Here is a 59,425-nt window from a genome sequence, read left to right as displayed (position 1 = left end):
AAACCCCATCGTTCTTGAGGATCTCAATCTACCCATAGCCTGTGTTTGTTTGTTTGTTATGATATAGTTAGACATGAAATCTCTTTATATAATCGCTTTTTTGTGTAAATTATATTATATTTCCCACTTTGGTTCGTGTCTGGCACTTTCAAACACACTTAGAAGACGTGCTAAGTTGTTTGTTTGCAAAAAATAATCGTTTGTGGGGAAACTTAAATGTAACAGATTTTTCTGCAACTTTTAATAAGTTTGATATTTTTTTAGTATCTATATACTTAGTGATTTGTTTACGTGTCGCGCTCACAGTGAGTTTCAGAGTGTTTTGTTTATATGTCAGTTCCAAAATGAGTTTCGGCTGCAAAAATACCGATTAGCTCCAATTTGTAATTAAATGTTATTTTTTATTAGTTTTTATGTGATGATATATTAAAAAAATACTTAAAACAAATCGGTCTAAATTATTATGGTTTAATGCTTAATTTCGTAGTCAATCAAACTGTTTTTAAAATTATATAAAACCAAAATTTAAAAATAATTTATCAAAAACGTTTTTAAAAAAAGAAAACAAACAAATGGAATCTATATCTCGTATGGAATGGTGTATATAGCACATCGACCATTTAAAAAAAAAATATATATATATATAGATTAGTATTCTCGATAATACCATTTCTGTTTCCAAAATTTAGAAAAAAAAAACTAACAAAAATGTTAAAAAAAACGAAAAATAGAATCTATTTAAAAGTAATGAACTTTAGTTTCTAAATTAAAGAATATCAAAATTTAAAAAAATATTTAATAAACAAGTAAAAAAAAGAATCTATATATCTAACTAACTAATGGAATATCGTTTAAAAAACAAGGAAATCATCTCTAACCAGTGGCGGATCTATATATCTAACTAACTAATGGAATATCGTTTAAAAAAAAGAAAATCATATCTAACCATTGGCGGATCTAGAAAGAAATTTAGTTGGGAACACAATATCTAATAAAAAGTAAAAGAGAAAAGAATAAAAAATCTATATATCTAACTAATGGAATGTCGTTTGAAAAAAAAAAGAAATCATATCTAACCAGTGGCGGATTTAAAAAGAAATTTAGTTGGGGCATTATTTTATAAAAGTTGGGGACACATGACCCCATTCAGCTTTTACTACGTCCGCTCCCGTCTTTAACTAATGGAATGTCTCTAATTATTATGATAGATAGGTTAGTGTTTATCATTTCTTATGTTTATAGGATTTTTTATGATTTAGTATAAACATCAGCCAGTTTTCTCTAATTCTCTCACAACTTGTTCAACATATTTCTTCTTCTTCGTTCTAACTAAAAATTTATGGAGTCATCAGGTAAACATATACTAATGTTTTTCTAAACAAGTATTAAATAAGAAATAACTTAAATCATATTGGTCCAAATTATTATGTTTTTATTTACTCTCGTTTATATTGTTTTTATAATCATGTTTTCAAACATTAAAATGTAAGAAAATCTACCAAACAAATATACTCAACAATAGAGAATAAAAAACAAATGAATTCAAACTACTATTAGATTTCCAAACAACCAAATAAAAAATAATATAGTCCGCGTCTTGTTAACTAATTTTACTTGATTAGTAATGACAAAATTAACTAAAAGAAACAAAATAAAAGTTTTAGTGATAAATATTCAAGGCACGAAAGAAATCTGTTTTATAATATTAATGTGATGAAAACTGAATTAGTTTGAGCATCACATGTACTTAATTTTAGTTTATATATATAACAAGTTCAATGATTTATAAATTATTGGATGCTCTGCATTTAATTCCTGCTAAATTATATAATGTGATATATTAAAAAAAACCTCTGCAATATTAAAGTTAATAAATTTAATTTTTGACGGTTTTTATGTACATAGTATAAGATAGTATAATAAAACATATAATACACAACTATATCTATCAAAACTTTAAAATATATTAGATTTGTAAAATGGTTTATACATATGTAGATTTCCAAAATTTTGAATATCTATGTTCACAAACCAAGTTTTTGATAGTTTTATATCATTCACTCAAAAGCCTGTGTCCAAGAAATTAATAAGCTCTGTTCGGCATTCTTCTGGTCAAGCCCAGTTTTAAATTTAAAAAAAAACTAAAAGAGCTTGGAAGGATATATGCATCCCAAAGAAGAAGGAAGTTTAGGGCTGAAGTCACTAGAAGAAGCAAACAAAGTGAGTTGTCTAAAATTGGTCTGGCGAATCCTCTCTGGAAAGGACTCACTTTGGGTGAATTGGGTGCAGCGTCAGCTTATTCGAAACGGATCATTCTGGGTGGTTAGGGACACCACAACTCTGGGTTCATGGATGTGGAAGAAAATCCTCAAGTATAAAGATTTGGCGAAGCTATTTCACAAGGTGGAGGTGAGTAATGGTAATAAAACTTCTTTTTGGTATGATCAATGGTGCGATATGGGTCGTCTGATTGACAGAGTTGGTGAGTGGGGATTCTTAGATATGGGAATTACTCAACAAGCAACCGTGGGGATGGTGATTGTAAGAGTGTAAATGTGGTAGAGTTCGATACTCTCTATATATTATTGAGGACTATATATATAGAGTTACAGAGGAAACCCTAAACATATACATGGGTATATTTGTACATATCTATATATTCTAACACGCCCCCTCAGTCGGATCGGGAGGTTTACGAACGCTCAGACTGGATTTAAAATCGAGGAAGAGTGTTGTAGGAAGTCCTTTGGTGAAGATATCCGCATATTGCAAAGCAGAGAGGACATGAAGGACACGTACTTGCCCAATAGCAACTCTTTCCCGCATGAAATGAAGATCAATCTCAACATGTTTTGTGCGTTGATGCTTCACCGGGTTTGTCGACAGGTAAACAGCACTAACGTTGTCGCAATACACTATCGTTGCACGGGTGAGTGGACATTTCATCTCAAGGAGAAGATTACGCAACCAAGTAGCTTCGGAGACTGCATTGGCAACACCTCTGTATTCAGCTTCTGCACTAGACCGTGAGACCGTGACTTGTTGTTTAGAAGACCATGACACTAAGTTATCTCCCAGAAAGACACATTAGCCGGAGGTTGATCGACGGACATCCTGCCCAATCGGCATCGGTATAGACGACAAGATTTGTTGGTTTGGAGCGATAAAGTTGCAGTCCATGAGAGATAGTACCTTTGATGTAGCGAAGAATGCGTTTCAAGGCATTGAAGTGAAGAATGCGTTGAAGTGAAGAGATAGTACCTTTGATGTAGTGAAGAATGCGTTTCAAGGCATTGAAGTGACTTTCCCGAAGATCGTGCATGAACAAACAGATTTTTTGGACGGCAAAGGATATGTCAGGCCTCGTAAATTTGAGGTATTGTAATGCACCAGCAAGGCTCCGGTACAAGGTTGGATCAGCAACGGAAAGACCATCATCGGCAGCAAGCTTAGTCTTTGTGTCCACGGGAGTCAAGCAGGGTTGCATGCAGTCATGTTGGCGCGATGAAGAATGTCTGCAGCATAGTTATGTTGGTGCAAAAGGAGACCAGAGGAGTTACGTGTAACGGCGATGCCAAGAAAATCATGCAAGAGTCCCATGTCCGTCATCTCAAAATCAGTGCTAAGAGAAGCAATAAGCGATTGAATAAGAGTTGGAGTTGATGCCGTGAGATTGATGTCGTCAACATAAAGGAGTAAGTACGCCAACTTAGAGTCTTTGTTGAAGATGAATAATGATGCATCTGATGCGCTTTGAACAAATCCAATCTTCTTTGCATACATAGCAAACCGGTTATACCAAGTGTGTGGTGCTTGTTTGAGACCGTAAAGCAAACGCTTGAGAAGACACACATGATCTGGTCGTGTTTTATCAACGAATCTGGGCGGTTGATGCATGTATACAGTTTCTTCGAAATCACCATGCAAGAATGCGTTCTTGACGTCAAGTTGATGTAGAGGCCAGTCGTATGCAAGAGCAACATCTAATACCGTGCGGATTGTTGCGGGCTTAATGACGGGCTGAACGTCTCATCACAGTCGACGCCTATCTGTTGTGACTTCCCGTTGGCTACCAGACGTGCCTTGTATCGCACAAGCTTCCCATCTGCATTAAATTTATGCCTGAAAAGCCACATAGAACGAAGCACATTAGTAGCAACAGGCCGTGGTACTATGGACCACGTTCCCCTTTTAATTTGAGAGTCATATTCCTCTTGCATGGCGGCATTCCAATAAGGATCATTTGCCGCTTGTACATGAGAGGCCGGTAATGGTGAGACAGTGGTCGTATGAAGGCACAATTAAATGCGTGGCTTGACTATACCACTCTTACTGCGAGTGATCATAGGATGTGCAACCGGTGGTGGCGGAGTAGCAGTAGGAGGTGGTGGTGGCGCTGGTGAGGCAGGTGGTGTTGGTGGTGTTGGTGGTGTTGGTGCAGACGTCTGTCGCTCTATCGGTGGAGGAAGTGCATCAATTTGAGGATCAAAAATGCGTACCTGTGCCGTTGGAGCAGACGAAGGACCGAAAAGAAACGTCATTTCGTCAAATGTGACATGGCGTGAGAAAGTAATTTTGCGTGACTTTAAGTCAAGACAACGATACCCTCTATGATCAGTGGGATAGCCTAAAAATACACAGGCTGATGATCGTGGATCTAGCTTGTGTGATGTTGTGGCGATGGAGTTGGGATAGCACAATGAGCCAAAGACGCGAAGGTGGTGATAAGTGGGCGGTCGAGCAAACAACACCGTAAAGGGAACCCGGTCATGGATTGACTTTGATGGGAGTATATTAAGAAGATGTGTGGCTGTGTAAAGCGCTTCAACCCAAAATTCCAGGCATAGACGCTTGAAAGAGCATGACCCGAATAAGATTGTTGATGGTTCGAAGCATACGTTCAGCACGCCCATTTTGTTGAGACTTATATGGGCATGAGAAGCGAATAGTGGTGCCTTCAGACGCAAGGTAATCAAGGAACACGCGACTGTTGTATTCGCCGCCGTTATCACACTGAAATGATTTGATTTTGCGCTGAAATTGAGTTCGAACGTAAGCTGCAAAGTGAAGATATTTGCTGAAAGTTTCACTCTTTTTACGAAGAGGATAAGCCTATACGAAATTAGAAAACTGATCCAAAAATATAACACAATATTTTATTCCTCCAAAACTTGAAATCGGAGAGGTCCAAATATCTGAGTGCAAAACGTCAAAAGGTGCAGCAACACACAAAGAAGATGAGTAAAACGGGAGATGCACATGTTTTCCCAATTGACATGCATGACACAAGTTTGTCAAGTCAGTCTTATTAAACTTTAAAACACCAGTTAAAGCAAGTGAATATAGAACAGATTTTACCAGGTGACCAAGACGCCGATGCCATATTGTGCCACTTGATGAGGATGAAATCAACGCAAGAGGTGAAGCTGTGTCGGTCGTTGGAGTAACCGAGTACAGTGGTCCGGTGCTGTCACATCGGAGTATTTTGTTCTTCGTTACCAGATCCTTAACACAAAAGCCATATGGGTCAAACTCAACCGAACACTGATTATCAGTAGTGAAACGACGAACAGACACAAGATTCTTCACAAAAAGATGGACAAACCAAGACATGATTAAGATGTAGTGAGCGATGTGGTGATGAAATAGTGTCGTGACCAAGTTTTGTTACACGGGCAAAGGATCCATTACCGACCATGACTAAAGGATTAACGCTCGAATTAAAAGTGGAATGTAGAATACCTGGCTGTGCCATAATGTGATTTGAAGCGCCTGTGTCCATGTACCAATTAGAGTCTCCAGAGTTTTGTAACGTCATGGACAAGAAAGCATTTGTAAGTTCGGCCGGAAGATACTGTGAGGACGGCATCGACGGAGAGATGGTGTGAATCCCGTGAGCCATATGAGCCTCATTGTGTTGGGGAGGTGACGGACGGTGGCCGAGAATCCCATTCGGTGGAGGATAAGAGTATGGTGGTGGTCCGGAGAAACGCACCGGAGGTGATGAATATGATGGGTACGATGGTCCGTAACCCCATTGCAGTGGTCCGTATCCCCACTGTGGTTGATAGTTGTATTGTTGTGGCCAAGAGTTGTTGTTACGACCTCGTCCCCAGTTGTTGCGTCCACCATGACCTTTGTTTTTGTATCCCCGACCTTGCTGACCCTGAGACTGATTGTTGTAACGTTGAGGAGACTGTTCTTGCTCAGAGTTGGTGTAAAGAACGCTTGGAGATGATGAGTGTTTGTTGTGTATGAGCTGGTTGAGGTTTGATTTGCTTTGCTAGTCGTTTTTCTTCCCCGTCAACCATGGATTGAGCTTTAGCAAATGTGGGAAAAGGAGACTGGTGCTTAATAACGTTGATGATGTTATCAAACTTTTCGGAGAGGCCATTGAGGAGATACATCACTAATGTGCGCTCAGAGACCGGAGCGTCAACTAGGCCTGGGCAAAAACCTAGATCCGAATATCCGAACCGAAATGGAAGAACCGAATCCGAACCGAAATTTTTAAAAATATCTGATGGATCTTAAACTCTTATACCCGAAGAACCGGAACCAAACTAGTACCGAACCGAGAACCGATTGGATACCCGAATTATCCAAAGTATAATTATATATCCTTTTAAATATTAGTTTTTTTTGATATTTTTGATATTTGGTATATATTTCTGGTTTTACAGATATATTTTCTTTATTTTTGGGACTTTTGGGTATATTTTTAAGTTTTGATATATATATTTTTGAATTTTTGTTATTAAAAAAGTGTGAGTCGAATTAAAAATTTGAGGCAAAAGATCCGGATCCGATTATCCGAACCGAAATAAAGGTACCGAACCCGAACCGAAATTTATAAAAATATCCGATGGATCCTAACTTCCTCTACCCGAAATATCCGGAACCGATTGGTTCCGAACCGAAACCGAACCGAATATCCGAATGCCCAGGCCTAGCGTCAACGTTGGCAAGAAGATCCGATGTTTTCTTCAACTTGCGGCAGTATTCGGCGAGATAAAGGTCGCCCATGGTAAGAGTACGGAGTTCATGATCAAGCTCCAGCGAACAAGCTTCTTTGTTGTCTCGGAATAGATTTTCGAGAGACTCCCATAGTTCCTTAGCCGTGCACTTTGTCTTCAACACTGTGTCGAGAATGGATTCGGAAATCGTTCCGTATATCCACATCTTAACGAGTCCATCTCGTTCTTTCCACTGCTTTTCGGTGTCCGGAGTGAGAGATGCAGTGCCATCGAGGTGACCCGAAACTCCAAAGGTGAGACAGTGAGTCTCAAAGAGCTCCCTCCAGGTGTCATAGTTGAGTTTGTTGAGATCAAGGATAAGGGGGATGTAGGCCCTGATTTGAGAAATCCCGAAGGGTTTGTCGTTGTTTCCCGTAGCCGCCATTGAATCAAAAGAGAACAGAGAGATTATTGAGAAGAACAATGAGGAGCAAAAGAGAAGAGAAGGAGAAGACGTGAGAGAGAAGAAGAAGAAAGGAGAAGAGGAAGAAGAGTAGCGGAAGTTGAGATTTTGCGGCTAGGGTTAGAAAGAGGCTCTGATACCATGTAAGAGTATTAATGTGGTAGAGTTCGATACTCTCCATATATTATTAAGGACTATATATATAGAATTACAGAGGAAAACCTAAACATATACATGAGTATATTTGTACATATCTATATATTCTAACAGTGATGGAGAGGACGAAAAAAACGTCACCGCCAAGCAATTCTCAATGATATTGAATTGGAGATAGAGAAGATAAGATTGGCCAAAAACCAAAATGAGGAAGATGTGGCGATGTGGAAAAGCAGAGATGGTCACTTTAAACCAACTTTCAAATCAAAATAGACATGGATCCAAATTTGAACACCTAGACCAAGAGTAAACTGGTACAGAAGAGTTTGGTTTTCTCAAGCTTCTCCGAAGTACTCTTTTATAGCTTGGTTAGCTCTCCAAATAGGCTAGCTACGGGGAAGAGTTATCTCCTGGTGCGGAAACGCAAACACAAGTTGCGTCTTCTGTAACTGCCCAATGGAGACAAGGAAACACCTTTTCTTCGCATGTCCGTTTGAAGATGCAAACAAGGCTGGAGTAGCACGTGTAGCAGTCCGATTAGCTCTAGAACTGACACGGGAAGACTTGCGAAGCAATCTACACACGTGGAGGTGAGCTGGAAGCTGAGCTGGAGCTGCAGGACGTGCTGGACACTTCAAGAGACGAGAAGCTGACGTGGATAGAAAGCTTGGAGTATCTTGGAGGATCTTTGAAGAAAATATCAAGTTTCCTCTATCTTAGGAGAAGATAAGGAAAGTGAAGATTCTCATGAAGATTTGGAGAAATCACAAAGAGGATCTAGGCGAGGAGTAGCCGCAAGTCCTATTATGTATAAATAGGCGTGTGAAAAACCTTGTAGGGTTTTTAACACAACTGAGAGAATACTTAGCAAAGGGTGAGCGAAAATCTGTGAGAGTTTTTGTGAGCTAGTGTGCTAAGGGATTTTGACGACACACCATTTAGGTAGGATGATTGATAAAAATGTAAGGAATAACCTCTGCGCAATTCGGAGCAACGGTGACAGGAGGCACGAGGAAGGCTTGCAACTTTCGTTTGTCATCAGATAGTCTTGATCGAAGGAAAATTTCTTATGCTTTTTTTTCAAAATCTGTTTTAATAAGTATAGGGAAACTCAAAATGAGTTTTTCCAAATCAAAGTTGTAAAAAAAAATCTATTTTTTCTGTAAATATAATTTAATATTAGATTCAAAAAAAAATTGAATATAGAAAAACTATATTAAATATTTTAATTAAATAAAAACATTCAACCAAAAGAACTATCGAATACAAGTAGATAGAACTTCAAGATTAACAAGAAAAATTCTCTTATTAGCTTAAGGAAACTAACTCAAAACGTTAAGTGTTTAATCTCTCAAATTCATAAGCTATGCCACAACTTAGCATTTTCTTATATAGAGAGATCTTTCCTAATCCTTTTAGGAATAGTTACATATTTAGATAACTCCTAAATATTTGATAAGTATATTAGATAACTCCTAAATATTAGATAAGTATATTAGATAACTCCTAAATATACTTTAATTTAATCTCCAAGTTATTTCAACTTTATCCAACATTGTCCCCCTTAAGCTTGAAATTAACTTCTTTCACATCTTGAACTCCAATAAGGCTTCTCATTTCTTTAAACTTGATCCTTCCAAGTGGCTTTGTCAAAATGGCTGCCTTCTGTTCATTCCCTAATACATGCTCGACCTCCACTTGGTCATTCTCAGTGCACTCACGTATAAAGTGATACCTCCGGTGGATATGTTTGCTACGACCATGAAACACTGGATTTTTGGTAAGTGCAATGGCTGACTTGTTGTCGACTCGAATTGTTACCTTTGTGCATTCCTTATCAGTTATCTCAGCAAAGAGCTCTTGAAGCCATATCGCCTGCTTAGCTGCCTCTGTTGCAGCCATAAATTCGGCTTCACATGACGATAGGGCCACAGTTTCCTGCTTTTGTGAGCACCAGGTAACAGGACAGTCGTCGAAATAGAATATGTGACCAGTGGTACTCTTTCCATCATCCTCATCAACATTATGACTGCTGTCACTGTATCCTACCAAGCCTGTGTCATTCTTGCGCTTGAACATAAGACCATAAGATAGGGTTCCTTGTAGATACCTGAGTACCTGTTTTAAAACTGCTCCATGTGACTCCTTAGGCTCTTGCATGTAACGACTTAGGACGCCAACACTGAATGCAAGATCTGGTCTTGTATGAATAAGATATCGAAGACAACCAATGCTCCTTCTATATCTTTGTTCATCAATCCGATCCTCCTTAGCATCCTTTGAAAGTTTCACACCCTGATCCATCAGCACTTGTGATGCATTGCATCCTTTCATTCCAGCTTCTTCCAGAATCTTAGATGCATATCTCTCTTGACTCAGAGTTATGCCATCTTTGTGCTGCAGTACTTCGATTCCAAGATAGCACAAAAGCTTCCCAAGGTCACTCATCTCAAATCTGATTGCCATCTCCTCTTTGAACTTGTCTATCATTCGCATACTTGATCCTGTGATCAAAAGATCATCCACATAAACTGCAACCACTAGAAGACTTCCTTTCTCTTCTTCCCGATAAAGTGATGGTTCTTTTGTGCATCTCACGAAACTTAGCTCCTTTAGAATCTTGTTTAAATTCTCATTCCAAGCTCTAGGCGCCTGTTTTAATCCATAGAATGCTTTGTTCAATTTATAAACTTTGTCTTCACTCCCTTTGATCTCAATCCTTCAGGTTGTGTGACATAGACCACCTCCTTTAATTATCCATGCAAAAATGCCGTCTTGACATCTAGATGATGCACTTCCCAATTTTCTGAGGCAGCTATAGCAATAATGAAGCGAATGGTCTCGATGCGTGCTACTGGGGTAAACACTTCCTCATAATCAACTCCATGTCTTTGAACATATCCTTTTGCAACAAGCCTTGCTTTGTGTTTGTTGATACTTCCATCAGGATTACGATTAACTTTGAAAACCCACTTTAGGCCTATTGCTTTAGCTCCCATCGGTAAGTCGCAGAGGTTCCATGTTTTATTCTTGTTTATCGATGAAATCTCATCTTCACAAGCAGATATCCAATGCTTTGAATCCTTTGTCTCATTAAAATCCCACGGCTCTTCATTCAGAACTAGTAGGAGTCGTTCTCCTTCAAGTTCAGCAAGACATACAAAGTCGGCTAAGTATTCAGGTCTTCGATGTGTTCTGCTTGATCTCCTCAATGGAACCTCAGAATTCTCTTGTTCTTCATCGCCTGAAACAGTTTCTTCAAGTTGATCTGCATTATTTTCTGTTTCGTCACCTCCTGTAATTCCTCCTCTATTCTCTTCTGTCGAATCATTGCTCGATTCTTCAGATATTTCTATGGAATCTTCATCCCTTCTGATTCCTCTGTTGCCAAACTCGCTAAACTTTAGCTTGAACATTCCCGATTCTCTATTATTTTCTTCTCCTTGACCAGCCCACGTCTAGCTCTTAGTTTCATCAAAAACTACATCTCTACTTACCACAATTCTTCGGTTTGCAGGGTCAAACAATCTATAAGCTTTTGACCCTGGTTATGTTCCAAGATGGATCAATACTCGTGATCTGTCATCCAATTTTTTTCGACCTGCAACCTCTGTTCTTGCATAACCAATACAGCCGAAGACTCGCAGGTGATCGAGATTTGGCTTTCTTCCCTTCAACGCTTCGTATGGTGTCTTGTGATCCTCAAGGGATCTTGTTGCCATTCTGTTGATCAAGTAAGTAGTGTGCCTTACAGCTTCTCCCCACATATAATTAGGCAAATACATATGTTTCAGGATGCTTCTTGTCATATCGAATAGAGTTCTGTTTCTTCTCTCTACCACTCCATTTTGCTGTGGAGAGTATGGTGCTGTTAGGTGTCGATTTATACCATGTTTCTCGCAAAAGTCTTGGAACTCATGTGACGTGAACTCTCCACCTCTATCCGTACGGAACGTCTTGATTGTGGCTTTTGTTTCTTGTTCCACTATCGTCTTGAAACTCTTAAACTTGTCAAGTGCTTCGCTCTTCTCTTGCAACAACATTGTCCACATATAACGAGTATGATCATCAATAATGACGAATACATATCGTTTAAGTGTTGATGTTGTCGGTGTAATGGGTCCACAAAGGTCCCCGTGTATAAAGCTCAAGAACTTGAGAAGCTCTGTATGATGTTGACTGTGGGAACGCTTGTCGTGTTTGTTTTCCAAGTAAACCAGAAACACAAGTTTCTTTCTCAACTGAAATCCTTGGTAAGCCACTTACGAATTCTTTGTTAATCATTAACTTCATGGTATCGAAAGACACATGCCCCAATCATGCGTGCCACTTACTTGAATCACTTATTCCTTTTAGCTGTAGACACTTTAGGTAATCAACCTCCATGATTACTTTGTACAGACGATTCTTCGACCTCGTAGTCTTCACAAGGAGCTGGCCATTTCGATCAAGAAGTTTGAGAAGATTGTTTTTCATTCGTACCTCACATCCTACTTCTGTTGCTTGGCCTAAGCTGATAATATTGCTTCTGAGATCAGGAATATAATAGACACTATCTAGTATTTTCTTTTCTCCATTGTCGAACATTAATCGTATTGATCCTTTTCCTCGGATATTTATGCGCAAGTCATCACCAAACCTCACCATTCCAGTAATGGTCTCATCAAGATCCAAGAAGAACGACCGGTTTCCACTCATATGATTACTAGCACCATTGTCTAGATACCACACATTACTCGTGTTTAGATCAGTATCAAAGACTTTGGGCTTGATTTTCTCCTCGTTGAGAAATATTACTTCTTGCATCATTAGTTTGTCGGCTTCAGTGGTATCTTCCTCATTATCTTCTTCAGTAGCTTGGAGCTTTAGCAATCTTTCGGGACAGTCGGACGCATAATGACCCTGTTTATCACAACGGTAACATGTCACACGAAATTCTCTTTCCTTGTCTCGTCCTCTTCCGCGACCTCTTCCTCTCCAGTTAAAACGACCGCCTCGTCCTCTTCCTCGGTTTCCATTATAGCTCGCTTGAGAGCTCGATGAATCAGAGTTTGCATACATGAGTTTACTCTGATCATCACTTTGTTCTTCCTCTTCGTCGTTTATTCGCTCCTCATCGGCTTTTAATCGACCAACAATGTCTTCAAATGTAGTTGTTTTTAGATCAAGAACCTGTTCAAGAGCTGCGACGATATGAATAAATCTTTTCCTTGGTCAACTTTTCAAAAATTTCTTCACAAGCTTCGATTCATCAATAGTTTCTCCGAGTGATGCTGATTTGGAAGAAATTTCTGAGAGTTTCCCAGAGAAAGTATCGATTGTGTCTTCATCTTTCATCTTGATTTTGTCAAACTCTGACATTAGTGTTTGTAAACGTGCTTCCTTAACTCGTTCAGCTCCAACATGTCTCGTCTTGATCGCATCCCACACTTTCTTCGCAGTGTTAAGTTCTCCAACTTGAAGAACTAGGGTTTCGGATATTGATTGGAAAATCAGTGTTGATGCTATATCATTCTTCTCGGCATCAGTGGATTCTGTTTCCACGATATCCCAAACCTTGTGAACTTTGAGTAAGCTCCTCATTCTGATACACCATACAGTATAGTTTGTAGTAGTAAGCATGGGGCATTGAATAGAGGAACTACTCGCCTCTTTAGGTAGCACAACAGGGACAAGATCTCCCATATTTCCTTTGATCGAATCTCTGTGCTTAGATCGTTTCCCTTGATGCTCTGATACCAAATATCGAATGCAAGTAGATAGAACTTCAAGATTAATAAGAAAACTCTCTTATTAGCTTAAGGAAACTAACTCAAAACCTTAAGTGTTTAATCTCTCAAATTCATAAGCTATGCCACAACTTAGCATCTTCTTATATAGAGATCTTTCCTAATCCTTTTAGGAATAGTTACATATTTAGATAACTCCTAAATATTAGATAAATATATTAGATAACTCCTAAATATAATTTAACTTGATCTCCAAGTTATTTCAAGCTTATCCAACAAGAACAATAAATATTAGATGGGAATGCAGAATTTCAATATGATTGCATTGTCATTCTTTACCTTGATGGATGAGATTTGCCATAAAATTTCATAGACCTCATCAAAGTTTTCAACGTCAAATTATATATGCCAAAAAAAACCTAATAATTATCATTAGATACTCATAAATAAGCATGATTTAACATATTCAACTTTTATAATGGACAGAGATAGAACAACATATGTTAGAAATCAACCAAATATATATATATATATATATATATAAACATGTTCATCCTTTACGATAACATGTTTATCCCAATGTGCTAACATGTTCAAGTCAAACTTTGGAAAAGAGATTGGGTATATTCTAGTCAAAGAGAACATATTAAGAGTGATTAGAAAAAATAAACATTTTACGTGGTACAGTTTTTCGCGTTGATGAGTGCATATTGGAAATAATAGAGATACTCCCAAATTAGTAAATAACAAGTTAAATGGTGATTTATGTAGAAATGACTTTACTTTTACTTTGATGCAACTATCCGAATTCAAGTATATAGTTATTGATATTCAGAAATCATTAATCAAAATAAATACTAAGATATTTAAGAACCAAATTAATTTGATTTTAAAGTTAAGTTAATATATTTTGTAATTGTTTTCTGATTATTGTAATATATAATTACATCAAGTACATATGAAACCACTAAAAACTATAAATATTAACTTTTTGTTTTTTTTTAAATAAAAATTTAATGAAAAAATCACCGATTTTATTCTATTTATTAGTTCAATAATAAAAATGCCTAACCCAATGATTTTGATAACTCTTTCCAGAGAACATAGACGCAATAAAATTCTCTACCTTTGTCAGTTAATACCAATGATTTTGTTTCTATTAGTAGGCTAAATGAACAAAACGAGAAAGTGAATTAAGACGAGCTGATAATAGAAAAGTAGTGCACACGTCAAAAGCTCGTGCATTCACATGCATGAGGACAACTTTGGTAACCAATAAATTGACACTCTTTTTGTTTGTCTTCTATATTTTTCTTCTAGTGGAAAAGACATTTTCCATTAAACAGTTAAATGGAAGACAATTAAGAACTCTATATTGTCACTGTTAGGCTAATAAGTTTTCTTTTTTAATTTTCGGATACCAATTTTTTTTTCTCTATTCTGTATTTTTGGGATAGGGACCGATTTTCTTTGTTTCCGTGTGCAACTTGAGCTTTCTCTTGTAGCACGGATGTGCTGCATTTGGTCTCTAATTTGTTTACTTTTCACGTTCTGCGTTTTCAACATTTGTTGACTTGATGGGTACCATATATACGGAGTATAATACTAAAATAGATCGGTTTTCAAAATAAATTAGCATTTGATTTATCATCAATTTTATCATTGTCAACAGAGGAAATTAGGATCGATTTTTGTTTGTCGACTTGAATTTCTACAGATTCGCAAAACATGAAAAAAAATTAGTCAGAAACGAATAAAAAAACATGCCTACGTCTCTCACAAGTAAACAATAGACAACAGTGAAAAGAATCTTTTGAAAAGGCAAACGTGACTAGCTTTGTAGCCAAACAATCCTTAAGAAGCCAGAATCAACGAACGTTTAGTTGGGGAGTTTCATTTTATATAAATAAATCCACGAAATAACCGAATCACAATAAACAAATAATAATAACGAAAACGAAATTAAACATTGCCTTGACGTGCCAGCTTACTCCATCCCTTCCTTTACCTTCTTCCCCTTTGCTTCCTTTTTCTTTTTTCATTTTCCCCTAAATTCTCATCACCGGAGATTTTATTTTTCGCCGACAACGACGACGACGACGATCATGGAGGTTTTAACTACTTCCTCGCCTCTAACGCTTCACTCTCGCCGACTCGCTTCTTCCTCCGCCCACCGTTTTGATTCTTCTTCTCCCGTTGCTTCCTTCGCCGCTTCTTCTCTCTCTTCCTTCGCTTCTTCGTATCTCGGAATCTCTCTCTCTAACCGGACGATCCACCGCTTCTCCACTAGTCCATCGAACTTCCGGCGGTTTCCGCCGAAGAGACGGAAGAAATTCACTCCGATTTCGGCGGTTTTCGAGCGGTTCACCGAACGAGCGATCAGAGCTATAATCTTCTCCCAGAAGGAAGCTAAATCTCTGGGGAAAGACATGGTCTACACTCAGCACCTCCTCCTCGGGCTAATCGCTGAGGATCGCGACCCTCAAGGTTTCCTTGGATCCGGAATCACCATAGACAAAGCCCGTGAAGCTGTCTGGAGTATCTGGGAGGAAGCTAATTCCGATTCAAATTCCTCGAAACAGCAGGAAGAATCGTCTACTTCGTACTCGAAGTCGACGGATATGCCGTTTTCCATCAGTACGAAACGGGTCTTCGAAGCTGCGGTTGAGTATTCTAGGACTTTGGACTGTCAGTATATAGCTCCAGAGCATATCGCCGTCGGACTATTCACCGTTGATGACGGTAGCGCCGGCAGAGTCCTGAAGAGGTAAAGCCTCTCTTTGATTGTGGTTGATAAATAATGGTGCTTGAATTGGTTCTAATTGCGTCTTGATTTTGGTGAATTGTGGTATAGATTGGGAGCAAATCTGAATTTGCTTACAGCTGCAGCACTGACCAGGATTAAAGGAGAGATGGCCAAAGATGGAAGAGAACTATCTCAATCATCTAAAGACGCTTCCACTAATGGTCGAATCGCTGGTCCTGGAAGTGCTGGAAGAACGAAAGGTAATGTTTGGATACGATATGCTCTTTATTATGAGTTTGAGAAGAGAGATACTGATAATCCTTTTGACCAAATTTGTGTTTTACCAGCCAAAAGTGTATTGGAACAGTTCTGTGTGGATCTTACAGCACGAGCTTCTGAAGGCCTTATTGATCCTGTTATTGGCCGTGAAAAAGAAGTTCAAAGAGTCATCCAGATACTTTGCCGCAGAACTAAAAACAATCCAATTCTTCTTGGTGAAGCTGGTGTTGGGAAGACCGCCATTGCTGAAGGTCTAGCAATTAGTATTGCAGAAGCAAAGGCTCCTGGATTTCTCTTGGTACGCACCCGCATCTAATTGAAGGGAAATTTTGATCTGAATCTGATCATGAATGTACATGACTGGTTTAATTTGTTGCTATATGTAGACCAAACGCATCATGTCCCTGGATATAGGACTGCTAATGGCTGGTGCAAAAGAAAGGGGAGAACTGGAGTCACGCGTCACTGCTTTGATAAGCGAAGTAAAAAAATCAGGTCAGTGATCTCAAAATATTGATACATGGAAGACTGGAAAATTCACATGGCAATTCCTAACATTGTTTTTTCCCTTTTTTGTTTTCTCATAGGTAAGGTCATTCTCTTCATAGATGAAGTGCACACACTTATTGGGTCTGGCACCGTCGGAAGAGGAAACAAGGGGTCTGGGCTTGACATTGCAAACCTCTTGAAACCATCACTTGGAAGGGGCGAACTTCAGGTACGCATTCTTATTGATTCGATTTTGTGCTGCTTTGACTTGTGAATTAGAAAGTGTACCACTTTGGGTTATGCTCGAAGATTTGAGTGAAACTGAAACAAAGTAATGTTTCCACCTCTGGCTTAATGAAGTAGTTCATATGAAAATAGAACAGAAGCAAAAGTCCTACTGAAGCATATGTCAGTTATGAAAATGAATGCGTTTTTTTCTGGTATATATGATTCTAAAGCTAGCTCTACTAATAAACAATCAACCATTTGCAGTGCATTGCATCCACAACCCTGGACGAATTCAGGAGTCAGTTTGAGAAGGACAAAGCATTAGCAAGGAGATTCCAGCCAGTGTTGATTGACGAGCCAAGCGAGGTTTCTTTTTAATCCAGTGTATTTTATCTTATTAACCAGCCAACATCTGTTTTCTTATCTAGTATATTCATCTTAATAACATTTTAGGAAGATGCGGTGAAGATTTTGTTGGGTCTTCGTGAAAAATATGAAGCCCATCACCATTGCAAATATACTATGGAAGCCATAGATGCTGCAGTGTACCTTTCATCACGATATATCGCTGATAGGTTTCTTCCAGATAAAGCTATTGATCTCATTGACGAGGCGGGAAGCAGAGCTCGTATTGAAGCTTTTAGAAAGAAAAAGGAGGATGCAACCTGTATCCTTTCGAAACCACCTAATGATTACTGGCAAGAGATTAAAACTGTTCAGGCCATGCACGAAGTGGTAAAAATTTAGACATTCGTCCTACGGGTATACACTTTGATGTTGATCATATTTACCTTATTAACAGCTTCGATAATTGTTTGGTAACTAGGTTCTATCAAGCAGGCAGAAGCAAGATGATGGTGATGCCGTTGCAGATGAGTCTGGTGAACTAGCTGAGGAGTCTTCTCTGCCACCTGTAGCAGAAGACGAAGAGTATGACTTCCTTCTATTATATATTTATGTCTTGAGGGAAACTTTCAAAAAAATAGTTTTAGAAGACAAATCACGGAACCTCTCTAACATTACTTTCATTGTGCTTTCAGGCCCATACTGGTGGGGCCTGATGATATTGCAGCCGTTGCATCTGCTTGGTCTGGAATCCCAGTTCAGCAGGTCACTGCAGATGAAAGAATGCTTCTAATGGGTCTAGAAGAGCAGCTTAGAAGCAGAGTTGTTGGTCAAGATGATGCTGTAGTTGCCATATCTAGAGCTGTGAAGAGGTCCCGTGTTGGCTTAAAAGATCCCGACCGTCCAATTGCTGCTATGCTTTTCTGTGGACCAACTGGAGTTGGAAAAACAGAACTCACAAAGGCACTGGCAGCAAATTATTTCGGATCGGTATAGCTTCCTTAACAATGCAATGCTGACACATGATCGTTGAACCGATTTCTTCATCCCTGGTTTTTTCATTGGTTCATTGCAGGAGGAATCCATGCTGAGATTGGACATGAGTGAATACATGGAGCGTCATACTGTGAGCAAGTTGATAGGCTCTCCTCCTGGATATGTTGGTTTTGAAGAAGGTGGCATGCTTACTGAAGCTATCAGGAGACGTCCCTTTACAGTGGTTTTGTTCGATGAAATAGAGAAAGCCCATCCTGATATATTCAATATTCTTCTTCAGCTGTTCGAAGATGGCCATCTAACCGATTCACAGGTTCAAGAAACTTACAGAGTTGAAACTTGTCTGTGCATATGATTGATCTGCTTCCACGTCTTTGAAGTTTATACTGGCTCTGTTTCTTGGAATCTTTGTTTTACAGGGAAGGAGAGTATCGTTTAAAAACGCACTGATCATAATGACCTCTAATGTCGGATCATCAGCCATTGCAAAGGGAAGACACGGCTCAATAGGTTTTATCCTCGATGATGACGAAGAGGCTGCATCTTACACAGGAATGAAAGCTTTGGTAGTCGAAGAACTCAAGAACTATTTCCGTCCAGAGTTGCTGAACCGGATAGACGAAATCGTCATTTTCCGACAGCTCGAGAAGGCTCAGGTTAGTCATTGTCTTCACCCGTTACCAAAATTAACTATATCGAAAATACCTTCAACAATACTGAATACATTTATCAAAACCGAAGAATCTGGTTTATATGTTGGTTTATGTGAACCTTCAAACTCCGGTTTTTGCAGATGATGGAGATCTTGAACCTGATGCTACAAGACTTGAAGTCGAGGCTCGTGGCACTCGGAGTCGGTTTAGAGGTGTCTGAACCCGTCAAGGAGCTCATATGCAGACAAGGCTATGATCCGGCCTACGGTGCACGGCCACTCCGTAGAACACTCACAGAGATTGTGGAAAATCCACTCAGCGAAGCCTTTCTTGCTGGGACCTTCAAGCCTGGTGACACTGCTTTCGTGGTTCTCGATGATACCGGAAACCCATCAGTTCGGACCAAACCAGATTCATCCACTGTACGAGTTACAGACAAGACATCGATCGCTTAGTTTTTCACCATTGGAGGATTGTATATAAGGGATTCTTTGGTTATAGTCACTCGTCTTATACTTGAATCTCAATTGCTTGTCGCAAACTTGTATATATATTATAAAGATACATAGTGATTAGTGCGGTTAGGTAATTGTATTAACGGTTTAATATGAAATATTTGTTACTCGAATTAAAAGTCAGCTTATGGGTTCGCTAGTTATCCGCTAGTTCTTACCAAATAGGAAAAAAGAAACACTCGCCTATGGCTTCACTTTTTTAAAAACAACTAGATTTTAATCCAACGCACGGAAATGTTTTATTTTTTATATCTAATATAAGTTACATTTATTTATTTGTTTAGATATAATTTGTTTTTGTTATTTATTTTTTAAATAAAAAATTGTTATTGTATTTTAATTTTAAACAGTAAAATTTGTATATTAGTAAAATAAGAGTATACGTTAATTAAGTATACATTGATCTAATGTTAATTATAAACTTTGTTATTATGTGAATTTAGATTTACACATAAACAATCTTTATATCTATGAATTTACTAATCCATCCGTTTAGTTGTCTTAAATCATTTTTAATATCTTACATGTTTTGACAAACTAACCCGTATAAGACTATAATTATAATTGTATAACCCTATAAATACTAATATGGAATATTTGGACCAATTGATTATGAAAAAAATATAATAAGATATTTATTTACTATTTGTGCTATTAAAAAAATGTATATATATATACGGGCTAACCTGTTAGTTTTCAAATCATCTTAATATCTTACATGTTTTAATAAATTAATTCATGAATCTTATATATATATATATATATAACTCTAATCAGCTCGATCATATTATTGTATAATATAAATATTTATTAATCTTAAATATTTGATATTTTAGACTGATTGTTTATGATAAAATACGATAAAATATTTATTTACTATGCATTTTTATAAAAATATTATTTAAATTTAAAATTTAAAATTAAATATTTCCTGTATTTAAGAAATTCTAAAGTATTAAAATTATTATCTAAATTTTCGTAATAAATTTTAATTATAGTTTTTTTTTATTTTTTTGAATTTAAATTAAATTGAATGCAAATTTTTGTAACTAAATTTAATTAAATTTTTAATAATTTGAAATTTAAATTAAAGATGACCTAGATTTTAGGAAATCTAAAAATATCTAAATTAATAACTAATTTTCGGAAATTAAATATAAAAATAAAATAAAATATTATAAAAAACAATTTGGGAGTGTTTGGATGCAAGCAATAAATGTGTTTCTGTTTTAATAGAATAGATTGAAATGTTCAATTAACTAATTAAAACTTAATCTAATAATACAATAAAATATTAAAATAATACACATAACAACTTAAACAATAAAAAAATATTATGTTTTTATTCTTCTTTTCTTTATTAAAGATCTTTACAACTCATTATTTTTCTTACCACAATAACCACATATTTAATTGGTATTTGTTACTAAGTATTTTTTTAATATAATTTTTTCATCTAATATCAGATTTAATTTGATTTGTGATTTAAATTTAATTACAAATGAAAACTCAAATAATTGGTTAATTAGGAAGTATAATTCAGAATTTATATTAAAATAAGTTTAAATTATATATATTTATTGTAGTTTTGTGAATTCAAAAATGATAATGGTAATTATTTATGTTCCACGTGCAAAAAATTTAAAGACAGATAACTTAGCAAGAAGTGCTCGTGTCTACCCTCAAGAAGTTATCTATGTAAACTCGGTACCACCATTTTGGTTAATCGAACCGTTCTAAATACTTAGGCTGTTGACAAAAAAATAGTAATTATTTATGTATTATTGGGTTTATATAATTTAAAACGATTATAGTTATTACTTATTTTATATGAATCATATTGGGTTTATTAAATTTGTAACAATGATAGTTAATTGGGGATTTATTTTAATATCGCTTACGGGTCCTGAAACTCTGGACACGGCTTTGACTGTAGTTAAAATATTATGATTATATTTCTGGCTTTGAATCCCCGCAACAAAATTATATTTTGATCTCTTTAGTAAAACTTCCTAGATGTATTATAAATACAAATAGTATCCATGATTTAACTAAAGTTTCGTTGTAGCACATTGTTTAAAAATATGATTTTGATAATTATAATTCAGGGTTCGAATCCTGGCAATGGAAATATTTTTTGATATCTTTATCAAAAGTTCTTAGATATATGAATAAAATACAAGTGGAATCCATTATTTAGCAGAATTTATGTTGTAACACACTGGTTAAATATCATTTTGATGATTATATTTGGAGTTTGTGTTAGAGTGCTCCAAGCTCTTAAAAATTATTCCGCCATACTCCTAAAAATTCCAAATACTTTCATTTGTTGGAATTGTCGATTATACTCTTAATGAAATCAATTTTCTATATTATTTTTTTTGTTTCTGAATATTCTAAACAAAAAAACAAATGAGAATTTAAAAAAAAAAAGAAAAATCTGAAAAAAAAAAAAAAGAAACCCGCAGCTGAGCTTCTTCTTCCCCGACAACTCCTCCAAACAAAAGAAATTTTTTTTTTTTGGGAAGAACAAATGCAGGTTTTGATTCTGGATGAAAACGAATTATGTTCATTGTTATTGAACTTGTATTCATCTCTACTATCTGGGTAGATTTGGATATAGGTTTGGTTGAATTGCATTATATCGAAACAGACTGTATTGTCTCAGAATTTTCTTTGATTGTTGCATCGGTATTGAACATCCACCCGTCTCCAGATTTGGTATTACTGTTAAAACTAGATATTACTAAAAATGATGAAATAACTGTAACAACTGGGTATTACTGATACTAATGGAATAACTGTAACAACTAGGTAATACTGAGAACACTGGAATTACTGTAACAACTGGGTATTACTGAGAATGAGAATAATGGAATAACTGGTACAACTGAGAAATATTGTGACTGAGACTAGTAGTATAACTGGTACAACTTTGTATTACTGAATACTTTTATAATTGTTTTTTGCAGGATTCAATGAACAAGGGTTCCATAATCATTAATTCTACTACTAGAGTATATACCGATGGTGACTACCGATGGAAAGCAAAAGAGCATTGCATGTACTTGATAACATTCAGAGCAACATCTGTAGAAGAGATAACATATAAATTGTTTGTAGAAAAGACATGCAAGAAGATTGAGGTAGATGAAAACACGACAAAACTTAAATTGAGTTTTCTTCCGGTGCTAGTGAATGATAGTCTTCCTGTTTATGTGGCTTGCGATGACGACGTTTATGGATATCTGTCCGTTGTGGATGATCGTGACTGTAGAAATGGTCGGCAGGTGAAAGTCATATAAGATCCGTGGGGATGTGGATATAGTTCATTTGGTGTAAATTACGGAGGTGATGGTAGTGCAATTATTCCGCACTTTGGAAATGAGGGAGATAAAACTTTACAAGAAGAGGCGACTAAGGATATCATAGCTGGAAATGATAATGCATCACGTGCTCTGATAATGCATCATGTGGATAACAATGGTGATGACGGTGGGGAGAACAATTCTGATGACGATGGGAAAAATAGTTGTGAGGACGATGGAGGGAATAGTTCTGATGACGGGATGGATAACAGTTTTGATGGAGGGGTAGATAGGGGTGCGATAGTTGAAATTGAAGAGTTCCCACGTCCTTCTCAAGGAACTCAGTCAATAGAAGCATGGGAAGATGGGACAGGTCAGGAGTTAAAGAGTTTGAATCCAAGAAAACTGTGATAGATTTAGTTTAGAGAGCTTCACTTAGTAAATATTTTGGGATCTCACTTAAGAAATTGGATAAGAGCGGTGGGTGGTGAAATGTGCTGCTGAAAAAGAAGGTTGTGCTTGGCATATTCGAGTTGTGAAAGGTGCAAAATCAGGATTTTTCAGAGTTACCAGATATAATAAAATGCATACATGCTCCTGGGTGTCACGTAGTGGCTACGCTAGCACAAGAGGCACAAAAAGGTTGGTTGCATCTTTGGTGAAGGAAAAGTGTGCAAGTCAGTTGCAGACCACAACACTAGCTGAAATTATGACTTTGCTTCAAACAGAGGTCGGTGTGTCAGTGTCTTATGCTACTGCATGGAGAGGGAGAAATATAGCTCGTAATGAAGTGATCAGGGATCCAGAGGAGAGTTTCTTGTTGCTGCCTTCTTACTTATACATGTTGGAGCAGGCTAATCCTGGAACAAAAACAAAATTGTGTTTAGACGGTGAAGAGAGGTTCAAGTACCTTTTTGTCGCCCTTGGACCTTGCGTCGAAGAGTTTGAAGGAATGAGGAAAGTTATTATTGTACATGAAACATTTCTGAAGGCTGGCTATAATGGTGTTTGAGTTATTGCAACAGCTCAAGACCCTAATTATTACCATTACCCTCTTGCATTTGGTGTTATTGATGGTGAAAAAGATGCAAGTTGGAATTGGTTTTTCGAAAGGTTGAAAACCATTTTTCCAGATACTGGTGAGTTAGTTTTTGTAACTGACCGTAATCAAAGTTTAGTTAAAGCGGTTGGCGAAGTGTACCCGAGGGCTCAACATGGCTTTTGTATATATCATATGTCGCAAAATGTGAAATCTCATGTTTATTATGTGAACAAAGAGGAGGCTGCTGAAAAATTCAGAGAGTGCGCAAGGGTGTACACAGAAGCTGAGTTTCTGCAAAAGTGTGGTGAATTTAAAAGGAGGTACCCAACCGCTGTCACTTATCTTGAAAAAAGGCAGGAAGGTGGCACAGAGACCATCAATAGTGTGAAATACTGGAGAAGATGTTATTTTCCTGGTGAAAGGTACAACATTGACACTAGTAATAGTGTAGAGTCGATAAATGGTGTTTTTAAGAAAGCTAGGAGGTTACCAATTTTGGCCATGATCGATGTGATTGTAGCAAAATTTAGTGAATGGTTTAACAGACATAGGAAGGAGGCTGCATTTGGTCAGGTGACAGAGAAATTAGTGCCTTATGTGGAGAATATATTGCACTTGAGATGTTTAGTTGCCAAGAAACTAGTTGTTGTGGAACTAAACAGTTTCGAGTTCATATACAAAGTTACTGGAAAAGATGGAAATGCTTATGTGGTATACTTGTTACAGAAAACTTGTGAGTGCAAGCATTTTGACATAGACAAGTACTCCTGTGTACATGCGTTAGCTGCAGCTATGAAATGCAACGAACAAAAAGATGGATCCAGGTATTTCTATTACCATGATCTGTGCTCTAGATATTATTGGACTGACCAGTAAAAGTTGGCATACGTGAGGACGATCTATTCAGTACCGCCTAGATATTAGTGGTTAATTCCAGCTGAAACATGTGGTTTTGTCTACAAACCACCAGATTTTCCCAAACGAAAAAAATGATGAAAGAGGGATAAGAGGTTCACATCCATGGGAGAACACCGCCGTGGTAACAAACGGGTGCCAGGACAAAATTTTGCAATGACTTGGTGACATTGTAGTCAAGGTTCGAAGACAAACGCGGAGACGGACGGGACAAACGCGGAGTCAAACTAAACTGTGTAATTTGCATTTTTGAATTTTGGTATTACTGGAACCACTTGGAACAACTACCCGGCTATTTGTAATTTGTAATTTTTTTTTTGTAATACTGTTACTACTTGAAACAACTACCCGGAGATTTATAAATTGTATGTTTACGTATTTGATATTATGGGAACTACTTGGAACAACTACCCGGCTATTGTCCTAAACATTGTATGTTCGAGTTTTTGATATTACTAGAACTACTTGGAACAACTACCCGGCTATTGTCCTAAACCCTGTATGTTCGAGTTTTTTGGTATTACTGGAACTACTTTGAACAACTACCCGGCTATTGTCCTAAACCATGTATGTTCGAATTTTTTGGTATTACTGTAACTAGTTGGAACAACTATCCGGCTATTGTCCTAAACCCTGTATGTTCGAATTTTTTGGTATTACTGGAACTACTTGGAACAACTACATGGCTATTCTCCTAAACCCTGTATGTTCGAGATTTTGGTATTACTGGAATTACTTGAAATAACTTCCTGGCTATTGTCCTAAACCCTGTATGTTCGAGTTTTTGGTATTACTGGAACTACTTAGAACAACTATTTGTAAAGTTGTCTATATATTTAATCAGGGTTTATATATGTTATTTTAAAAATAACATATAGTTCCAGAGTATATGTAATTTAATATCTATATAAATGTATAATATGTACTAAAAACAATGTGTATTCCAAAATTTTCAAATTATGAAAACCGTTTGGGCACACTTATCCCATATAATATCATAAGTTTTATGGATACTTTGAAACAAATAGCCTTGATATAAACCAATATCATCAAACTTTGACATATCTTAAATCTTATTTAATAAATGTGCTAGTAATCTCTTTAATTTAGCAGTTATGATCGGTACAACCAACACATGTTTTATTAATCATAGGTAATACCAAAAAAACTAGAATTCGACAAAAGTACAACTATTTGAGAGTGTGACAAACTGTACAACTAAGAGGTACAACTATGTATAGTTTTATGTTACAACTAAGAGGTACAACTATGGATCTTATGTTATTTTATTTTAAATGGAGCCGATTAGTACTTCCAGTTTTTCCAGTTGTGCCAACAAACAAATTTGTTCTACAAACGAATTTAGCCGATTAGTACTTCCAGTTTTATAGTTGTGCCAACAAACAAATTTGTTCTACAAACGAATTTAGCCGATTAGTACTCTCAGTTTTTCCAGTTGTGCCAACAAACAAATTTGTTCTACAAACGAATTTAGCCGATTAGTACTTTCAGTTTTTCCAGTTGTGCCAACAAACAAATTTGTTCTACAAACGAATTTAGCCGATTAGTACTTCCAGTTTTACCAGTTGTGCCAACAAACTAATTTGTTCTTCAAACGAATTTAGCCGATTAGTACTTCCAATTTTACCAGCTGTGCCACCAAATTTTTTCTGAACCCTTTTTAGTCGATTAGTACTTCTAGTTTTACCAGTTGTGCCAACAAACAAATTTGTTCTGAACCCTTTTTAGCTGATTAGTACTTCCAATTTTACCAGTTGTGCCACCAAACTTGTTATAAACCGTACAAGCAAAATAGAATAGCAAAATAGAATAGCAAAATATTACAAGCATAAGTTTTAAAACAAGGTCCAAGCAAAATAGAATAGCAAAATCGTACAAGCAAAAGTCTTAAAAAAGGTCATAAACCAGCCCCTAAACTCTAAGTCTTTTGTTTCTTTCCCTTGGGAGCTCCCTTCTTCTTCTCATCATTCGTTGACCTTTTCTTCCCTTTCTTATCTTCTGTAAAAGGGGTTTGTTTGTATTGTGATTTTTTTTTTGTTCGTACACTAGTCCTGGTTACACGGGTTGGCACTTCTCCGTCTATTTCCTCGTTCTCTTTTTTATCCTTCTCCCCATCAGCTCCTTCCTTGTTCTCTTCTTTATCCTTCTCCCCATCAGCTCCTTCCTCGTTCTCTTCTTTATTCTTCTCCACATTTTCTTCCACATTCTCTCCTTCTGTTTGCTTCTTCCCAGCACAACCAGCGCCATCATTTGCCTCCTCACCACCGCCATGGTAATCTGCATCAAAGTTAAGACGATTATCTTCGTCTTCTTGAATTCTTTTCTTCTCTTCACCCACATACAGCTTCATCTTTTTGATTCTTTTCTCATGATCATCTAACTTTTTTCTCATTTCCATAAACCCATCTTCCACTGTTTTCGTCAAGCCCTTTAAGCCTGCAATCAGTTTCTCTACCTCTATTGTAGTTGTAGGAGTCGATGCGGTTTTACGAGCTGGTGTTTTAGGACCCGATGCTTTTTTCCCTTTGTTCTTTCGGCTATTGACATCTTTTTTGAACATTTCCTCAAAGAATATCTCACTTTTCTCCTCCAGCAAAATCGATTTCCAACCATCAACAACATAATCCGCTACATCTTGGTCTATATCCTCATCGTCCATGATGAGAGCCCGCAGTTGCTTCGATGCAGCCAGCACACTATGAATATCCTTTTAAAACCACAAAAAAAACCATTCAGGTTGATCCTAGCAATGGAGAATATACTCAATTATTTGCTAAGATTTGAGTTCTAACCTTTGTTGCACCAAGTTGAGAATTTATTTCCAAAACCTTTCAAATCTCTTTTCTTGAACCTGCTCTTGCACATCCTTGGACAGCTATCCTCGGCTTCTACAACAGCTTCTCTAAAATGTCTACCAAGAAACAAACATACGAAGAATCAGACAACACATTATGACAGTTATTCTTATTTACCTCCATAGGAATAATGAAACTAGGAAACACTTTGTTCGCACCTTCAGGCACATTCCTATTTAAATTCTTCACTATATTGCGAATGTCCTTCATATTCTGACCAAATGCAAATCGTCCCCACAGAAATATTTCACATAAATCTAAATCACTAGCCGCTCTCAAAAAGAAGGCTCTACACCTGCAGCAGTATTACCTGTCTTCGTCTTCCTACCAATTCTGTTGGCTAAGAAGTACAGCAATATTCATCCTACCTCTCACTTTACTTGATTTCATTGACTCCATCTTCTCATCTACATTCTTCAGTGTTACTTTCTTCTTCCCTTCACCAAAATACTTTGCAACAAACTTACTACTGTCACCACCTAACCTTTCGTAGTTCTTAGGGTAGCTTCGACAGTTTAATCCAGAAATAAGCCCCAACTCTCTCAAAGAATACCAGATGGGCACCCCATTTACTACAAACCAGCATTCCTTCATCTTGCTTGATGGCACCATACACAGAATAAGCATCCACATCCCCTGCGATTTATGATTTTCTTCCAAGTACATGTGGAAGAAGTGTTTGAACTGAGGGTGCGTTTTGAACCATTTCAACTCTCTTTCATCTAGCACCTTTTCTAACGTTTTCACAACCTTCTCAATATAGCATCTTCCTGACAGCTTGATGTTGATATTAAACATACCGGGTTCAAAGCACAACTTCTCTGGTGGTATAGCTTGGCTTCGATAGTCTACATCTTCTTCCGCCTCCTGTTCATCATCGTCTTCTGCCTCCTGTTCATCATCATCTTCCCCCTCCTCCTTTTGTTCCTCATTTTCCTCCTCCTCAAGTTCCTCACCTTTCTCCTCCTCTTGGTCCTTTTCTATCTCCTCCTCGTGGTCTGATTTTTCCTCCTCCTCTAATACCTCATCTTCTTCGTCCTCTTGTTCCTTTTCTTCCTCCTCCTCTTGGTCTTTCGGATTCTCCTCCTCTTGGTCTTTTACTTCATCCTTCTCTTGGTCCTTTTCTTCCTCCTCCTCTTGGTATTTCGGAATCTCTTTCTTCTCTTTTTCCTCGGCGTTCACCTACATTAGTTGTACCAATTTCGTTTAGTTGCTCCAGTTTTACTTCGTTTGTCCAGTTTTACTTAATGCACACAGTAATCCATATGGACGAATCATACCTCCACATTTGTATCGTCATCATTGTTGCCGGCTTTCACTTTCTCTTGCCGACTCCTCACCATTTTGCGTAATTCGCTTAGGGTCGGTGGACCTCCTTTAGGTTTTGCGGAGGTTGGAGGTTTTGCGGAGGTTGTCTTCGTCCGAGCCATCACAACAAAAGACGATCGAGTGATGTAGGGGATGATTTGCCGCCAATCGAGTTCTGAAGGCTGACAATTGGGGTTTTTTTTTAAATGCCCGATTTCCAATTTAGTGTTCTTCCTCTTCTCGCCTCTTCTCTCGTTTTTTTTTATTTAATTTTTTTTTTATTTGAAAAAGAGAAGCAGCAAAAAAAATAATTACACAAATTACTCAGATCCGACCCAAACCCATCGGAAAACCCAGTACCCGACCCATTTACTGGTTGGATCTGTAATTACGAAAACTCTCTTTAGTTTTTTAGACATTACATTAAACTTTCGAATTAAAAAAAAAAAATTAAATTAAGATTAGTATGTGGAGTATTATAGAATAAAATTCAAGAGTGAGGAGCATTCAGGGCATTTGTTCATTATATTTTCAGGTTCAAATCCCGACAATGGATATATTTTTTTATATCTTTAGAAAAACTTCTTAAATATATGGATAAATACAAATAGAATCCATGATTTAGCAAAAGTTATGTTGTAACACACTAATTAAAATATCATTTTGATATTATATTATGGGTTCGAATCTTGCCAAGGAAAATAGTTTTTGATATCTTTAGCAAAACTTCTTAGATATATATGGATAAATACAAGTAGCAACACTTCTGATATGACCCAAGGTGATCTACTCTGAAGAATAAAGGCTACAGGTGCGATGATGGTTTGATGATGTCGTGATAGAACTATGGAGATCGGATCGATGAGGAGAGTTGGTGGCTCGGCGGATCGATGATGGTGATGGTGGAGAGATCGATTCGATGGGGTGGTGGTGGTAGTGTGATAATCGAATTGATGATGATGGAGAGATAGAAGAATCTCTTGTAAACAGATTAATTTTTACGAAGATTCGAATTTCAGAGTTTTCTTGTTCTCAGAAATCAAAAGAGAGAAGAACACAATAAGGTTTTCGATAAAAATTCTTCACTGAATAACACTTAGGCGATTTTCTCTCTTAAATAGACTTAGAGAGAAATCGCAGCCCTAAGAAACAAACTACATGAAGTTTGAAATAAAAACAACAAGAAGTTTGATTAAAAAATAAAACAGCGAGACGTCCCTTCTAAATTCTAAGTGGTGCGCCTAAAATACTAGTGCACAAGTCATTGTGACTTTGCACATTATTACCCATTAGTAACAACTTCTAAGTAACTCGACGTAGCAATGATTTCTGCCTCGTTAAAAACCTTGGAGAAGAATCTCCTTCCTTCCAAAATCCTCACCAAGGAAAAAAGTACAGAATCATCACCTAAGTTACTTAGTCATTGTTACTGGGTTCTTCATTCTTCAAGATAGAGATGTTGAAGATGTGAGCTCCAGTCTCCAGTTGATCACTGTCCTCTGCTGCAATGAGAGCGTGAGCCTCCTTAGCCATCTCTCTAGCTATGGAACGAGTGATCCTGCCAGCTACCTCTGGTTCCTCCTCCTCTGAGCTTGTCACGATCATATCAACTTCTTAGATATATGATTAAATACAAATAGAATCCATGATTTAACAAAAGTTCTGTTGTAGCACTCTGGTTAAAATATCATGTCAATGATTATATTTTCGTGTTTGAATCCCGGCAACAGAAATAGTTTTTGATATCTTTAGCAAAACTTCTTAGATATATAGATAAATATAAGTAGAATCCATAATTTAGCATCTTTATGATTTAAGATTGTAATATATTGTTTAATTTCTATATGCTAAACTGAATATATAATTTTCTTTTTTTTTTCCTTATGAACAGTGGCGTTTTTTAATATAATTGTTCTAAAATTGTAATACATATGTTGTTTATTTTTTTTATGCTACTTTTTTTTTTATAAACTGTGGTTTTATTCTTTTTTATCTATTGTTTTTTCTTCTTTTCTTCTTGATCTAAACTTTTTTTCCCTTTTACTTTTTACAATTTGGAACCAGTGATAAATTTTTTTTTCTGAATATTAATTAAATAAAATGTCAAAAATTCGATCGTTTGTCTTGACACGTTTCATGATCAAATGAATTATTAACTATGAATCATTCGAATCATTCTCCTTTATATGATAAAGAAATATATGGTGGGATGACTTTTTTTTTTGTCACAATCTTTCTTCTCATTACTTAATCAAACATAGAACAACAAGAGGGAATTAAACATCCTCCATTGAAACTCAAATACAAAGCAAAAGCGATAGAACTTAATAAAGATAGCACTTGATAATAAGACAGCGAATCCATAACGAAGTTTGAATGCGTCAATATCATTTTCACGGCCAAGCCGGATTGTTTGAGAGTAGTCACTTTGGCAAGTGACGTTGAAGCTGAAGTCTTACCTCCGGGGTTCGCAGAAGCGATCCGGTTTGCCTCTTCTGGTTCCATACAGACCGCTACGCAAGACAACAATTCGGTAAGAAACCTCATAAGATTTCCCAGCAAAGAGCTCGGGATAAATAGCACTCTCAAAGAGAGGGAAGATATTAAAACCGTTATCCCCAACTCTAACAAATTTGTGGCTATCCTGATCGAAAGACCAATGAGACCAACAACTGATTTGAACCTGAGGGATAGACCGAAAGTGGAGAAGGACCACGGGCTTAGAAGCCTCGATAATCGATTGTGCTCGGCCAATCGATTCTCTTGGAAGATTGAACAACGAGCAGTTTGGCAGGGTGGCGGAGACAGCTGCTATCCTGATGGTGGGATGACTTATCGTTGATGTTTTTATGATAATGGTCCGCTTGCGATTTGCTCTGTCAAAACGTGCAAAATATTTTAGATCACTGTAAAACAGACCAAATGAACAAATTAACCCATTATGACATTCATAAATGTGTAATTATTACATTCATATACAAAATTCTAAAGAAAACATTTAAACCTTAACACACTTCATAAATCTATGTAGGAAAACATGTTAATTTAGATACAGAATAAGGACTCATATCAAGCTTCTCTCCTCAGTTTTCTGTACAGCTGCCACGCCAGAGACCGATATCACACAACTCACGTCTGAGACTATCAGTTGATGGAAATTTTTTGCGCATTTGCAAAACACTAAAAGCCAATATTACAACTTACAAATTAAAGACTTGTTAAAAGTTAAATGTTACACACTTTTTTTCACACATTAGTAGAATACAAGCGATTTTTGAATAGTCCTAACGAACAAGATAAATATTTTTAGAATAAATAATTTTGAGAATAAATAATTTTGAGAACTTGATTATTTTAACTTTTGATTAATTAATACTATTTATGTAAATGTTTAACAGAAATTTATGTTCAAAATTTTAGTATTGATCTTGTAAATCTGCAATATTTTTTTTACAACTATTCGTTTATACGAAGGCTCATAAATGAATAAATTATAACAGTTTGAGGTCCAAGCTTTATAAATTACAATCCAATTATGACCCAAATCATAAAGATAAAGTTACAATCCAATTATGACCCAAATCATAAAGATAAAGGATCGATAAACACATATGGAAGCCTGGGTGAAAGCTGATTGACGTTGAGAAGATGATGCCAATATCGTCGACGTTCAGAGGTTTGACGAAAAACTAGAATCCAAAAAATCTAGATTATAATAAACTCCAATCGAGGCTACATCTTTCTCAAAAACCGCTGCTCCTTTACCGTTTGATTATTCCTCTTTTGAGATCCAGTGAGTAATTGTGGTCAGAAAACTAGCTTCTTTATTAAGTTTCACCGTTGATCATCTTTGACTCGAAACCCATCTCTTTTGCAGTTATGATAGGGACTATAGGGAAGTATAGAGCACTTACCACGGAATCTGAATCACAGTCTCAAACTACAAGAGAACCCAAACACAGAAGTGAAAGTGCAAAACATAATCCAATCATGTTGGAAAATTATAACTAGATTAAATCGAAGATTATTATCTGATTAACGGAAAAAAAAGTTTTGATATTAATCGGGAGAAAAAGTGCTATCTTTAAGAGAGAGGAAAAGTGCTATCTTTAAGAGAGAGGAAAAAAACTCCCGTGAACACAAATTTGTTAAATCTGCAATTTCTTTAACCAGATCAATTTAGGTGACTTTCGAATTATTAGTAAAAAAATTAAGCTATAAACGAGGACAAAAGAGAATTAGTAATTTCTTCACTAAGGAAACGAAATTAGGGCTTTTTAATATAAAAACACAGACTTTCTACAATCTTTCTTCTTCTTCTTCTTCTCCGCGATTCCCATGGCTTTCCGTAATGGTTCTATGATCCCTACCCGTGGCTACTCCCATCATTATCCATCCACGACGGAGGAGAAACCGTCGTCGCCGGCGACGATTCCGCGGCTACACCAGCGAGATCAATCTGAACGACGGGGAGACTTCCCGGCGATTAACAGAACCGAACCTACCAATAAGGAAATCACCTCCGGGGACTCTAAACATCCGCAATTCATGAAATCAATCGACGATTTAGCTAAGTTCTCAGCTGCATTTGACGCCTTTAAACGCCACTACGACGACTTGCAGAAGCACATGGATGACATCGAGAACGCCATTGAATCCAAACTCAAGAGCAACGGCGTCGACGATTCCTCCTCCCACTCGCCTGAGCACGATGCTTCTCGAGAAATCGCCACCGCGATTGTGTGCCCACCTCCTCCGGAGGAAGCTGAGACAGCACCGGAGATGATAACGTCGAATGATAAGGCGGAGGGGCAACGATTGTGCGAGTCGATGTGCAGCAAAGGCCTGCGCAAATACATATACGCGAATATCTCCGAGCGAGCTAAGTTAATGGAGGAGATTCCTGCAGGTTTGAAGCTAGCCAAGGAGCCAGCGAAGTTCGTGTTGGAATGTATTGGGAAATTTTACTTACAAGGACGCAAAGCATTTTCCCATGATTCGCATATGATCCCTGCGAGACAAGTTTCCCTTCTCATTCTTGAGTGTTTTCTTCTGATGATTGAGCCTGGTGAAGAGAAGGTCAAGTCGATGATTGAGAGCTCTGTAAAGGAAGAGGCGGAGGCTGCTGCTTTTGCTTGGAAGAGGAGAATCATGAATGAAGGAAAATTAGCTACTGCGGAGGCGATCGACGCAAGGGGTTTGCTTCTGCTCATTGCTTGTTTTGGGGTTCCTTCAAGCTTTAGGAGCATGGATTTGTTGGATTTGATAAGGCAGAGTGGTACTTCTGAGATTGCTGGTGCTCTGAAACGGTCACCTTTTCTTGTCCCAATAGTTTCCGGTACCATGTTCTCTCTTGAGTCGATGAGTTTTCATTGCAAAGGTGGTTTTTTTTTGTTATTGAATCAATCAGAATCAAGCTTGGGAGTATAATTGTATGTACCATGCAATAAACTTGTAGAGCACATGTCATTTTAGGGTTCTTTGCTATTTGCACTGAAATTACTGTTTAATGACTTTGCTGTTGCATTCTTGAGATTAAAGTTTCAAGAACTGGTCCTAACAGAATGTTCTATCGGTCATAGGTATAGTTGATTCATGTTTGAAGCGTGGAACGAATATTGAAGCTCTTGAGATTGTTTTCACCTTTGGGATGGAGGACAAAATTTCACCTTCTTCACTTCTAACTCCGTTCCTAAGGAAGAGCAAGGAGTCTTTTGAGTTGGCTAAACGGAAAGCACACTCACCTACGGCATTTGTATGATTCTTTCTTGCACATTATGTGTATACTTTCGTTAACCCTTTTTCCTCATCTGGAAATCTAACCATTGTTAGCTTTTGTTATCTAAACAGAAAGAAGCGATTGAAAAACAGTTAGCCGCGTTATTATCAGTGACGAAGTGTTTGGAGGCTCACAAGCTAGACCCTGCGAAAGAAATACCAGGGTGGCCGATCAAAGAGCAAATCGTCAAGCTAGAGAAAGACACTCTTCAGATCGACAAACAGATGGAGGAGCAAGCAAGATCCATCAGTTTAATGGAGGAAGCCGTACTCACCAAGAGATTGTACAATCAACAGATGAAACGTCCGAGGTTGTCAGAGATGGAAATGCCACCAGCAGCTTCCTCATCTTATTCTCCTATATACCGTGATCGAAACTTTCCTAGTCACATAGACGGAGATAGAGATGAAATATCAGCTCTTGTGAGTAGTTACCTCGGCCCATCATCATCTTTTCCTCATCGCTCAAGTCTCAGGAGATCCCCTGAATATATGGTTCCTCCTGGTGGGTTAGGAAGAAGTGTATCTGCATATGAACACCTGCTTCCAAGTTCATACTCTCCGGTTCATGGACAGAGACTGCCTCGAGAGTACTCTCCTCCAGTTCATGGGCAACAACAGATACCATATGGTCTACAAAGGGTTTACAGGCATTCACCATCTGTAGAAAGATTATTGACTTTGCCTCATCACAGGTCTCCTCGTAACTCATCACAAGACCACATAGGAGGAATGTAAATATGTAACACAAAGGTTTTTGTTTTTAGAGCAGTCAAAAAAATTATTTAAAGATCAAGGCTTAATAAGCAAAAAAAATTCTACTCTTTGTAATTTGACATTTCATTCAGATGCTAATGTTATTGCTTCTCAGGTTTTTAGTCAACCTCAGATACATCAATATCACTATCTAAGTAAACCTCTGGCTCTTCATCATCTGGAATCTCTTCATCTTCTGTATCTGTTCCTTCTTGTTCTCTTTGAGTAGCTCGAGCCATTGCAGATTCTAGCCTTGTGCTCACAGTTTCCCATGACACAAGCTTTTCCATATATGTATTTATGTATTCAGCTCTTCGATTCTGCACAGAATACAAGAGTCATGAGAATTGAGAACCATTGCTTCTAACTTTAGTGAAAAAATCATTCGGCATTTTGATGATACCTCAAAATCCAGATAGTAGGCGTGCTGTTTGGCACAAAGAGGAAAAAGAAAACTAAGTCAGGGATCAAGAAACCAATCTTTCTATGTGAATTCAGAGAGAGAAACGAATAGCTTATAATATACCTCCCAGGTATCAATGGTGAGAAGTGGCTGCACATAAACGATAGACAAAAAGTGAGGAAATCAAATACTATAGCCAACAACAAAGGTTCATTTCTATTTTGGACGTTTAGACACTTACAGAATAATCCCATACGAGTGGATTTACTGCGTTGGGAGTTTTAACTATTACAAGCTTCTTGTCTTCCTCCTTTGGGAGCGGATTTACGGCATTTGGAACATCAAGTCTATTAGCCTTGTCTGCATTAGTGGATCCCCAGAAGCTTAAGTAAGTTGACGTTTGCATATTTTCTAGTGGAATGGGAACAACAAAGTTAAAAATACTCACATGCAAGCCAAGTCCAACCCGAACCAAAGTTCGAGGCTGCAGCTGACTTGAACATTTTTAGAAATTCATCGAAAGACCCGAAATCTCTCTCAATCAGTCTGAGGAGTTCTCCACTTGGCTTTCCTCCACCACCAGGTTTGATAGACTCCCAGAAGAATTCATGGTTCCATGCCTGCAAAGCCCCTCAAATACCTTAAATTCACATTCAAGCCAGAGAAAGGAACCCATCGCAGATTAAGAACAAGGTCGGGGTTACCCATTTGTCCTAAACCTTATTCGTGTTCCACAGTTTACAACGAACTAAAATGCTCATGTCAATGCATTAACCAAGTGATTCTTTTTCACGTCTCAGTGTATGTAGCTATCTACGGCAATATATCGACAAAAAAATGGGAGACTACTGCCACTTATATGTATCCAATAATCTATTTTAGTAGATAGAAATTGTTTCATTTTTCCAAAAACCGGTGGAAGAAACTGTAAAGGCAAATATTTGGCATTACCTGTGCGGCGTTATTGAACGCAGGAAGCATATTGCCTTTGTTGTATGAAAGAAGCACAACCTCCTCCAGTGACATTCCATCTAGATCTGTACCTACGATTTGCTTGTTCAGGTTCTCTACGTAAGTTTTGTGATGCTTGCCCCAATGATAATCCAAGGTTTCCCGGCTCATATGCGGTTCCAGAGCATCCTGCCATAAATCAGAAGGCCCATATACAGACACAGAGTGAGCAACATCTCCCATTTGGTATTGAGAACAATGTTTTTGAGCCACGAAACTGATGCAATGTTTGAACCAAAACAACAATCAGGATCACAAAGTTACTTCACTAGTGCAGGAAAAGGTTTTAATGAGTTTTGAGTCGCCATCAAGTTTCAAGGCCCTGTATCACTACTGTATTGTTACACCACAAGATGTGCATACACTAACCCAATGATATGATTATATCAAATCAAAATCCAAACCTAAAAGTTTGGGTCTTGATAACAAAATATAAGAAAACGTACAAGAGGATATGGAGGAGGCTTCAGCTCAAATCCTGCTGTGATAACACCTGAAACAGCCATCTTTCTTGATAACCGTCTCTGCCCAATCGAAAACAACAACAAGAAATTGAGAAACCAAAGAAAGTGTTTTCTGTTATTGGATTAGAGTGATGTGCTTAAAACAAAACAAGTTCAAGTTTCACTCAAGCATTTCATCAAACACTATCTATACATATAGTTCCTTGGCCATGTTCCGAATAGAATTTATCAGTTTAGATTCGAATTTTGATGGGTAAAACGAGGATTTGCATAAAAACAACACCTTTTCGTTTGTTTTCCATTGAATTCGCCAGTTTGGCCCTGTAACTTCACCAACCAAAACACCCAATATAAAAACCAAGTGTTTTACATTAAGCGAGAGAAGGAGAGAAAGAAAGATTGGTAAAGGAGAGACCTTTTGAAGGAAGGAGAGAGCACGACGAGAGAGATGAGGAAGTGGCTGTCACTGAAACTGTCATCATCTTTCCTCAAAGCGTTACTGATTTATTGATTGATTTTGATTAAACCTCTGCAACATATACAGAGCTTCGCTTACTAGATAAGTGAGCCTTCTTATCTCAAGCAATGCCCAGACTTTTAATCATCTAACTAAAAAGTTTAGAGCTAATTTTAAATGCATCTAAATTTTGCTTAAAAGATTGCAATACATCTAATTATCTAATGTAATAAAACAAAAAAAGAATCATTAAACATCTTATATAATGGGACAGATGGAATAACAACAACAATAATAATAACAAATGAAACCAAATGTTCTCTCATATATAAATTCATAGTCAAAATATTTCTTCGAAGCATGAAACATACTCATTACGACTTAGATGTGTATGCGTAAATATCGCACACTGCGATTCGCACTAGTGGTGAAGTAACAAAAGAGTTTTGCGATGATGGTCTACAAATGTTCATGTACGAAGTGATAAACTAACCATTTGATCGCGAACACGAGAGAATCTTCTATCCACATTATAAGTATATAAACGAGAAGTATATGAATATTTGTAATGTGAAGAAGCATTTACGTACAAGTGGGTTTTAACACAAACAACTTATATGGTTTTCCCATGAAGAAAGTTGTCAAGTTAATAAAAGAAGAAAGAAATAGTCCGAGAGTAATGGTGTTGATCAACCTATGGATCAATTTGGATATGTTTACTATTCCAGAAATAGATTTCATGATATGATTACATATACATTAATTAGTGCTATATCTGGTGATGATAAAGTGAAAAATCAAACGTTTTTTTTTTGTTTAACACCTAAGTAGTTTAACATCTAAGTTTGGTTTTTCACTGTATTATCACTAGATATATCACTAATTAATGTATCTGTAGTTAGAGCTGGCGAGAAAAAAATGACCTCTTAATCTTTTATGTAAGAAAAAAACACCAGTTTTTAATTAATAAACGAGAGTAATATCAAGACTTATTTATACTACAATTTCCTCTTCTAAATTTTCTAATTTTTTCGATGTGGGATAAGTGGTAGACCAACTTTTTAAAAAATGAGAAAAATTGTCAGACTCACAAGACCAACTGAACCAATTCATTTTCAAGAAAATTGGCCCCAAATTTTTTTAAAAAAACATCAGCCCTGAAGTACATGCTTCATTAGCCTGTACTCAGATCCAGCTTTGTCTATAGTTTTATTATATACTAGACGATGCAAACCTATTCATCTATGATGGATTTCAATTTTCTCCTCATCCTCTTCAAGCCATTCCTTAGATTCTTTCTCACATAATAGATCATGTGCGTAACATATCAATCCCCGACACTTTCAGACGCATGCAGTTTGTTTTCATATCATATAAATAGGAAAATCATGATAAGTGTCATCTCTCGATAGAGAGGGGACATTTTAACAAATAGAAAACTAGAGACCTAAAGTTGGCAAAACCAATTAGTTCTCACATTGTATCTAGCGTAAAAAAATAATCCGTGGCTAAATTATAGCAAAAACAACGACAAACTCACATATTTCGATAAATAGAAATTCCATCCATTGCACAGGCCCGATTTAATAATGCACTGGCCGAGAGTCAATGTACCTCTAAGAATAAGCTGCAAGCTTGTCGAGATTCGGCAACGTCCTTTTCATGAACTTGAAAACCCTTTGGGTCTAAACCTATATACTTATGGTGTAGATTTATGTACCATATGTAAAGTGCCCGAATGGTTTAAAAGAAATTAAGTTGTGGTTTTAAAGACTTAACAAAATCCTTAACATTTTAAACCAATCAAACTTTAACAATTTGTAGTTGCCTTGGTTTTTTGTTCTAAAGCTGATAAAACATGGCTTTAACATTTGTTTAAAGTACCATAACATTACAGCTAAAATCTCTATAAATTAAATTAAAAGCCAATACTCACAATTAAGGGGTGATTACTGATTAGTACATAGGTTTTAGCTTCCTTTTAAAGCACATTTTAACAAATCAAGCTTTAGTGATTTTAAAAGTCATCAAAGATATTTTGAAAAACACTTACATGCCTTTCTTTAATTTTTGCTTTTTGTTCTATAGCCAATAAAGCGTGGCTTTAACCCCTTTTGTAAGCCACAAGCCTACAACCATTACTTTAGATCTAAAATCTCTAAGAAATAAGCTAAAAGCAAACAGCCATTACAAAAACAAAACGGTTACAATTAGTAAAGAAAAAAGAATATTATAGACCAAATGCAAAAGTGGTCAAAATGTTTTATACCATAAAATTCAATGTACCAAATATAAAAGTGCAGTATCCTACCTTTTTTACTGCTTTTATTTCCTTTTCAATTATAAAACGACAATTGATTAGATAGTAACTCAAATAGCTAATTAGTACAGTATCTCTACTCCATTTTTTTATTATAAATTCGACCACATAGCCAATTACTTGCTTTCACCAAAACAAAAATAGACTTGTCAAAACATATATTGAACTTCTTAAACTCTTTCGCTTGTTGCATAGTTCTCATTGAAATTTATTATGTCAATGAAGAGTGCGTTTTTTCTCCTAATGGCTATATGCATGGCAGGTTCCATGAATGCTCAACCACCGCAGCTTCCACCTCCAAGTCCCGGCATGCCACAAATGCCCGACGTGAACAAATGTTTCTCAACATTGATGAATATTCCAGGATGTTTTGCAGAGATTGCTCAATCCATAATGACCGGCAAAGTTGTTAGTATAGGTCCTGCTTGTTGTAAAGCTTATTTGGAAGCTGAAACCAGCTGCACACAACAATTTCCAGTCAATCCGTTTTTTCCTCCTATGCTAAAAGAACAGTGCTCCAAAATTGCTGGTCCTCCAACCATACTGTAAGATTAGAAAGTATATATGTAAAACTTTATTTTCTAAATAAGGGTTAGTCCCCTAATGTTTTATAAAAAACAAAAAGAAGAAGCAGTGATCGGATAATAATCATGTTTTCTTTGTTTTTTTTTGGGTAGAGTCATTTCGCCTTTCTTATATTTCAGTCAATTATAAGATCTTTAGTATTTCATGTAATTAATAATAATGTTTATCAGTGTCCATTATTGAAGTTTAAAATTTGACAAGTATATCGGTTTCTTTTGATTAATTAATGAATCTTATGAATATAAATGATGGATGGTTAAATTTTTTAAAGTGGGGGGGCTTTTCTCTCTCTTCTCTATCTCGGATCTTTCAGAGAGAGGAAAGCTCTCAACTTATCTTCTCTTGTAGATAATCTCCGATTATGTTCGGATCTCTTTCGGACATGTTTGGTTTTCTTTTCTTAAGTTTTCCGGCGTTGTCCGGATAATAAAATTTCTGACCGTATTCCGATTTAGTTTTTGTTTAGTTAGTTTGTTAGTTTTCCTATCCTTTTGCGGTTCTTAAATCTTCTCCGACAAAGGCCGGGTGTTGCTCAGAGGCTCTTCTTCCGTTGATGTGCTGGATTCCTGGTACAATCCTTCATATACCCCCTATTGGGGCCGTAAGAGTCGGCTATGGATGAAGGTTCTTTGTGTGCAAGAGAATCGTGATATGTGAAACTCGTTGGATTGTTTAGATCAGAACAAGTGAGCGTGTTTTGCAGTCTGCTCTGCTCTCTGGCCTTACTGCAACTTCTTGTGCTTCAATAATCAAATGGTTAGTGGGAATCTGCTCTAATTGGTGGTCTATGCAAAAAGTTGTGTGGTGGAAAGATCTGGAATCAATCGGCTGCTTTTTGCAGATTATAGTCACCGGAGGAAGAAGGATAGATCGGATCCTGTGAGATTTGCGGTGATGCAGCGGTCAAGATTTTCAACCAACATGCATGCTCCCACGTCTATTAACACGTGTTATCTTATGCCCTTTATTGTAACACGTTTCATATTTTGTATTTGGGCTTTAGTTTATTTCTGTTGGGCCTATCCACCCTTTGTACTTGCCCGTTTTGGGTTTTTATAATGCAAATGACGATAAAAAAAAAATTTAAAAGACCTAATTCTAACCGCAAGTGCAAAGTTTCAGATCGAGCTAGGATCGAATCCACAAAGAAGCTAACCGCTAAAGACACTAAGTATCCAAAACCTAAAATATCTTAAAATCTCTGTTCCAATACACCCCCTAAAGTTAAGCTAAATGAATTACTTTTAAGGTGTTGATTGGTTCACCCGCTATCATCTGCAAACGCAGCATTTACGGTTGGTAGCGGTTAGTAGCGTTTTATCACAATCATAGAAATCGCTGCAAACCGTTTTGTATCGTTTTATATTGCTGAAATTCAAAAGCTGTTTTCCGTCAACATTTGCAGTTGCGGGCGGTAGCGGTTAGGTAAAAAAAAAATTAAAATAAAATCACGCTAGAAAAAAAATAAAAAATCACGTTAAAAACAATTACAAAACCTAACCCTACTAATCTTCTCATAGATATATATATATATATATATATATAAACCCTTACCTCTCACTTTTTCTATCAAATTATAGTCTCTAATCATGGCTTTCATATCAGTTGAAGAAAATTAAGATACAAGCATAAGTGTCATAATAGTTTGGTTTAATTCATTTATATTAATTGTTCTGTTTTCACTTTTAATGTAAAAAATTATAAATATATATATCTTATTAATTACAAAATTAGTTTGTTATAATTCTTTTTTCGTTCTTCAGAAAGTTACATGCCATGTGCGTTACTTCAACGGATCATCGTGGAAAAACAAACTCAAGATAAATATCCTAGATTTTTTAGTGCACTCCAGTAAGAACGTATTTTGAAGAATACTAATGAGCAATTTGGAGTTGATTTGAGTTGGGGTTGTGCAAAAATCGATTAGATCAATTGGAGAAATTTTACATCAAGCATAAGACAAATTCAGAAGATCCACGTACTGAAACAATTTTTTTTCAGTCTATTACATTACTAGACACAATTTTGGGCGATGTTCCCAATAATTGAAATAAAATATATTATTATAAAATTAATTAGTTTTTAAAATAATTATTTAGTATTTATTTATAATTTTTATTAATTATTTTGAACTAGTGATTTTGATATTAATCATAATAATTTAGTTTTTCTTTTTTTTATAATTATATATGATATTTATTTTGATAATTTTACGTTTAACCGCTAAAACAACCGCTGGTTTGCCAGTCAAAAATGTCCTGCAAACGGATCCGCCTTAAAAAATTTAACCATTTGTGTAAACCGTTGAGTAACGCTCAAAACAGCAATCGTCCGCTTCCGCAAACTCCCGCACTCGCAACCGCAACCGCTGCGTTTAAACTAGTCAAGCCTAAGTAATGAATGATACACACAAATGAAATTGTTCAAATTTTTTGTTTACAAAAAGGGGAAAAAAACAATCAAAAACAAATTAGAGATACTTGACCAAAAAAGAAAAAAAAAATTAGAGATAATTAAGTTAATAACCAATTTTTAATGTATATGCTATAATTAAGCAAGTAACATTTTATATTCCGTTAGGACAAAAAATGCCATTATGGATAGGCCTGAGCATTCAGGTATTCGGGTCGGGTTCGGGCCGGATCCGATCGGTTCCGGGTCAATCGGGTATGGAGTTGTTCTACCCAAATCGGAACTGATTGAATTTCGGTTCGGTTTCGGGTATGAACCAAATTTTTCGGGTCGATTCGGATATTAAAATTAAGACCCGAAAAAACTGGATCCTGATTCGGTTCGGGTCTACAAGAACCAAAAATAAAAAAATGTAACCGAAATAATAAAAATAAACCCGAAAGGCAATAGCATATCCGAAACTTAAAACATTGAATCCTTGAAATGCAAAAAAAAAATATCCGAACAAGAAACATCAATTCATCAAACAACAAAGTTCTTGCAACACACAAAGCACTGAAACATGCTCACAATAGTAGTTCAAAGTTGAAACTTGAAACTTAAAGTCTTAAACGGTTAAATCTTAAAACATAAAGTAGTAGATAGAGATTAGAAACCAATTCTTTTCTTTCTGTGACAATCAAGATCCATCCATGCCTTCATGTCTTGTAGACCTAACATGTAAACAAATAAAGGGTTTAGACTTAATCAACCAATATCAGTTTCACCAATCACCACAACACTGGTTTTTACAACTATAAAATGGTTTACCTTAAAGCAGATTCAAACATGATTTCACTTTGCACATACTTCAGTTAGGTTGCGTTAAATCAGGGTCATTCTCTACATCAAAAAACCCAAAAAAAAACATGAATCAAGCATTGAAACTTATAAAGGAGAAGCTAAGAAATGAAAATACCTCTCATGAGATCATCTTGTAACTCCACATCCGCAAGCAGTTGCTCGATCGTTGAAACTCCTCTCTCATTTATGTGAATCTTGATGTCGAGTCAACTGCGTGAGGGAATACATTTTACCCTTAACAAAACAAATGAAAGCCGCAAGTGCACAGGTAATCAGTTGTAGTATTTAGGGATTGAATCCGCAGAGATTTGTGTGCCTGATATTCTTCTACGGTTTTTAACTTTATGTCTAGACTAGATTGGTTTTAAAGGTTGGTTGTTTGTCACGAATTAAACTAAAACTTAAAGTAAGCAAATAAATCTATCCTAGAAAGCAAGTAGAAAAATCAAATGGAAAGCAAGTAAGCATGTAAAATATCGAACTAAGGCAATTGAAAAGCAGATCTAAATGAGCAAGTAAAAATCGATTGGTTTGTAAATAATGGCTAAAAACGCTGAGCGTTTGGGAACTCTAAGGGATCATAATCGGTTTCGACACTAGGGTAGATAAATTGAGATTGACGGATATCGATATATAGGTGGTTCTAGAGCTAGAGTACGGCGGTATGACTATGTCACTGTCGTGATCATAATCAACTGTTTCTCGCAACCCTGACCAGTAGGTTTCCACTCTGGCCCTGGAAGGGAGAGAACGCAAGAGCTGCACAAGACTCGTCAATACTCACGATCTCGCCGCAGGTAGGTTTCCACTCCTACGGAAAAATCGCCTGTTTCATTCTAGGGCTGATACTTAATGAAAATTTTCGCAACACTAACTATCTAGATCAGATACTAGGTGATCAATCAAGCATACATGCAATAAGAACAAGAATAAATAGAGAACAGGTCGAAATCCCAGATCTATAAACCTAGATGTCTTAATCGATTATGAGAGCCCCTTTCGGGAACCCTAAGCCCAACTCGGGATCTACTCAGACATGGCTGAGGTCGACATCATCATTGGTTTTAATAAAAGTAATGAAAAACAGTAAAGAAAAGAGATGAAGAAAGCTTCTCTATTGAAGAACTCGGACTTGACTAATCTTCTACAAAAATCGCATAAAAACGGCTAAAGAAAAAGGGTTTCTGTAAAGTATGAAGGGTTCTCTCTAAAAAAGACCTAAATGACAAGTATTTATAGTCTTCAATACTCCATGGTCTCTAGGGTTCCGGAATTGAGGCTGAGAATGACTTTGGGCTTCAGAAATATGGGCTTTAGTTCGGAGCTTGATGGCCGCGGTCGGGAGTGACGTGACCGCGGGGATTTGGTGGTTGGCCGCGGTCGGAAGGCTTCTGACCGCGGGAAATAGGCTGTTGGCCGCAGTCGCGTGACTTGCTGGCCGTCTTCGAGTGGCTCCAGGGCTAATGGAATATCTTGAGATCCAACCGTTGGAATGTCTCCAAACCAAGTGCATTTGAAAGCTGGTTGATTCTTCTATAAGTTGTCCAATTTTGAGGGTGATCAGACGGTGAGAAGGTCTTCGTCTCTCCATGAGAGTTCTGACGGTCTGCATTTATCCAAAAGAGTCTTTTTGTTCCAATTTGTGCCTCTTTATCCCAAATTACCTGAAAAGTCTTTTAAAATCCGGAAACATAGAAATCCTTTGAAAACCTTTGAAAATAGAGTAAAAACACCTGTAAAAGATATTAAAGTGATCCATAAAAATGGTCAAAATCCGGTGTTATCAACTCCCCTAGACTTAGTCTTTTGTTTGTCCTCAAACAAAACAAAGGCTAAATCTCGGTGAGAGGTTTGAAAACGCAGGAACTAAACAAAATCTCAGAGACCAAACTTCTAGACCAATATCAATTAGTATGCAGCAATCGGGAATAACCTAGAAAATTCTCACTAGCAATACAGGCATAACTAGTCCGTTAATCTGTCATGCGGAAATCTATGCACTAAGATCTAACTTCCAGTCAACTAGCTCTTAAGATTCATTAAAAATCTCGGTGGTTCTCATCAAAGAAAGTCTAGGTAAGGCAATCTAGGCTAGGTGTCAAAAAGGATTATTCTAGGGGTAAGGCTTAAAGTGTTTACGGGTTACCTGAAGATCTGGAGGATGCAGGATATTATACAAAACCGCAAGAGAGAGTGAAGCTGTTGGTATCCACAGTTTTCAGTCACTTTCTTCTTGCCATTGATTCCTGATCTTCTTCCTCAGGTTCTCTCCTAACTCCTCCAGACTTAGATTTTTGTAAATCTTTCAAAACCATAGCTTCTTAAACGAATAGTGGTTGCTTATTGCTCCACAAATTTCGTCAATCTAAGACTCATTAGGCTTTTTTGTTTCCCTCTCTCTTTTTCATTAATTTTTTTTTTTTTTTGAAGAAAGGGAACACCTTTAGATATAGAGTCTTAGAGAGCTCGAGATTACCAGTTAATATTTGTCTTGTAAACCTTCATGAGGTTTCTGATACTCTTCCTTCCCAATTCCATTCAGTCTTCTTTGTGAGTGACTGAAAACTGCATCGCTCCTCTTCTCTCTGACCTTTTTGCACATATTTGCTGATATAAACTAAAGAGAGAATGCATGAGGATTGAAAACAAGGGTTTTGGGTTTAGGGTATGGTACTAGATAAAGATAAACTGGTCATCTAGGACGACAAAGAGTGGTAAAAGTGAGGGTAAAAGACGTCCTAGATGTGTATGTCGATGCCTACCTAAAATCAATGATGAGAAAATTAGATATCAACATTAAGGTCAAATAAAATGAGCTAGTATATCCTGTCAGAAAGAATCTCCATGAATAGAAGTCCTCTGGTGGGAGTTTGTAGTGCAAGTACTCTAGCTATCGCCTAGTCTAGTGCTAACCACAAATGAGCTATCATGCATAGTGTAGAAGTGTGCAGGTCTAAATCCTCATAGTTTTGCGTCAAACATTCCTGAAAAATACTTAATGTCGAATAGGTTACATATTAAAATTTAAAAAGTACTTGAAATTTAAAGGCAAAAGCAAGAAAATGATTAGTACGGATAGACATCCTCCCCCAGACTTAAATCACAATGTCCGCAGTGTGAAAAAGTTGGTGAGAAGATGGTGAATAAAAGCAAAATAAAATAAGATAAAAGAAAAGAAAATGATGATAGAACCGTGATGGTAGTGAAGTGCTGATCAATCACTCATCCTCCGATGTGTCGGCTGCGAACTGGTGCTGCTCCTGTAGGAAGGTGACAACGCGCTCAAAGCGTCGTCCATGTCTCTCAACTCTGCGCTCCAAATTAGAATGTGTGTGCGATGATGTAGATGATGAGGTGTGGCTGGTCGAAACAGATGGCTGAAAGTGAGCGCGGGCCGCAGCTTCATCGCGTTTTGCCTTGGCCACTATGTATTGGCCAATGGTGAATGGTAGACGAGGTACAAATGGCAGAAAATCATCGGGTTCCGGAGTCCATCGCGGACGTCCTCCGGTACACAATCTCGGGACTGATGGTGAAGGCAAGCTGACTCGGTGCTCCTCAGTGCCAGTGCAATACTTGTAACCAAACCTGTCTGGATCGAAAGCGGCACGAGAAATAGTGTGATCGCGAGAGAGATAAAGTAGGTCATACCAGACATCGGGAAGTGGATCATCAGATGAGAAATCGAATCCTACATCCTGTAGTATCGCTGTAATAGCACTCCCGTAAGCTGGAGTAGCGTCCTCGCAACCATGTAAATCATGCTTCACCTTTACCATGTTCTGTGCTATGATCCAGGCAAAGCAAGCAAGTCGTGGGTCGTCCATAAACGGAATCTGAAGTGTAATGAGCTCAGTCTTCAAAACGCATCCCATGTTGGCTCTAGTGAAAATCGTGTGTGCTAAGAGTTTGTGCACAACTCTCACTGCTGGATGAGTAAGAAGGGCTGACTTGGATCTCCCGCTATCATAGACTCCATGACCCATCTCTTTCCACAAGTTAAAATCTGGTTCATCTTCAAGGTAAATGCCATCAGTGTATGGAAGCTTAAGGGCTTCACAAAGCTCAGAAATGGTGAGAGAGTAAGGCTGTCCGCGGATAGAGAATGACAAGATGCCATCTGATGCTCTGGGGTTCCTCCTCTTCGTGTGGTGGAGTGTAATAGTTGCTAAGAACTCACGGACTAGCTCAGGATAAGTCGGAAGGTTCAGCTCCATGTAGGGCCTCAGCTTAAGTGCATCGATGTACCAGATCACATCCTCTCTGATTCCAAGCATCTCAAGTGTATGATAATCAATGCAAGGCGTGGTTTTGATGTTCAGATTCTTGAAACGGCTTGCATAGTCCACTCTCGGGATTGTCTCCCTGCCAATGTATCGAATCTGTGGTGGCTCGGGAGCTGCTTGTGTTTCTCTTGAGTGCTGGAGCAATCTCATCACATAGTTTCTCCTTCTCGGTCTGGCTTGGTTCAGCATGTACTCTCCTAGAGTAGCATCATCGGGAATGTCCTCAGAGCTGTCAACAGTGTGACGGCTTCTTCGGGATCTGGTTTGTTTTATTTTTCTGCAAAACGAAATGATTCTTGGAAAAAGAGTGAATATGGATGCTGATTTTAACACATTAAGATCAGTTATACTAACATTAGTATAAAGAGATTAATTAAAACCATGAGCAAGCAGAATTGACATTAAATCAAAGAAATCAAGTAGTTCATGACTAGATTCGGATTTTTGATGTTCTCAACATAGAAATCTTCTAAAAATCGGTTTTTATGAGTAATTTCCATGTAAAATCTAAAGATTACCCAATACTAATCACTAATCACACAAGACTTAATCAGATTCATCAATTTTGCTGTTCCAAATTCGATTTTTATAAAGCATATAGAATCCAAGTTTAAAAAATCTCAATTCCTCTTAAGCTAGGTGTTAAAAACGATTTTTAGATAACCTAAAAGGATAATCTATTGTTCTTAAGCTATTTCCACCATCAATAGATCAAGATTTGAGTTTTTAAAGAAAACCTAAGTTCTAAAATCAAGTAAAAATGGCGAGTTTGAGGTTCATACCTTGTTGGAAAGAGAGATTTGATGGCAGAATTGAAATCAGCTTTGAAAAAGAGTGAGGTTTGGGCCAAGAACCTCTTAAAAAGCTTAAGAATTGAAAAATGTGTTCTATCTCCTAAATCTCCAAGTCTTTTGGAAGAGAAGAGAAAAATGAGTTTTGATCCGAAATGTGTGTTTCTTTTCTTTAAAAAGCGTTTTTGTAGCAAAAACGGAAAATTTCCGGGAATTTTTAAGTTTACGGGAACTTACCTTTCTTGTTTTGCACGCAAGGAAAGTTTAAAACTTACGGAGAATGTTACGGGTTTTACCGGGAATACTTCAGAAATCACCGAAAACTTTGAAAACCGGCGGAAATCCGCGTCGTCACCTCAACGACCAACGGCCACGGTCAAGAGACGCACGACCGCAGTGATTGAGGGCTCGGCCGCGGTCACGTTCACGGTGCCACGGTTGATGCTTCCTTGGCCGCAGGTCGGTTGGTCGCGACCGCGGCTCTTCCTCCTGCGGCCTTCGTCCAATTTTCTGGTCTTTGCCAGACCGAGCAGCTAAAAACCTACCCTTTTCTTCTTGGTTTTTCTAATTTTCTGATTTTTTTTGTGTTTTTGTCTTATAAAATACCTGAAACTTAAAAGAAAAAGAAAGCATAAAATGTAAAAAGGAAAAGAAAACTAAAAGAAAGAGTACCTAAATGGGTTGCTTCCCATTAAGCGCTTTTGTTTTAAGACGTTTAGCTCAACGTAGGCAAGAAGAATTAGGCTGATTTGAATGGCACTCCACTTGATGTGCCTTTATCACTTCCGGTCGCTGGAGGTTTTACTTCTTCTCCTTGAGGAGCCGTCTTCTTCCCTTTACTCTTCTTCCGGACTTTAACATTTTTTAAAACCCTTTTTGTGTTTTCGATCAGCTCCTGGATTTGGTCCTCACTAGTTTCTGTTGCATCTGGTGGAATGATGATCTTGATCTTCGCGAAAGCTTTCGGCTCCTCTTTTTCTTTCTCTTTGGGCCTGTTTCCCTTGCTTGGAAAATCGTCTAAGATAGTCGGGTAGTACCTTCTGCGATCCACATTGAGGAAAACAACATGCCGGTTTGCGTGATCGATTACTGCTCCTACGGTAGCTAGGAATGGTCTCCCAAAAATGAGTGGCCTCTCCTTGTCTTTATCCATCTCCAGGACTTGGAAATCAGTTGGAACAATCTTGTCTCCCACTAGAACTTGTAGATCATGAATCGCCCCTTCAGTATCTTTTTGAGATGAATCTCCAAAAATAACCTTAACCGTCGATGTCCTTAAGGTTTTTATGCCCAATTTCTCGGCAAATGTCTTAGACATGATGTTGGCATTGGCTCCGGACTCGCACAGGCAGTCGGTAAACTTGATTCCTGAAATGAAACATTGGAAAACAAAACGTCTCGGATCATCGGCTTTTGTAAGCCTTTGAAACGGTGATCGTTCAAGTACCTTAAATGGTGGCTGCTTGGCATCGACATCCTTGTAAAGTGGTACAAAGATTGGGGTTTCTTCTTTCTTTCCATCAGTTCTGACCTCTTCTTCTGGCAATGTGGTTATGGCGTTGCAAAACCTCTTAGGATTATCTTCAACTTTTCCTGGAAGAACTCCACTTTGCCTCTTCATAGAGTCGGCTGTTTGGGCAACTTGCACGTCTAGCTTTTTGACATGCGAAGATAAAGATTCGAACTTACCGTTCAGATCATTGTACAAGCAGTCGACTTTCACGTTCACGTCTTTAGATGCTTTTTCGTTCGTCATAACGAGCTGTTGGATGGACTGTTCAAGTCTACCGATTTGTGAAGCTAGCTGGTTCATCGTGGCTCCCTGCTGTTGTACAAATTGATTGTTAAAACCCGTACCTTGGTAGTTATATGGCTGTCGCGGTTGATATGGTCCTGTTCCTCCAAAGTTTTCACCTTGAAACTTGTTTTGGAAGGATTTGTGCTGAGGTGGGTAGTACTGATCTTGAGGATTTTCCACATTTGGATTGCGGTAAGAGAGATTGTTGTAATTTGCATTCCGGAAGTTGTTGTTGAAGCCATTGTTGAAGCGATTTTGATATGGAACTAGTGCTCCTACATAGTTCACATCTTCTTCTTGAAAGGCTTGATTAATGTGATCGATATCACTAGGTCCTTCATCTTCTGCGCCATTGTTGGTCTCACAAGCATGGATTGGGCGATTGTTGCTCTTCAGAAGCTGGCTCATCATGTTCTTCAGCTCGATTATCTCCTTGTTGTCTGTACCGGTTTGCTTCGTCGATCGATCGTATTCAGGACAATCATTGCTATTGGCTTGAGCCAAATTTTCGATGAGGGCTCTTCCTTGGGCTATCGTCTTTTGTCCAAAATCTCCATTGCTAGCTGTATCAAGTGAAAGTTTGTATTTTGGTTGCAAACCTCGGTCAGGCTTGATCCATGAAATCCATGGTGAGGGCAATCACGTTCGTACTCCTTAAAACATTCCCAGGCTTCATAGAAATATTTAGTTGGCCCTTGTTGAAAGTTTGAGATCTTTGTTCTCAACTGATTCGACCTTGACTTAGTATAGAAGTGGTTCAAGAAAGCAGTTTTACATTCTTCCCTTAGTAATCGATCCTGCAGGCAAAGATTTCAACCAACGGTGAGCTTTACCTGCTAATGAAAAAGGGAACAACTTACACTTTAAATAGTCTGGTGGAACTTGGTTTGTTCTCATCATACTGCAGATTTCTTCAAAGAGCTCGATATGGTCCATTGGGTGTTCAGAAGGAACTCCATGGAATTGGTTTTGCTTTACCAATGAGATGATTTGAGGCTTGACTTCAAACTCATTCCGGTTCGGAAATGGGACTTGAATTGCAGATCGGTTCTGAAAATTTTGAGTAGGTGCATCAAAATCAGCTATGCGATGGTTCCTGGCTTATCTTTGGTGTTGATTTGCTTGCTGAACATGGTGGTTAATGCGTCCATTCGGCTGCATTCCTCGGTGGTCACCATCGGCTGCATTGATGGGTGCATCAAGGTCTTCACGCTCTTCTCTCTCGCGGTTCTGGTTGTTTCTTGGAGGAACCTCATCCTCCTCTCCATCTTGTCGAGCATGATCACCTCCTCTGTGATCATTCTCTTCATTTTCTCCATGTTCGGACCCGTCTTGGTCCATATTTAAAGTTCGATTAATAGGATCTCCAGGCTGGTCGTTGTTGGCCATTCCTTGTGTTCGTCTAAGTCTTCGAAGTTCTCTTTCGTGTCTGTCTATCTCGTCTAGAATTGGAATGTTTTCTACAGGTCTACGCCTGGTATTCATGCAATTCAGAGAAAAACAAAAGAAGGGAAAGATAATTCAGCAAAACTTTAAGAAAGAACTAGAGATCAGGTGTCTAGAACAGAAGTTAAAACAAGAAATATAGCAAAAGGCAGCGAAACAAATCCCCGGCAACGGCGCCAAAAACTTGATGTCGAGTCAACTGCGTGAGGGAACAAGTTTTACCCTTAACAAAACAAATGAAAGCCGCAAGTGCACAGCTAATCAGTTGTAGTATTCAGGGATCGAATCCACAGAGATTTGTGTGCCTGATATTCTTCTACGGTTTTTAACTTTATGTCTAGACTAGATTGGTTTTAAAGGTTGGTTTTTTTGTCACGAATTCAACTAAAACTTAAAGAAAGCAAATAAATCTATCCTAGAAAGCAAGTAGAAAAATCAAATGGAAAGCAAGTAAGCAGGTAAAATATCGAACTAAGGCAATTGAAAAGCAGATCTAAATGAGCAAGTAAAAATCGATTGGTTTGTAAACTATGGCTAAAAACGCTGAGCTTTTGGGAACTCTAAGGGATCATAATCGGTTTTGACACTAGGGTAGATAGATTGGGATTGACGTCGATATATAGGTGGTTCTAGAGCTAGAGTACGACGGTATGACTACGTCACTGTCGTGATCATAACCAACTGTTTCTCGCAACCCTGACCAGTAAGTTTCCACTCTGGCCCTGGAAGGGAGAGAACGCAAGAGCTGCACAAGACACGTCAATACTCACGATCTCGCCGCAGGTAGGTTTCCACTCCTACGGAAAAATTGCCTGTTACATTCTAGGGATGATACTTAATGAAAACTTTCGCAACACTAACTATCTAGATCAGATACTAAGTGATCAATCAAGCATACATGCAATAAGAACAAGAATAAATAGAGAACAGGTCGAAATCCCAGATCTATAAACCTAGATGTCTTAATTGATTATGAGAGCCCCTTTCGGGAACCCTAAGCCCAACTCGGGATCTACTCAGACATGGCTGAGGTCGACATCATCATTGGTTTTAATAAAAGTAATGAAAAACAGTAAAGAAAAGAGATGAAGAAAGCTTCCCTATTGAAGAACTCGGACTTGACTAATCTTCTACAAAAATCGCATAAAAACGGCTAAAGGAAAAGGGTTTCTGTAAAGTATGAAGGGTTCTCTCTAAAAACGACCTAAATGACAAGTATTTATAGTCTTCAATACTCCATGGTCTCTAGGGTTCCGGAATTGAGGCTGAGAATGACTTTGGGCTTCAGAAATATGGGCTTTAGTTCGGAGCTTGATGGCCGTGGTCGGGAGTGACGTGACCGCGGGGATTTGGTGGTTGGCCGCGGTCGGGAGGCTTCTGACCACGGGAAATAGGCTGTTGGCCGCGGTCGCGGGACTTGCTGGCCGTCTTCGAGTGGCTCCGGGGCTAATGGAATATCTTGAGATCCAACCGTTGGAATGTCTCCAAACCAAGTGCATTTGAAAGCTGGTTGATTCTTCTATAAGTTGTCCAATTTTGAGGGTGATCAGACGGTGAGAAGATCTTCGTCTCTCCATGAGAGTTCTGACGGTCTGCATTTATCCAAAAGAGTCTTTTTGTTCCAATTTGTGCCTTTTTATCCCAAATTACCTGACAAGTCTTTTAAAATCCGGAAACATAGAAATCCTTTGAAAACCTTTGAAAATGGAGTAAAAACACCTGTAAAAGATATTAAAGTGATCCATAAAAATGGTCCAAATCCGGTGTTATCAAATCTTACACTTTAGCCATTGCTGGGTGCACATCAAGACCTCTATCATGTTGTGTGTCAAGCAGCTCCTATAAGGGTCCAATACTCTACCGCTTGTGCTAAAAGCAGCTTCAAAAGCAACCGAAGATACTTGTATAGCTAGAATATCCCTAGCTATTTGAGACAACACCGGAAACCGTGGACTGTTTTTCCTCCACCATGATAAAACATCATAATCTTGACCATCTATAAGCATTGGCTTCTCAATATTGTCTCTCAAGTACAGTTCCAACTCATTAGCCGAGTCTTCAATTCCTGTCTCTTCTAAAAGCTGAGCGTATATGTTATACATTCTTTGATAACCTATACCATTACGCAGAGTCATTCTCTGAAACCCTTCACCCCTGTGAGACTGAGCAGAATTAGAAGATGTTGCTCCTTGCGGTCCTCCAACAGTAGCTGTTGTACCATTTCGGCCCTCCACTGAACGACTATACTCCTCATACAAAGACTTCAAGATGAGGTCAACTGAATCATACATTTGCATTGCCTCAGCACTGTCTTTACCATAAAGTTCTTCAAAGCAAAACTGAACAAACTTCATTTTCTTCCTTGGGTCAAAAACACTAGCGACTATCATCATCTGGTTCATCTCAACCTTATCTCTATCAGCAAATGGATTCCAGTACTTGTCTAACTTACTAAGGATAGCTTTTGCCTTACTAGGCATATCCAAATCAGGACCAGAACTCGAGCTTAGTGCTTTGATGTTAGTTGTAATGGTGACTATCTCATTATACAACTTATGGGCAGTGACAAACTTCGAAGATGAAAGTACCGATGTCGAATTGTAGAAGATGATAAGGAATTGAACCAACCTGTCTACAGAGTCCCAATCAGCCGAGGTTGGTGGTCCAATCCTCTTATTACCATCAGCTTCTTCGAAAAAATACTCGCCGTAAGGTAGATCTTCTGCTGCCATCTTCTCAAACGCCACTCTAAACTTCAGTGCTTGGTCCAACATGAGATAAGTCGAGTTCCATCTTGTCTTCACATCTAAGGGAAGGCTACCTCTTGTCATCCTTCCTGATTCAACACGAAACTCAAAGGACTTAAGTCTGTTAGTAGACGACCTTACATAAGTAATCCCATTCCGAATAGCAACTACACTATTGTCAATCTCCTGCAAACCTTCCCTCACAACCAAGTTCAGAATGTGTGTGGCACATCGTAGATGAAGAAAGTCTCCTCTGAGCACCAATGCATAATTTCTGAGAAGACTGAACCTTTCCTTGAATCGTTTCATTGCTGAACTGTTAGCACTGGCATTGTCCACAGTTACGCAGAACAGTCTGTTGATACCCCACTCTTCTAAACACTCTAGCAAAACATTGCTAATCGTCCTCCCCTTATGATCAGAGACATTCTTGAAACCAATGATCAACTTCCTTAGCTGCCAAGTAGGATCTATGAAATGAGCTGTTATAACCATATAACTAGCTCCTGTATACGGTGCGACCCATATATCAGTTGTCAGTGAAACCCTCTGCTTATTCTGTGCTAGAATCTTCTTTATTGAAGCTTTCTTCGCGATATACATCGCCACAATGTCTCTTGTGGCAGTTCTCCGAGAGTGAGGATGAGACAGTTGGACTTTGGACGTAAAATGTTTCCAGGCTAAACTCTCAACAAAGGCTAATGGCAGTTCTCCTAGAATAATCATCTCATTCGTAGCTTCCCTAACTACAAATTCAGAAACTTTACCAATGCCAAGATTCCCACCATCACCATTAGGAGTTAGCACAGTTTGATCACCTGATTTTCTAGAAGCTTTCCAAGCCATGTATGCCTTGCAGCTGCCGATGTGTTTTTTCAGATTCGATGTGCCCGACTTGGTTGGGCAAGAAAACTCCTTAGCACAGTAATTACAGTTGCACTTGTCGTCATCATCTTCATGTCTTGTGAAGTGCTGCCAATACTTGGATCTAGTCTTCTTCTTTGACTTAGAACCAGAAGCACTCTGGCCTTCAGATTCTTTTCTCTTGCCCTTGCCTTTCGGATCAGGAGTTGGTGTTTGAACATCTTCTTCATCTGTTCCATCGAGATCATCTACATCCATAGGAGCATCGCCATCGTGGTGGTTTGGACTGTTACAAGACGCCATCTGCAAAGTATTGAAAACAAAAGTTTGATTAATATACATATCAACATATCAATGTGAAATAAAAACAAAAGTTTCAACTAGAATCAGTTTTGAAACAAGAACACATACATAAACTCATAAAGCTATTCATTATGCATCGGCTAACACTAACATAAATCGTAATCGGATTTTGGATTTTTGTAACCAGTAATCCGTTTTTACCAAAAAAAAGGAATTAGAGTCTGATACTCCGATTCACAAAGACTGTGTAAGCAAATCGATGGAGTTGAACACTCAATTCAACATGCAAACTTCAAAAAACAAAAAAAATTGTGGAAATCGATTTTTTACCTCCGAGAGATTTTGCGAGGAAGCTGATGGTGGAGGCGAAGATGGTTTGGACCGTTTGGGGGCTAGGGTTTCCAGTTTTGATGAGTGGGATTGCTTATTGGAGGTATAAATGGTTCGGACCGTTTGGTCTGTGGTCGAATAGAAAAGGGTCGGGGAGCGCAATCGTTAAAGGTACTCGAAGCACGAAGAACCCTAGATTAAAAATGTCGTCTGTACGGGAAATAGCCAATAGAGTAATAATGATATTTTAAGTAATTGAAATTTGTATCGGGTATTGAAAAACCCGATCGGTTCTCGGATAATACCCGGTTCCGAACCAATACCCACGGATCTCGATAGAAGGACCCATTAGATATTTTGGCATGTTCCCGAATCTGATCTGAACCGATTTTTTTGGGTCGGTTCTGATTCGGTTCCTCGGGTCCGGGAAAAATGCCCAGGCCTAATTATGGATATGCACGATAAAACTATTATAGGAGATATTGAGTTTTTATACAAAAATAGATGGTTTATATAAAGTAGAGGTTTTTATACACTTGAAAAGATGTTTCAATAAAATGGAAATACAGCTCAATCAAATTGCACAGTTGCAAAAATAAATAGACATTCTATACATACATAGAAAATATTTTCCAATATCGAAAACAAAAAGGATGATCTATACAAATATATGTTCTTTTCTCTTTCACAAGGCGATAAAGAAGACTTTCTATACAAAAACAAATGTTCGATACAAAATAAAGGTTCTATATACTTAAAAGAAGATGTTCCTATAACAAAGGAAAGAAGACTTAATCAAATTGCAAAATTGCAACAAAAAAAAAAGACATTCTATATACATATACATAAAAATTATTTTTCAATATTGAATAAAAATTGACGTTTTATTCTCTTTTAGAAAGTGATAAAAAAAATTTTCAATACAAAAATAGATATACCAAATAAACCTTGTACTTGAAAAAACGAGGAAGTTAGTATAGATAGTCAATGCTGCCACTTTTAAAGTATGTTACATATGAGTGTTTGGAATATTCTTTTTTATTTTAAATAATTCAAACTGTAGCATAAGTGGAAAAAATCTCTGAATTTTTTAGTCAAACTAAAAATATGAATAATTGAATTTGTATAAATTGAAAGTAAATAAGATGAAAGGAGAAAAATTATCTTATATATAAAAGTTGTTCAACTTTCTCCGTATGCTTGACACATCAGCATGAGAGAGGTTGACACCTGTTACTTAAATTTTAATTAATAAATTTTAATATTAAATTTTAAAGCACTTAAAAAATATGAAAAATTTGTTTTATTAATTGACTCTTAACTAATATTTATATTAATGTTAAACAAAAATTTATGTTATAACTATTAAAAATACTGATAAATATGTATTTAATTTTAATATAGCTGTAGATTACTTAATAATATTCAAAATATATTTTAAATTATTTTTTTAAATTAGTTATAATAAATACTAACAAGTAACAAATAAAATGATGATTATATAATAATTTTAATTTTTTATTAACTGACTATTAATTAAAATTTGTGTAAATGTTAAACAAAAAATTATGTTATAACTAATTAAAAATATTGTAAAATATTTATTAATTTAAATATAACTTTAAAATATTAAATAATAAAATATTAACAAATAAGTAAATAACAAGTGATAATTATATTAATTTTTATAAAAATATAAAAAATTTTGAAAAATCTGAAAAGAAAAACCTGCATGTAACGTGCAGGTATTCACCAGTCTATATATATAAAAGTTGTTCAACTTTCTCTATATGCTTGACACATCAGCATTGGAGAGGTTGACACCTCTCACTTAAATTTTAATATTAAATTTTAAAGCACTTAAAGAATATGGAAAGTTTGTTTTATTAATTGACTCTCAAAATAACATTTATATTAATGTTAAACAAAAATTTATGTTATAACTAATTAAAAATATTGATAGATATATATTTAATTTTTATATAGCTGTAGATTATTTAATAATATTCAAAATATATTTTAAATTAATTTTTTTTAAAAAATTTTTAACGTCTATAATAATATTATGATGATCAAACATAGTCATAATGTAATACATTTGATATGTTAGTAGGAACTAAGGTATGAAAATGAAAACTGCTAATGTTCAAAGCTTGTTGCTTGGATAGAAGATCAGCTGGTTGGTTTGCATTTCTTGATACCCATTGAAACTTGACTTCTTCAAATTTCTTGCTCCATTCCATTATATTATAAAGAAAGAAAAAAAAAACTTTGATACTTTAATCTTATACTAATAAAAGTTGAAGCTAAATGCTTCTAAAGGTGTCCATATAGGATTAAAAAGGATAATTCTATTGGTCCACATCAACAATCAAAAATAAGGAAAATTTACAAATTTTTAATATTATTGCTAAATAAATAAATTAAGAAAGTTTATAAATTCTAATTATTGCTGAATAAAAAAATTCTATATAAATTTTTTATTGATCCACCTCAACATTGAAAATTGATTTTTTTTTATCAAATTCCTTTATTATTTTTAAAAATTATTAAAGATAAATTAAGAAATTATATATAATTTTTTTGTTAATAATAAAAAACTAAAATAAATAATATTAAAATAGAAAATTTTAAATTTAAATTAGATGTATACACACATATTTAGAGATTCTTACATTATTATCCAAATTTTTGTCACATAACTGTAATAATTTTTAAGTTTTTTTTCTGTGTGTACAACCATTTCAAATTAAAAACAAAAACAAAAAAATAGAGTTAGGTTTCACAAAAAAATGAGTCATTACAACGTAAAATAACCAGTTTGGCT

General features: G+C 37.0%; 8 protein-coding genes and 1 non-coding gene across 12 annotated transcripts in view; 6 read left to right on the top strand and 3 right to left on the bottom strand.

The window, feature by feature from the left end:
- LOC112086549 overlaps positions 1–348 on the top strand; it is a 2,612-nt gene extending 2,264 nt beyond the window's left edge. Inside the window, 1 exon segment of the mRNA XM_024155518.1 lies at positions 338–348. Coding sequence (XP_024011286.1) covers positions 338–348 — 11 coding nt within the window.
- Positions 349–6,882: 6,534 nt separating this feature from the next.
- Positions 6,883–7,401, bottom strand: LOC112086548. The gene has a single exon (XM_024155517.1). The coding sequence runs from the start codon at positions 7,399–7,401 to the stop codon at positions 6,883–6,885; it is 519 nt and encodes a 172-aa protein (XP_024011285.1).
- Positions 7,402–15,409: 8,008 nt separating this feature from the next.
- LOC18016610 (chaperone protein ClpD, chloroplastic) lies at positions 15,410–19,678 on the top strand. Its single transcript, XM_006401962.2, has 12 exons — positions 15,410–16,071; positions 16,159–16,310; positions 16,398–16,627; positions 16,716–16,824; positions 16,917–17,047; positions 17,311–17,412; positions 17,500–17,781; positions 17,873–17,976; positions 18,087–18,381; positions 18,467–18,700; positions 18,807–19,043; positions 19,181–19,678. Exons 1-12 carry the CDS (start codon positions 15,410–15,412, stop codon positions 19,493–19,495), a joined length of 2,853 nt encoding a protein of 950 aa, XP_006402025.1. The 3' UTR covers positions 19,496–19,678.
- A 4,419-nt stretch (positions 19,679–24,097) lies between these two features.
- Positions 24,098–24,781, top strand: LOC112086547. The gene has a single exon (XM_024155516.1). It carries the CDS (start codon positions 24,098–24,100, stop codon positions 24,779–24,781), a length of 684 nt encoding a protein of 227 aa, XP_024011284.1.
- Positions 24,782–26,759: 1,978 nt separating this feature from the next.
- Positions 26,760–29,126, bottom strand: LOC112086546 (uncharacterized protein At3g43530-like). Its single transcript, XM_024155515.1, has 4 exons — positions 28,977–29,126; positions 28,048–28,878; positions 27,814–27,909; positions 26,760–27,548 (listed from the first exon to the last, which is right to left on the bottom strand). Exons 1-4 carry the CDS (start codon positions 29,124–29,126, stop codon positions 26,760–26,762), a joined length of 1,866 nt encoding a protein of 621 aa, XP_024011283.1.
- A 4,158-nt stretch (positions 29,127–33,284) lies between these two features.
- LOC18016611 (protein FRIGIDA) lies at positions 33,285–35,665 on the top strand. 2 transcript variants are annotated; one of them, XM_024156051.1, is made up of 3 exons: positions 33,285–34,384; positions 34,587–34,759; positions 34,855–35,665. In XM_024156051.1, exons 1-3 carry the CDS (start codon positions 33,343–33,345, stop codon positions 35,518–35,520), a joined length of 1,881 nt encoding a protein of 626 aa, XP_024011819.1. In that variant the 5' UTR covers positions 33,285–33,342; the 3' UTR covers positions 35,521–35,665. The 2 variants fall into 2 exon arrangements, with proteins under 2 accessions (XP_024011819.1, XP_006402021.1); XM_006401958.2 differs by having other exon boundaries at positions 33,288–34,342.
- LOC18016609 (superoxide dismutase [Fe] 2, chloroplastic) lies at positions 35,560–39,498 on the bottom strand. Of its 3 annotated transcripts, XM_024156052.1 has the most exons (10): positions 39,414–39,498; positions 37,832–37,945; positions 37,700–37,743; positions 37,399–37,476; positions 36,893–37,081; positions 36,390–36,561; positions 36,183–36,301; positions 36,065–36,091; positions 35,942–35,965; positions 35,560–35,858 (listed from the first exon to the last, which is right to left on the bottom strand). In XM_024156052.1, exons 2-10 carry the CDS (start codon positions 37,896–37,898, stop codon positions 35,658–35,660), a joined length of 921 nt encoding a protein of 306 aa, XP_024011820.1. In that variant the 5' UTR covers positions 37,899–37,945; positions 39,414–39,498; the 3' UTR covers positions 35,560–35,657. The 3 variants fall into 3 exon arrangements, with proteins under 3 accessions (XP_024011820.1, XP_006402022.1, XP_006402024.1); XM_006401959.2 differs by lacking the exon at positions 39,414–39,498 and having other exon boundaries at positions 37,700–37,737; positions 37,832–37,997; XM_006401961.2 differs by lacking the exon at positions 39,414–39,498 and having other exon boundaries at positions 37,832–37,986.
- Positions 39,499–40,318: 820 nt separating this feature from the next.
- LOC112086743 lies at positions 40,319–41,861 on the top strand. Its single transcript, XM_024156339.1, has 2 exons — positions 40,319–41,534; positions 41,620–41,861. Exon 1 carries the CDS (start codon positions 40,407–40,409, stop codon positions 40,740–40,742), a length of 336 nt encoding a protein of 111 aa, XP_024012107.1. The 5' UTR covers positions 40,319–40,406; the 3' UTR covers positions 40,743–41,534; positions 41,620–41,861.
- A 9,668-nt stretch (positions 41,862–51,529) lies between these two features.
- On the top strand, positions 51,530–51,635 carry LOC112086930. The gene has a single exon (XR_002899784.1). It is a non-coding gene; the product is annotated as a small nucleolar RNA R71 (small nucleolar RNA).
- Positions 51,636–59,425: the final 7,790 nt, after the last annotated feature.

The sequence above is a fragment of the Eutrema salsugineum genome, unplaced genomic scaffold (genome assembly GCF_000478725.1).
Source record: "Eutrema salsugineum unplaced genomic scaffold, Eutsalg1_0 scaffold_2, whole genome shotgun sequence".
Classification (NCBI taxonomy): domain Eukaryota; kingdom Viridiplantae; phylum Streptophyta; class Magnoliopsida; order Brassicales; family Brassicaceae; genus Eutrema; species Eutrema salsugineum.
The sequence above is the reverse complement of the archived record's forward strand: the minus strand, read 5'-3'. Positions and strand labels throughout refer to the sequence as shown.

Bases quoted from the DNA above. Each gene is read 5' to 3' on its own strand.
- LOC112086743 (XM_024156339.1), top strand. From the start codon at position 40,407: ATGTCAATGAAGAGTGCGTTTTTTCTCCTAATGGCTATATGCATGGCA.
- LOC112086548 (XM_024155517.1), bottom strand. From the start codon at position 7,401: ATGGCGGCTACGGGAAACAACGACAAACCCTTCGGGATTTCTCAAATC.
- LOC112086547 (XM_024155516.1), top strand. From the start codon at position 24,098: ATGTCGCAAAATGTGAAATCTCATGTTTATTATGTGAACAAAGAGGAG.
- LOC18016611 (XM_024156051.1), top strand. From the start codon at position 33,343: ATGGCTTTCCGTAATGGTTCTATGATCCCTACCCGTGGCTACTCCCAT. The intron at 34,385-34,586 runs GTGGTTTTTTTT...TATCGGTCATAG, and splicing joins GATGAGTTTTCATTGCAAAG to GTATAGTTGATTCATGTTTG. The intron at 34,760-34,854 runs GTATGATTCTTT...TTATCTAAACAG, and splicing joins CACACTCACCTACGGCATTT to AAAGAAGCGATTGAAAAACA.
- LOC18016610 (XM_006401962.2), top strand. From the start codon at position 15,410: ATGGAGGTTTTAACTACTTCCTCGCCTCTAACGCTTCACTCTCGCCGA. The intron at 17,048-17,310 runs GTACGCATTCTT...AACCATTTGCAG, and splicing joins TTGGAAGGGGCGAACTTCAG to TGCATTGCATCCACAACCCT. The intron at 18,701-18,806 runs GTTCAAGAAACT...TTTGTTTTACAG, and splicing joins GCCATCTAACCGATTCACAG to GGAAGGAGAGTATCGTTTAA.
- LOC112086546 (XM_024155515.1), bottom strand. From the start codon at position 29,126: ATGGCTCGGACGAAGACAACCTCCGCAAAACCTCCAACCTCCGCAAAA. The intron at 28,879-28,976 runs GTATGATTCGTC...CAACTAATGTAG, and splicing joins ATGACGATACAAATGTGGAG to GTGAACGCCGAGGAAAAAGA. The intron at 27,549-27,813 runs GTAAATAAGAAT...TGGTTTTAAAAG, and splicing joins GTTTCATTATTCCTATGGAG to GATATTCATAGTGTGCTGGC.
- LOC18016609 (XM_024156052.1), bottom strand. From the start codon at position 37,898: ATGATGACAGTTTCAGTGACAGCCACTTCCTCATCTCTCTCGTCGTGC. The intron at 36,092-36,182 runs GTAAGTGTCTAA...GTTTATGTGCAG, and splicing joins CACTCGTATGGGATTATTCT to CCACTTCTCACCATTGATAC. The intron at 35,859-35,941 runs GTATCATCAAAA...TATTCTGTGCAG, and splicing joins CCTACTATCTGGATTTTGAG to AATCGAAGAGCTGAATACAT.